The sequence below is a fragment of the Arachis hypogaea genome, chromosome 18, assembly GCF_003086295.3.
Source record: "Arachis hypogaea cultivar Tifrunner chromosome 18, arahy.Tifrunner.gnm2.J5K5, whole genome shotgun sequence".
Lineage (NCBI taxonomy): Eukaryota > Viridiplantae > Streptophyta > Magnoliopsida > Fabales > Fabaceae > Arachis > Arachis hypogaea.
The window spans coordinates 134,838,522-134,908,913 of record NC_092053.1 but is presented as its reverse complement, the minus strand read 5'-3'; the positions used below and the strand labels follow the sequence as shown (position 1 = coordinate 134,908,913).

General features: G+C 34.2%; 7 protein-coding genes across 9 annotated transcripts; 4 read left to right on the top strand and 3 right to left on the bottom strand.

The window, feature by feature from the left end:
- Positions 1–10,475: 10,475 nt before the first annotated feature.
- On the bottom strand, positions 10,476–11,138 carry LOC112770632 (uncharacterized). The gene is made up of 2 exons (XM_072225146.1): positions 10,991–11,138; positions 10,476–10,765 (listed from the first exon to the last, which is right to left on the bottom strand). The coding sequence occupies exons 1-2, from the start codon at positions 11,136–11,138 to the stop codon at positions 10,476–10,478; spliced, it is 438 nt and encodes a 145-aa protein (XP_072081247.1).
- A 1,341-nt stretch (positions 11,139–12,479) lies between these two features.
- On the top strand, positions 12,480–15,573 carry LOC112770631 (lysine histidine transporter 1-like). The gene is made up of 7 exons (XM_025814957.2): positions 12,480–12,628; positions 12,834–13,217; positions 13,323–13,716; positions 14,456–14,561; positions 14,691–14,782; positions 14,876–14,944; positions 15,165–15,573. Exons 1-7 carry the CDS (start codon positions 12,480–12,482, stop codon positions 15,261–15,263), a joined length of 1,293 nt encoding a protein of 430 aa, XP_025670742.2. The 3' UTR covers positions 15,264–15,573.
- Positions 15,574–17,245: 1,672 nt separating this feature from the next.
- On the top strand, positions 17,246–21,653 carry LOC112772750 (uncharacterized). Its single transcript, XM_025817751.2, has 7 exons — positions 17,246–17,653; positions 19,083–19,548; positions 19,711–19,863; positions 20,142–20,288; positions 20,782–20,934; positions 21,085–21,207; positions 21,402–21,653. The coding sequence occupies exons 2-7, from the start codon at positions 19,390–19,392 to the stop codon at positions 21,477–21,479; spliced, it is 813 nt and encodes a 270-aa protein (XP_025673536.1). The 5' UTR covers positions 17,246–17,653; positions 19,083–19,389; the 3' UTR covers positions 21,480–21,653.
- A 1,651-nt stretch (positions 21,654–23,304) lies between these two features.
- LOC112772037 (zinc finger protein ZOP1) lies at positions 23,305–27,816 on the top strand. 2 transcript variants are annotated; one of them, XM_025816915.3, is made up of 6 exons: positions 23,305–24,606; positions 24,868–25,004; positions 25,458–25,658; positions 26,317–26,392; positions 27,049–27,144; positions 27,308–27,816. In XM_025816915.3, the coding sequence occupies exons 2-6, from the start codon at positions 24,996–24,998 to the stop codon at positions 27,673–27,675; spliced, it is 750 nt and encodes a 249-aa protein (XP_025672700.1). In that variant the 5' UTR covers positions 23,305–24,606; positions 24,868–24,995; the 3' UTR covers positions 27,676–27,816. The 2 variants fall into 2 exon arrangements, with proteins under 2 accessions (XP_025672700.1, XP_072081856.1); XM_072225755.1 differs by having other exon boundaries at positions 24,250–24,555.
- Positions 27,817–32,322: 4,506 nt separating this feature from the next.
- LOC112769321 (protein PLASTID TRANSCRIPTIONALLY ACTIVE 10) lies at positions 32,323–38,408 on the top strand. Its single transcript, XM_025813800.3, has 12 exons — positions 32,323–33,180; positions 33,904–33,963; positions 34,060–34,089; positions 34,729–34,802; positions 35,550–35,631; positions 36,062–36,135; positions 36,235–36,298; positions 36,661–36,753; positions 37,042–37,218; positions 37,300–37,350; positions 37,586–37,737; positions 37,833–38,408. The coding sequence occupies exons 1-12, from the start codon at positions 32,431–32,433 to the stop codon at positions 38,284–38,286; spliced, it is 2,061 nt and encodes a 686-aa protein (XP_025669585.1). The 5' UTR covers positions 32,323–32,430; the 3' UTR covers positions 38,287–38,408.
- LOC112769320 (transcription factor GTE10) lies at positions 38,400–45,146 on the bottom strand. 2 transcript variants are annotated; one of them, XM_072225754.1, is made up of 10 exons: positions 43,089–45,146; positions 42,407–42,455; positions 42,061–42,219; positions 41,315–41,385; positions 41,074–41,143; positions 40,874–40,954; positions 40,680–40,795; positions 40,356–40,422; positions 40,093–40,223; positions 38,400–39,480 (listed from the first exon to the last, which is right to left on the bottom strand). In XM_072225754.1, the coding sequence occupies exons 1-10, from the start codon at positions 44,382–44,384 to the stop codon at positions 39,013–39,015; spliced, it is 2,508 nt and encodes an 835-aa protein (XP_072081855.1). In that variant the 5' UTR covers positions 44,385–45,146; the 3' UTR covers positions 38,400–39,012. The 2 variants fall into 2 exon arrangements, 1 of the variants encoding a protein (XP_072081855.1); XR_011876620.1 differs by lacking the exon at positions 40,680–40,795.
- Positions 45,147–56,016: 10,870 nt separating this feature from the next.
- Positions 56,017–57,125, bottom strand: LOC140181512 (uncharacterized). The gene is made up of 3 exons (XM_072225145.1): positions 56,806–57,125; positions 56,354–56,532; positions 56,017–56,303 (listed from the first exon to the last, which is right to left on the bottom strand). The coding sequence occupies exons 1-3, from the start codon at positions 57,123–57,125 to the stop codon at positions 56,017–56,019; spliced, it is 786 nt and encodes a 261-aa protein (XP_072081246.1).
- Positions 57,126–70,392: the final 13,267 nt, after the last annotated feature.

Below are 70,392 nucleotides of genomic sequence, written 5' to 3'. Positions count from 1 at the left end.
AAAAAAACAAAGTTACAAATTGACTCTAGATCAAACACACTTAAAAGGTTTTTCAAAAAACAAACAAAAAAGTCGATCAAAATGTCCACCGTAATCCATGAATTGGAAAGACATAACACATTTACACCGTTCTCCTTTTAACATGAAAAAATTTGGAGAATCTTTTAGTTACTCAGACAAGTCTTTCTCATTTACACGATTACATCTAAAGGATTACCTTAAAGCTAAAAGCAAAGAAGATTTTATAATCGAGAGATGCAGGCAATTGTTTGTTCATAGAGCACTTAGATAAATTGTATTTGATTTATTTAAAAGATGACATCTCAGTAGATAAAACAGAATCCACCTAAGTGCTCCATGCAGAAGTAATTAATTCTCAATTATTTTAAGACATGTCTCTGTCTTTGAAGGGTGGCCAGAAATGATAGTTTACTCTATTATTATAGTTCATCAGGCCATGTTTGCAAAGGAAAAGTCTAGGAGGCCAGCAACTTTGTTAAATTCTAGCCAGCATGTAACCATCAAAGAAAAGTGAGTCATTGGATGAAATTTCAAACCAATCTCACACCATTAAAACCATCATTGATGGTTATTTGATGGTTACAAATCACAAAAGTTGATGGCCCCTAGCATTCATCGTTTGCAAATTGAAGGCTATATTTGAAGCTAGTAAGCTGGTGAACAATATAAACATTATATGCCGAAGGTTTTTTTTTTTTTTTTTTCTTGTTCATGACTTATGGGGTTAATATATATAAAGATATTTTGATATGGTCAATTTAAAAAGTTTTGATATTCTTGCTACAATAATTGCTTTGAAAATTTTAAAAAACTTGAAAGTTTTTGTCTTTTAACTGAAATTTTCTATATTTAACCCATTATTATTATTATTATTATTATTATTATTATTATTATTATTATTATTATTATTGCACTTCTAATTTTAATTAGGGTTAATATAGCACTTTATTCTTTAAACTTTTACATCATGTGCAAATCTACTCCACAAACTTTTTCAAATATGTAGGTTGACTCCTTTGTAATTTTTTTTATGTAAAATTATGCTATACTATACTTATTTTCTTTTTTAAAAGAGTTAATACTTAGAGTGGTCCCTGAACTTGCACTCGACACTCAAAGTGGTCCTTAACTTTGCACTGGCCTCGATATTATCCCCGAATTTAACACAAGTGTTTCACGGTCGTCCCTAAACCATTTTCCGGTGACGGAAAGATGACTTGGACTTACGGATGCCATGCTGGAAGCCAGGCTGGACTCCCAAAACGACGTCGTTTTTTAATTTGGCGCCCAAATTGCATTGAAATGTCGTTGGTTAGTGTTTGGAGAAGGGATTTAACATGCAGTGACAACTTCTCTCTCAAGCCAACACAGTCTCTTCCTCTTCTCCTTATTTTCTTCAATGGCGCCAATTTGAGAGGGATTTTCGCTGGCCTTCTCTCTCAACGAAATCAAGCATATTGTGATTATCTCGTCTCTATCGCACACGTAGTGGTCTGACGGGAAGCACTTTGATTGTTAGAGGTAAGCAAAATAGAAAGGATAAACACAATAGCTACCATCTACTCCTCTATTTTTGTTGATCATGACTTTTTGTACATTGTTAAGTCGTTATATATTCATTCGCTTATCGTTTTGTTATATGGTTTTTCTGAAAATTTTTGTTAGGGTTTTCTGCGTATGTTGATGTTGCGTTTTTTTTTTTTGTTATTGTTTTTTGCTGTAATGATGGTAGTTATGGTTGTAATGTGCTGAAAATAGAAGAATGTAGGTTGCTTATGTATGCTGTTCATGTGTGTTCATGGAGGGTTAGGGACTGGTGTTATTGTGCTTTCCTGGTTGATGGCAATCTTGATGATCATTTGTTATTTTTTTTTCAGATGGGCTTCATAACTATTGTGTGTCACCATGGGGAATCCTTTGTGAGGAGTGAAGAGGGTGTTGTGTCATACACCAGGGATCATATTTCAGAGATTCCGAAGGTTGACCCTGATAGGCTAGATGTCTTTTTTATCAGGAATTACTACAAAGAACTTGGGTATGATAAGGCGGAACACTGTTGGTGGCTGGTTCCAAAGAGACCCTTAGAGACTGGCCTAAGGGAACTTAATTCTGATGCTGAGCTACTGGAGATGTGCTTCCTTGCTGAAAGCAACCATGGAGAGGTGCATGTGTACTATGAACATGAGGTATCTATTCCAACGTACTTGGAAGAACCACCATTCAGAAAGGACAAGGAGGAGGTGGTGGTTGAAGTCCCTACCCAACCAGTTTTGCTGAGAACAGGACCAAGCTCCAAGGCCATTCCTCCAGACCCAGTTCCAACCCCATGTATCAACCGTTCGAGTACTACCAAACCCACCCAGGAGGCAACCTCTACAAAAACTACCCCTGCCCCACCCATGGACCATACTGAAGTACTAGCTGCAACCACCAAATCAACCCCAACCCTCAAATCCACCATTTCGACCCCAATTTCTATGGCTGCTACCCCCCTGCCCCACCCAACCAAAACATGGATCATACTTAAGAACCAGCTGCAACCACGAAATCAACACCAATTCCCAAAAGTACTATAACACTGGTGCCTAAGCCAAAACAGGGTAAGATTTTCCAACCGAAAGTGCCCTCAAAGAATGGGACAAAGAAGAAACAAGCTGCTTTGAAAAAAACTGGAAAGAAAGGCGAAGAAAGAACAACACTGAATAGGAGATATATAACCAGGGGTCTAGCCAAAGGTCATGTGGCGAGGCAAACAACTAAGGGTAAGGGAAAGCTAGCTGATACGGTTGTGTTATCAGAATCAGACTATTCGGACAGTTATGAAAGTGCGGAGGATAGTGCTTACAAGTCCGGAGCTGAGGAAAGTTCGAGTGATGAAGAGGTCACCAATACAATACTGCAAGGTAAAAGGAAAGAAGTAAACAGGAAGCACCCTAAAAAAGTTAAGGAGAGTAATTTGTGGAAGGAGATACTAGAACCTGATGATGGATTAGTACCTAAGGATGATTCCGGTGAAGATGATGAGTTCTTTTCTGGACAACCGGGAGACCATAGTCCTGATATTGGGGGTTATGATGCTCATGATGAATATCATGATGAGTCAGATGGGGCGAATTCTTGGTATTCCGAAGAAATGAGGACACCCCCCAACTCAGAGGATGAATTTGCTGAAGTTCAGGCTGACGATGCATTTCCTGTTTTCAGAGAAGGAACAAGGTTTGGAAAAATTCGATTAGAGGTTGGGATGAAATTCAACACGAAGATGGATTTTAAGGAGGCTGTGAGGGAGTATTGCATCCAGGAAGGTAGGAGAGTTAGATTCAAGAAAAATGATAAAGTACGATGCAGGGCTTTATGTAAGGTTGAGGACTGTCCATGGGTTATCTATGCCTCTATGGATAGTGAGAGTGTTTGCTGGCAAGTTAAAACCTTCAATGATGATCATATCTGCCCAAGGGAGATAAAAAATAGATTAGCTAACAGAGGGTGGTTAGCTAGCAAGTTGGTCAAGAAGCTTAGGAAATTTCTGAATCTGAAGCACTCTGAAGCTTTAACATACTTTAAAAGTAAATATGACTTGGAGTTGAACAAATATTCCCTGACAAGAGCACTCGGAGATGCAAGGCACATTGTGTATGGTGATGCTGCTGCACAATATGGGATGGTGAGAGATTATGGTGAGACTCTCCTGAAGTGCAACCCTGGTTCTACTGTGCGCATCGCCACAATTCCTCATCCAAACCACTCAAAAGAGCCACTTTTGACAAGATGTACATTTGTCTCGATGGATGCATGAAGGGGTTTAAGGCAGGATGCAGACCTCTAATTGGACTTGACGGAGCATTCCTAAAAATCAGATTTGGTGGACAAATATTGGCAACCATTGGACAAGACGCCAATAATCATATTTACGTAATTGCATATGCCATTGTACCAGTAGAGAACACAAATAATTGGAGGTGGTTCCTTGAGCTGCTGCATGATGATTTAGGGAGCTACACCCAAAATGGATGCTGTTTCATTTCGGACATGCAAAAGGTAACGACGAATTTGTTATTTACTAGTTATTACTTTCATGATTCTGATTCCAATACCACTGGTTTGTTTCAGACATTGTTGTTGTCATGTTTTGCTTTCATGATTCTGTATCAATATGCCTGTATTAATATAATGGGATAGGAGTAGAACTGACTATATAGTCGGGGCTAGTTTACTGTCACTTATGTATGTGTAGGGACTAATTTTATATCAGTTATGTATATGTAGGGACTAAGTTTATGTCACTTATGTAAGTTAAGGGACCAGGTTGGGTCCCGATATTATAAGTTAATAATTTCTGTGGTTTTCTACAGGGACTAATCACAGCTAGCTGTCCAGGAGGTCTTCCCTGGTGTCCACCACAGATTTTGTGTTTGGCACTTATGGAGAAACTTCAATAAGTAGTGGAAAGACAACGAACTCAGAGGATTACTGTGGGAGTGTGCAAGATCTACCACTCAAGAGGGATTCGTTGAGGGGATGATGAAAATTCAAAGATTTAAGAAGGAAGCCTGGGAGTACCTTGCCAAATGGCAAAGAGATGCATGGAGTCGGGCCTTCTTCCCTACCCAATCAAAATGTGACAACATATGTAACAATGCTTGCGAAGTATTCAATGTAAGAATCAAGGAAGCAAGGGCTAAACCAATTATCACACTACTCGAGGAAGTTAGAATGTATATCATGAGGACAATAGCCCGAAACAAAATGAAATTCAAGAACCATGTTGGGTTACTACCCCCCTGTTCAACGTAGCCGCTTGGAAAAGATCAGGAATGCTTCAAAGAATTGGCTGCCAATGTGGTCCGGAGATGCGGACTATGAACAATTCGAGGTACATGGGTGGCCGACAAACATGGTAGTGGACTTGGGAAAGGCAATATGCACCTGTGGACTTTGGCAACTAAGTGGTATTACTTTAACTGTCATTACCCTTCCAATAATTATTCTGATATTGTAATTGTTTTTCTTAATTTATGTGGATTGCATACTGGAATTGGAGTTGATTACTTAGTAACTTGGATGCATATAATTGATTTGAAATAGGGATGCCCTGTGTCTATGCTTGTGCTGCAATGGCTAGGGCAGGCAGGTAGCTCGAAGACTTCTGTCATAGATGGTTGACAATGGATGCATACAATGACACCTATGCATTCCATATCAATCCTATTCCTGGCCAGAAACTATGGGAGAAGTCTCTTCACAATAGACCACAAGCACCCAAATTTAAGAAGATGCCAGGGGTACCCAAGAAGAAAAGAAGAAAGGGAGTTGATGAAGGCCCGGTTGGAGACAAGAAGCAGAAGATCACCAAGATGAATAGGGTATATAAAGAGGGTTCATGCCGTCATTGTGGTGGCAAGGGTCACGACAAGAGAAATTGTGCTAAGAAGAAGGCTGACGACGAGGCTGCAGCTGTGGCAGCTGCTGCTGCTAGTGAAGCTAATACAGGAAATCAGCAACAACCTCTCCCTGCTGCACCTGAAGTCCCAAATGAGGGCAATGCTACTGAGATTGAGGTTGGCATGAGTCAACCAATGGTGTCAGAAAATGAAAATGAAGCATCCCACCAGGTAAATCAGCCCCAGGCAAGGCCACCAAAGCTCCCTCAAAAAAGAAGACAACCTCCACCACCTGCAACAGCTTCGATTCCTCCAGCAGCAACCCGTGCTCCTCCTCCAACTGTTTCAAATACTTCTCCACCAGCCACTGTTCCAATTTCAAATACTCCACCTCCGACAAGTGCTTCTATCGATCCAATGGTTGGTGCATCAGCAGCTACAGCTTCAAGGTTGCGTAACGCCATGAGTTTTGTTCCAACTCCGGGGTTCAAACCACCAAGAAAATTCAACAAATGAACACTTTGCTATTTTTCTGTTAAGATATTTTGCTTTTAAACATCGAACTTTATGGTTTCTGATTTCCATGGTAGTTAAATACTCTATGTTGTCTTTTGATCGTGTATGTGTTTTGGATTATGGTAGTTAAATACTCTATGTTGTCTTTTGATCGTGTCTAGTTTGACACAGACAACTTTGGAAAATAGTTAACCATGTGGAAATGTTATTGTTGAATGTTTCAAATTCTATTACACTTCCTTAGCTACTTAAAATAGAATTACACAAATCTATTCATTTCTTCATCATAAGGTACAGTAATTACAACTTTTGTTTTACACAATATTCAACTAGAAATCACTGCTTCCATACTACACAAACAACAATTATAATTACTGTAACAACAACCAACAACAAACAAAATGCTAGTTTTAGAGCCTTAACTTCACACTCCAACTTTCCAAGTTTCCAAGCAAATTTCATTCTCCACTCCTCCATTTCAAAGCCATAATTACCTCTGTCACTTTCTTCTTCTTCATCAGCCAATTTGTCAGCCCACATAAAGAGACCACACCACCTCTTACCAACACTCTGCAACCACATTTCATGCCCATGGAGAAGAAATGTTACAAATTTAATAAGCAACGACGCTAGGTATATTCATTAATAAAAATCACTTACATTGTAGTTAGGACAACCATAAAATGGTCTCCCTGGATTCGCCTCTGTTCCTGACCACTTCAGGACGGGTCGGCTACCACACCCACACCTATCTGAAACTCGTTCCTGACTACTTCTGGTGGTTCTCCTCCCACAGCTTCTCTCTAAACGTCGGTTACTGGAGCTACTAACATGGTTGCTGCCTCCACCCATCATGACCCACTCCACTCAACTCAAGCTCAACGGTGCTGGGGAAGACGAAGGAGAGCAGAGAAGAAGAAACAGTCTGGTTTCTCGTGATAAATTGGGGATTAGGGTTATAAATGATTTCAGGGACTAAATTGAGTTAAATAAAGATAACTGCCACATCAGATAACCGTTACCTATCCAACGTGGCCCCTCTCCATACACGTCAGTGCGCCGTTAAGTAATATTCCCCGAAAAATGCTTCAGGGACGACCGTGAAACACTTGTGTTAAATTCGGGGATAATATTGAGGCCAGTGCAAGGTTAAGGACCACTTTGAGTGTCGAGTGCAAGTTCAAGGACCACTTTGAGATTTAACTCTTTTTAAAATGATATCATTATTGGGGATAATTTGAAGTAAAAATTAATAGTATCCAAATATTATAAATGATGTAATACGTTTAAAAAATAATTGTGTCACATATTATAAAACTGCTAGTAACAATTATTATAATAAAAAATAATTACCAAATCAGTCATTTATATAAAATATCTGATAAATATAAAATACATATTAAAATGAGTTGGACACTACATATATTTATATATAAATATATAATGAGCTAATATTTAAATTGATATTCAAAGTTTTAATTTATTTAATTTTGTCTCTGAATTTGTCACATGTGGTTCACATTAGTTCTTAATTCTATTTTCGTCACAGAACTATTAATGACATGTTGAGATAGACTGATGACAGTTATGTGATAGGAGTGGATCCTCTCTATTTTGTCTTCAATTATTTGCTAAAGTGTGATTTTTTATCATTCACTATTTTTTCACATGTTTTTTTTTTTATCCCACTTAAAAAGTATATAGTGAGAGATCACATCTTACCAAATGATTAAAGAAAAAAAAATATCAGAAGATCCATTCCGTGACATGATCATTAAATTTTTTTTACCCCAATTTGTTCCATAAGAAGCATTTAAAACTCTTAAATGAAATTTAAATTATGATTTTAAATGTTTTGTAGAAAATAAATTGAAGTAAAAAAATTTTAATTGTCACTTAAACAGCAATTAGAAAGTCTAGTAAAGTAACCTTACTCCATCTAAGTACACATTTCATGGTTCAGGATTTTAAATTTAACAATTTTGTGATAAAAATAAGAGTAAAGTATCGTTTTTGTCCCCAACGTTTGGGGTAAATCTTATTTGTGTCCCTAACGTTTAAATCGTCTTATTTGTATCCCTAACATTTGTAAAAGTGATTCAATGTTATCCTGCCGTCCATTACACATTATGAGCGCTTTAGTTTGAGTTTTAAAAATCACCTCTTGAAGTTAGAATACAAATGTCTGGGATAGAATCGATAATCTACTCCGAAAAATAGCTCATCAAATGTTGAAACTAATTCCTATAACATTTACATAATTCACTTTTTTAGGGACATAATTGAATCTAAACACAAATAGTGGGTATAATATTAAATCGAACACATCCAAATGAGACTTAATTGATAATGAATACATCCAAGTGAGAATAATTGAAAAATATAATATGATTTGTTAGAATAATTGATAGTAGGATAACATTGAATCACTTTTATAAACGTTAAGGATACAAATACGACGATTTAACACAAATAGGACTTACCTCAAACATTGGGGACAAAAACAATACTTTACTTTAAAAATAAAGTACCAGTGATGAATATTAAATTAAAAGACCAAATTAAATAAATCAAAATTTTAAAAACTAAAATACAATCCAAATGTAATTTCAGAAACTAGTATTTAATTCAACAACATCTTAAAGAACACCTAAAACCAGTCTAAATAGGCATATCACATGAATGCCCAAAACAGGAGGTCATTCACAGACATAGGAAACCAAAAGAAAGAGAGTACAAGAAGAACACCACAGCAAGCGCCTTGATTACATAGACTTCAATCCATCCAATCAAAACCAAATCTTTGCCCTACTCTGTGACGGCGATATGAATGTTGCAGATACTGCATAACTTACAAGAAACATCCCAAGTGGGATTGATACAAGAATGGATAATCTTGTAGTTGGCATCAACCCAGAAATCATGCCAATCCCTAGGGAAAGGATGAGAATGTTCAATGTTGTAATACTACTGAAAACACTGCTTGACAAGACAGATTTTCCTACTGCAGTAGAATTGAGGGATGAAGTAGCGTTTACAAGATTATCACTATTTGGACTATTGTCACTACCACCTTGAGTGAGTCCACCTGGAGGACTTAGAACGGTTTGATAAATTGCGGTCACCACGAGAGTAGCAACTACCATGACAGCGTTGCGTTGTTGTTCACTTATTTGCATTCTAACGCGATCCGTTTGTATAAAAAAAGTGACAGAAGTGAGTTAAATTTTAGTTTGTCTTCACGGTTGGAATCATCATTAACCGATACACCACGTTTTGCTTCAGCTTCCAATAATGTTTCTGTAATGGTTGATAAAGCAAGAGCTTCAGCTAAGTCTAATGCTGTTTCATTCTTCAAATTTTTGGCATTTATGTTCACTCTTTTTATCAATAAATCAACTGCCTGCGTGCACTCAATTTCAAATTAATTAACAACTAGACACCAAAAAAAAAAATTAATTAACAACTAAATTCGATGAGACGGTAAAGTATTATTTTAGTCAATAATATTTCGGTTAAATTTTCTAATGTTTAAAATGTTTTATTTTAGTTCCAAAGATTTATGTTGTTTTATTTTTGTTATCTAATCAAAATTAAAACGTTTTCTTCTCTATGATTATTCTCTTTTCATGGTTATAATTATTATAATTACGATTTTTTTTGTTATCGAAAAGAAATTATAATGGACAAAAAGAATATTTTTTTAAAAGAAAATTTTGATTTTAATATTAAAATTAAAATATAATCAATTAAGATATTTGAGATAAAAAAAAGTTTTAAAGAACAAAATTAGAACTTATGTTAGGAACTAAAATTATACTCTACCCTTGATTTAATGTGAGTAAAGTCACAAACTATTGTGAAATTGTGTACATTTCCAATATTGATTGTTTTATTAAAAAAAATAGACAAAAACTCATAGGTAGTTATCGGATTTTTAAGTGATTTATGAAAAAAAAAAATAGATGAAATTATCTTTAAAAGTAGAAATGGACAGTTACTTTGACCTATAAACTTGAGAGGAAAGGAATAGAGAACATATCATTGCACTGGAGTTTTTAATATATATATATAAATATTTGATAAAAAAATTAGCTAAAAACAATTAAAATTTGTGGTATTTAACATTTTATTAATGCTAAAATAAAAAGCTAAATACGTTAAATTTTGACTTTGTTTTTTTTTTTTTTGTCTTTTTATCATTACCGTGATATATATATGAGGGTGGAAACTCAGCTGCAGTCGACTTCACGTGAAGTTAATACCTGAGAGTCGTTAGATGAAAATTTAGTCAAATCAGTCAAATCATTCAACGGCTCTCAGGTATCAAATTCATGTGAAGTCGACTGCACTTGAGTTTTCACCTTATAAGAGTGTACCTGTTTGTTATCATTGATTGTTGCAATGTGCAAAATAGTGTTGCCATCTGAATCCTTCCAGTTCAAAATAGAGCGCTCTAAAGAAAAAGCATCCTCATGGACAATGCTCCTCAGCCAACCCACCAATATTCGAAAGGCTCTCAAGTTTCCATTTATGAGCGAAATATGGAGTGCAGTCTCATTTTTCCATATTCACATCTTCAATAGAATCAGGGCATGCTTCAAGCAAGTCAATTAAAAGTGTGATATTTCCATCATCATCACCAGATTGACATAGAAAATGCAAAGGAGTGACGCCTTCTCTTCCTTTCACTCGAACAAGATCTTTGTTGATTTCTACAAGGCGACGCACCAGATTGTGTTGATTGTTTTGTAATGCAAGGTGGATTGGACTAAAACCTTGCTCGTTTAGCTTCCAACTAAATGAAGGCTTCAATCTCATAATCTCTATGGAAAATTCTAGATGTCCTGTAAAAGATAGTAAAAATAATGCTTTACACAAAATTAAGAGTATATATTAAACGTCTAAACTCTCAACTAAACCAACCAACGAGATATAACTCAAATGACATAGTTTTTTCATACTCACTTAGAGGTCACGAGTTCGAGTATCATTTCTAACTTTGGAAATAAACTCTAAACTAAATTATAAAATGATTTAAATAGTAAAATTAGAGATTTAAGCGACTTTGCCTGCATATGCAGCAGTGTGCAGAGGAGTGTTGACAAATGGTACTGCATCAACCACTTCCAAAATGCGTGGATTCTGCTGAATAACTTTGTAGATAGTGTCTGTTTCTCCTAACGAAGCAGCACCATACAACTCACTAATATTTGCCATGTTTGATAACCTTCCTTAGCTTGATTTTCTTTTCAGAACCGAGGATCTTAACACAAGATCTTGGAACTGAACAGATGTGAACTCAACCCTTGAATCGCGCTGTTAAAATAAGTGGCAATCTTTAACCTTCGTTTTTTATGTATTATGTAAAGTTTATTGGTTTGAGGACCTTGAGATTTGTGAATAAATTATATATTCTAAGTTGACTATACAAAACAAAGCACGTGATTTTACCTGGTATACAACTATACACAGTAACGGTTCTGATTAACTCAAAATAAAAAGGACTTCATACTAAGAGTTGAAATTTTATATGAATATGCAGAATCATATTCCCAGTAACAATTAACAATTATTCTTATAATCAAACATATGTAGTCAAAGGATTCAACAACAACTGATGCACCAAGTTTTGCTCTAGCATTCAATGACCTCTTTCAATCATTGGCAAGTCTAATGCTGTTTGCTTCTCCAAATTTTTGGCATTTATGTACACCATTTTTTCAATAAATCAACAGCCTGCGTGCACCCAATTTCAAATTAATTAACATACAACAAAATTCGATTTCACTGTTTTTTTTTTTTTTTGCCTTTTGTGTGTATTTAATAATTACTCAGAATAACTTATAATATTAAAGGTTATAAATATGTAATTATATATATTACACCTATGAAATTATATTTATTAAGTTAAATAAAATAATTTTAAATTATTCTTTCATAGCATTATTTAATGTGAGTCGGGTCACAAACCACTTAGAGATTGTGCACATATCTAACACTGGTTATTTTATCACGAAAAATAGACACAAATTCATGTCAATTGTCGAATTTTTAGGTAATTTATGAAATATAAACACACACAAAATAATTTTATTAAAAATTGTATAAATAGATGAAATTATTTTAAACAAATGAGTATAAAAAAATTTTTTGTATGAGTTATTCAAATATAAAATTATTTTTATTTTTCGATAAGATTTTTTGAAAAAAGATAACTTAAAAATTTTTTTTTTAAAAACTTACTCAAACAAGTCCTTAAAAAAGATATTAATAAAAGATAAGTGTCATTGGAATTTTAACTGGACAAAAAAATCAGAGTGATGTTTGAATCTTTTTAAGTTTTAAGTTTTAGATAATAAATATAAAGATGAATAAATAAAGAATTACTTAAATTAAAACAAAAACAAAAAAGATTTACAAAATCTTATATTATAAAAGGAAAGACGTTTTTTTTAATCTTTTGTTATCTTTTGTCAACAGAATATCAATATAAAAATAGTGTTACTGCTGAACACATGCAGTTGGTTGAAGTTCTCTTGATTGAACACAAAAGAGAAGATGGAAGATAATAATAAAGATATCAATAATTGGCTCGCAGTGACGAGGTCCAGGAATGGAAAGTGGTGGTACAGTGCTTTTCACAATGTCACTGCTTTGGTTGGTGCTGGAGTACTTGGATTTCCCTATGCCATGTCTCAACTTGGATGGTTTGCTTATTCCTTTCATCCATCTCCCTCATCAATTAACTTTATTTTTCTAATTGAGGTTTTCTTTTTTAATATAAGATTCAGCTATAGTGTATCCTAAAAACACACCTGAACATTACTACTAATTAAAATTTATAATTTTCTTTAATAAATATATTAAAGATTTAACTTTATATCTTTTTGTATAAAAATATTCTTCTCTTAGGGGTCCTGGCATCACGGTTTTGGTGCTTTCGTGGATATGCACGTTATACACGGCATGGCAGATGATTGAGATGCACGAGGCTGAGTCTGGGAAGAGGTTTGATAGGTACCATGAATTAGGGCAATATGCCTTCGGAGAGAAACTAGGTTTATGGATTGTGGTGCCTCAAACACTCATAGTGGATATTGGCACAGATATAATTTACATGATTACTGGTGGAAATTCCTTGAAGAAGGCCCATCAGATTCTTTGCAAAGACTGTAAGCCAATTAGGACCACTTACTTCATTATGATCTTTGCAAGCCTTCAGTTTTTCCTCTCGCATCTCCCCAGTTTCAATTCCATCATTGGTGTATCTATTTCTGCAGCCGTCATGTCCATCTGGTAATTTCTGTTTTGCTTATATATATTGTATGCTAAGATAATATTAGTCTGGTAATTAATTATATTAGTTAAGAACTTGATTAGTTACATGTTTGAAAATTGCAGCTACTCAACGATTGCATGGACAAGTTCGGCTCATAAAGGTGCCTTACCAGATGTGAAATATGATGGAAGATCTTCAACTACGACAGGGAACGTTTTCGACTTCTTCACCGGTTTGGGGACCATAGCATTTGGGTATGCTGCACACAATGTGTTACTTGAGATCCAAGCAACAGTTCCTTCGACGCCAGAGAAGCCTTCAAAGAAGGCCATGTGGAAGGGAATGATTGCTGCTTACATTGTTGTGGGTTTGTGTTACTTCCCTGTTGCAATCTTTGGCTACTGGGCTTTTGGAAACTCTGTTACTGATAACATCCTCATGTCCCTCGATAAACCCCATTGGCTCACCGCCGTTGCCAATATGTTTGTGGTTATTCATGTCACCGGAAGTTATCAGGTACACTTCACTTTACACTAAAGCTGTGTTAATTTATTTGCTATTTTAGGGTTCCATATTGGGCTTCATGTATCTTTTAGTTTTATAATTTTTGTTTACACACAAACTTAAATGAATATAAGTCACTAACTAGCTATCAAATTTCTGTTTAAAAAGTTTATTTGTACACTAAAAATTAGTCACTAAATTAGTTGATATATATTTTTACAAAAAATAATAATTAAAAATCATAATTCATCTTCCTACTTATTCTCCTAATAATTAAAAGAGTAAAAACTTCAAATTATATGTTAATTTTTAAAAACATAAAAAATAAAAAAATTCAAAACTTGATAATTAAAAAGATGAATTAATATTTTGGATTTTTTTTATAAATACATATATTATTTAAATTATTTTTATATATTTTATATTTTAATATATATTTTAGTTTAATAATTAATTTGATGGCTATTTTTTTATGTATTTATAGTATTTTTTAAGAGTTTACTTATATATAGCGGAAAGGGTTCATTGTATCCTTTCACTGTAAAAACATAGATGTATTACATCATTATCATAATTTATTATCTGAATATATAATATTCAGTTATTTTTAAGAGGATTTATCTTCTCTAATTAATTTATGCTACATACGGTGAAAGTAATTTTGTTATAAATATTTATTAATGACTTATCATTTAACTAATAAATGAATGCAAGAGTTCCCGAGAGCACTAAGAAGTTCTCATGTTGTTAGGTGTTTGCTGTTCCGGTGTTTGACATGATGGAATCAATCATGGTGCGGAGAATGAATTTCAGGCCAACCTGGTACCTTCGTTTCATTTCCCGCAATATTTATGTTGGTGAGTGTTCTTCATAATATTTTCCCTACTATGTCTATATATATATATGTATATATATATAGTTGTTCTTTTTCAATGAATACGGGAGTAGAATCTAATAGCACCGTTGAAAATTTTGTTCACATGCAGCACTTACTATGCTAGTTGCAATTATATTTCCGTTTTTTGGTGGGCTCCTTAGCTTCTTAGGAGGACTTGTCTTCGCTCCAACCACATACTTCGTAAGGAAATCAAATTAATCTCATTTTATTTATTTATTATTTTGTAACCTACAAACAAACTCTGATGGTATTCAATTTAATGAACTTTCGCAGCTCCCTTGCATAATATGGCTAGTAGTCTATAAACCAAAGAGATTTAGCGGATCCTGGTGTGCAAATTGGGTATGTATTTTTAAAAATTCTTCTCATAGTTCTATATAGTTGAATTTCCATATATTGCATAATATGACATCTAATAAATATATAGTGCTCTTGATAACTAATAAAAAATCAAATATAAGTGTAGTACTATTTTATACGTACTAAGAGTGCATGGATTAAAATCTCACAAAATTTACGATTATACTATATATATGACTAAATTTTTTTTCATGGTGTTTAGTTTTGCATCGTATTTGGAGTATTATTGATGGTTTTAGGCTCGATTGGCGCAATGAGGGAGATCATTATGCAAGCTAAGGACTACAAATTTTTCTCTTGATCTTTTTTGGCACAAACGAGGTTGCGTCAACGATGATGTTACTTTGAATATTATTCATCACATTTATTCATCTATTTCTTTTAGCCCTTTAGTCAAATACCTAGTTAACTATTTTAGAAAAACACTTTTATTAAGTGAAGTATATTATTAGAAGAACAGACTAATTTCATTTTAAGTATGGTCGAACTTCCTTTTCAGCTTTTAATAGGTTATTTCATTAGAGTAGAATCCATATTCCTTTCCCGCAAAAGTTTGGGAACCAAGAACAAAGGTAGATAGTATAATGAAAGATTTTATAATTGTCTTTATATGAAGATATTTTTCTCTTACCATTAGATTATGAATTTTTTGGTTTGAATTTGATGTGTTATAAAAGTATTATTTTTTTTAAAAGTATGGCTAAATAAATAAAATATATTTTTAACAAAAAAATTTTCATAAGATAATATTTTTAGCATCTTTATTTGAGTAGATGCCAAAAATAAAAATAGCCAAAATTTTCTATTTAATAAGATAAGTAATGTTTATTTATTCTTTTCAGGGTTCTTATCTTTTTTATCTTAATATTTACCGTATAAAAAACTATTAAGTGCATATATTAAATAACATATTATAGTTATATATATTTATCAATTTACATTTTTATTAAATAAATACATATAATTTATATTATAATAATAAAAACATTTTTTGTTTATCATGTAATATTCATAAATTTATATACATAATTTCTATAATTAATAAATTTTTATAATTAATATTATTCAATTTTAAATTATATATTATTATATATTTTAAATTATTTTACATTTTACTAATAAATCATGATTTTAAATTATTTTAATATTTTTAAAGGTATTATATATTTAAATCACCGCATAATTTTTTAAATTACTGTCCTCGATAATTTAAAAATTTATTTTATGTTTTTCAAAGTGAAATAATTTATTTTTGACTTTTTAATCACACATTTTAAAATTTCTTTTTTTAGAGTTGCTATTTACTCTAAATTTATATACTTCTGGAGTTAGTTAGATCATTTTTTTGTGTGTATAAATTAATCTGTAAATAACTTTAGCATCAATTGTACTAACAACTACAATTCAATACTCATAATAAAAAATAGACATGAAAACAGGCCTGATCTTTTATGTTTTTTTAACGTTTAAACGGATTATTCTAATTTGAAGCTTGTTTAAAATCACCACTAAAGTATTATATAAGTCATAAATATCAATATATACCAATACATAAGTCATTATTCAAATATCAACAAATCTATTAAGCAATAATATTTTAATTGTATAAAGAGCAGAGATTTTAGTCCCACGTAGTAGTAGAGATGTTTAAATCTAAACCAATTTAAATCAAATCTAATTTAATTTAAATTAAAAATCAATCTAAATTGTACTAATTTAGATTTAATTGGATTATATTTTTGCAAATTACATAAATTAGATCGAATTTTAAATCTATTTTATAAAATCAATTTAATCTAATCCAAATCACATCATTTATTATTTTATTATTATACTTATAATATATTTTATTTATTACATATTTTTATATTATTTATGTATTATATTATTTATTAAATATTTTATATTTAAAATAAGATTTATTTATTTAATTTTATTTTTGTCGAGACTTATTATTTTATTATTGGTTATTTAAAATTTGATGTTGAGATTTGTTATATATATTTAATTTTTTTAATTTATAAAATTGTAAATCTAATTCAATTCAAACTATTTGAATAAAATATCAAAATATCATTATAATTTATCTATTAAATATTTTATATTTTATGTGTATGCGTGTTCTTGTGTCTTATCAAATTTTAAAATTTGCGTGTCAATATGTCCCGTGTCATGTCGTGTCGTGTCCAGTGTCCGTGTCCGTGTAAGTGCAGCATAGTTTACTCTATAATAGGTATTTTATTTTCAAAACTAATATTTAATATTGGAAGTATTGATTGGTCCAAGAAGAGTTAATCGGGACCCGGCCAGTGTACTCTAAACACACTGTTTTGATATTGAGAAACCACTCTCTCTCTCTCCCCTTCCAAGCTTTCAGTGCCATTCTTCCTTGAAAACCCTGGTCTTCTTTCAAAGTTCTTTCCCGTTCTTCCTTGAAAATCCTAGCCTCCATCGCTCCGCCGTTGGTCTCACCATCGCCGCCTGCTTCGTCGTGGTCGTTCGCCATTCCTCCTGGTTCGCCGTGCTCGAAGGCCCTCCCGTTCGCCCAACGCCAGCGTCTCCAGGTTCTGCTCCGCCGTCGTCCGTCCGTCGTCCGTCCGTCGTGTTCGCCGCCAGCTCCCCGTCGACCGTCGCCAGCTTCCCGTCGTCCGTCGCTCTCTTCAAATCTCTGGTCACTGCCCCTCGCCGAAGGTAATGCCTCGGATGCTCAGTCAGTTCTCGGTGCTTTTTCTTGGTTGATTGGCTTTGCTCACTGCTTGATGATAAATTTTAGCTCTGGTATAGGCTTACTAGCTTCTTGTTGCTTGTTCTGGGTTGATTAATGTTACCTAGATTATTTTTTTATTTGTATTTTTTTATATAGTGGGAGTACATAAGGAGTACATAGTATATAAGGAGTTATAACTCAACAAATATTTTTTTAAGGGATTTTTCATTCTGTTACCTAGATTATTTTTTTATTTGTATTTTTTTATATAGTGGGAGTACATAAGGAGTACATAGTATATAAGGAGTTATAACTCAACAAATATTTTTTTAAGGGATTTTTCATTCTTTTCAAAAAAAAAAAATAAATAAATAAAAAAATAAAAAAATAAATAAATAATCTAGGTAACAATTAACTCAGTTAATGGCTTACTGATTGTCGATTGATGATAAATTGATACTGATAAATTGTTTTTTTTTTGCTGTTGTTAAATTTTGTTAAAGTTTTTTGGTGATAAATTTTGTGCTCATTGCCTCATTCAGTGCTTTTTTTTTTTTCTGTTGTTAATCATTGTGCTGAGCTTGTTAAAATTAGGTTGAAAACTTTGGCATGTTCTTGATATGTGTTGATTTTTTGTTATTTAAAGTACTGTTAGTTTCTGTGAACTAGTTATAAACCAAAAAACAAAACAAATGCCTCCTAAAGGAATACTTGTAATTTAATCACAAAATGTAACAATTTGTGTATTGGAATGAACTCGTATAATATTGTCTTACTGACATTTTAGTAATACTGTTTTAGCTCTCAGAAACCAAGTGATTATCATTTCCGTCTGTGTTAATACTGTTGAATACAGGGAAAAACTGAAATGATATGTGATTAACCACTATATGTCAACTTGAAAGTAATTGTGTGTAAAGTTTGAATGTTGTTAATTTCACTTTATGCTTAATACCAACAAGCCTCATGTTTTAACATAAAATTTAACTTTGTGATACTATGCAATTTGATTTATTGGTTAAGAAATCAACTTTTAGAACCTTTGGGATTTCATACTTTAAAACTGAACTTGATTAGCCAAATAAAGTGGCAACAAAAACGCAAAACATGAGTATATGTATCCTTGATAGTACATTTTGCCATAAGTTGGTGCTTAATACTCTTATTATATCACAAAGCTCTTAAACTTATAACTGGAGAAGTAAACACGTTATTTTTTGTCCGATCCAGAGTTCTCTTAGCTAAAGTAACAATAGGCTTTGTTTTAAACTTATAACCGGAGAAGTTATGACTTTGGTTGATGGCGTTTCATGTAGTGCTTTAAATTTGGATAACATTTTAAAGTTTATATTAGACTATAATATGTTCTAATGTGTTTATTTATATTTTATTTATTATTTTATCATAAAACAGTTATTCCAGTTGAATTACGGTTGAACCGGTTGGATCAAAAAACCAAAAATCAGTGACTTAAGCGGTTTGATGACCAGTCCGGTTTTCAAAACCTTGGTCAAACTCCAACAGCTGCAAGATAGGTTCAGGTCTTGAGGAGGTTGCAGCCAATAAGCCATTCAACTCCAAGGGCTCCATCCTCCATGTCTGGCAAGCTGGTCAGCCACACAATTCGACTCTCTTGCTATTAGCTTCATCCTAACTAACTTCCCAGCCAAAATCACCTTTTCCACAATAAACTATACCGCCTAGGAAAAAAAAATTCAGAATGTTGCTGCTACGAGTTTGCCCAGCCATGACTCTTCACCTTCCTTATTCCGTCGCTAGATCAAAGCTTCCTGTAACAACCAATCCTCATCGTTTCTCCAATCTCACTGTTCGCAGCTCTAACTTTCCACTCGATTTGGATCCTAATGAGTCTCGCAAGGTACTCTTCTTTTTCTTTTTGTTTCCTCCAATTTCCCATTCCTTTCTATCTTAGGGTTCTTGAAATTGACCACACCTTAGATAATATTAGAATTGATTAATTGAATGCTACTAATTTCATTAAAGGCACACTTATAGGTTGTGTCTGTTGAGAATTTTGTAGTTAGTTGTGGCAGTGAAGGAGAAGCTTGAGAAAGAACACTATAGCCTCCCTGTAGGAAAAAATGGAAGGGATGATGAAGACATGATACTATGGTTCCTTAAAGACCGCAAGTTCTCTGTTAACGAAGCTGTTAAGAAGTTGACTAAAGCCATTGTATCCTTTCCCTACTTATATACATCATCAATAAATTTTTGCAAACATGATAGGGATAGTGACATTTACTAATTGGAATATGGAAATGTGGAAATGTTGGTGAATTTTGAGTGCATTTTGTACTCAACTGTTATGGATCATTTGCTAAACTAAGCAAGCAAGCATAATTTGATTTTCATTCCAAGTTTTCTACCTTCCCATGTACCAACTACAAAACCAAGTGAACAGCCCTTGCTTGAAAATTTTACATGATTTGTGCTTTCCTTATGCTCTATAAGAAATGGCGTAAAGACTTTAATGTGGCGGAGCTTACCGAAGAGGCAGTTAAAGATGTTGCTCAAACTGGAAAGGCATATGTACATGACTTTCTAGATATCTATGGTAGACCTGTACTTATGGTGGTTGCTTCAAAACATTTTCCTGAAGTAAGTCTGGAAGTTGCAGTAATAGAAATCTTTTATTTTGATTTATGTTTGCCTGTGTTGCTTCTAATTATATATACAATAAGAGGAAAATAAGCATGGCTACTCGGATGCAAGTGCAAATTGCTTTGCTCTACTGAATAGCTAGGTTCTTCAATTTTTGTAAGCTTATTTTGTATGATTTTCATTTGCCCTTGGTTCTTTGATTTGTTAAGAACTTGCCTACATGTTTAGCTCATAGTTGTGTTCCCTCTGTTCTACCTTGTCCGTCCATTGCTTCCAAGTGCCGCAATGTTCTGCATAATAACTCTTAAATTTGAGTACAAGATTGCCTAAATTGCCATGAATTTATGGTCGCAATTATGTCCAATTTAATTTCAATTTGCACAAGCAAGACCCATGAATGTCTACTATGTTGGATTTACCATAGTACATTCTTTTATTGCATTGCATTTATTTGTTAGTGGATGTACCTTACCTCTGATTATATCATTAGGCACAGGACCCCAAAGATGATGAAAGATTGTGTGTTTTCTTGGTTGAGAAGGCATTGAGTAAGCTTCCAACCGGGAAGGAGCAGATGGTTGCAATAGTTGATCTCAGAGGTTTTGGAACAGAAAATGCTGATCTTAAATATTTGACATTCTTGGTATATTTATTTTTTCTTACTAGTTTTTGATTGATAAATACGTATTACCATTGTGTAATTTGTGTTTTATGAATGCAAGTGCCTCACTTGTAAGAAATTGTACTAAAGGAGCATTCCAAAAACCTAATGCATTTCCTTCACTTTCTGCAGTTTGATGTATTCTATTATTACTATCCCAAGAGATTGGGTGAAGTACTATTCGTGGATGCTCCTTTTGTGTTTAAGCCAATTTGGCAGATAGCCAAACCCTTATTAAAGTCCTATGCTTCTCTGGTGAGCATTAGCCATGTTATGTTAACTTTCTATTTATGATTATAAGAAAGAGGAGATCTGTTATAATTTTACTTAATTATATTGTATGTAAGATGATGACTCTCTTTTACTATTTTCCGCAGTGTTTGGTGTTAGATATCAAGTCTAAATGCTTCCCTATCTTTATTTTCTTTTGGTTAAATCCACTTTCGCAGGTAAGATTTTGCTCTGCAGAAGAGGTCAGGAAGGAATATTTTACTGATAAAAATTTGCCACCCAACTTCAGAGATTAAAAGCCTTTTCCACAAAAGTTACTCCTGCATAGCATTGTCTTGGTTTTCAGTGACCGATATGTGGTTGTGATACCAATACACTTTATTTCAGAGAAAGATTGATTTAATTTTACTCTTACCGTCAAATTTGTACCAGTCAACATTTAATTAATTTCTTTTTTTTTTTAATTTTAACCTTCTCTCATCCAACTCTAACCAATTTCAATTCCTCTAACACTTCACTTCACCACTACCACCACCATTAGTTCGGTAAAATTTTAAATTTTTGAAAATTAAATAATAAATTATTTATGATTTGTTATATTTATTTAAGATTATATTTTCATATATATATATATATATATATATGAGTAAATAATTATTTTTAACCATAAAAGATTCAGACGCTAATAGAAATTAAAGTTATACCAAAGGATTCAACAACAATTGATGCACCAAGTTTTGCTCTAGCGTTCAATAACGCTCTTTCAATCATTGGCAAGTCTAATGCTGTTTGCTTCACATTCTTGGCATTTATGTTCACCATTCGATCTCACTGTTATTTTTTTTTGCCTTTTGTTTGTATTTAATAATTATTCAGAATAACTTATAACATTAAAGGTAATAAATATGTAATTATATATATTACACCTATGAAATTATATTTATTAAGTTACATAAAATATTTTTAAATTATTCTTTCATAGCATTATTTAATGTGAGTCGAGTCACAAACCACTTAGGGTGTGTTTGGATTTGCGTTGGAGAAGAGAGAAGCTCGTTTGAGTTTCTTGAAAGCTTCATCTTTATGTTTGGCAATATTTTTATGCTGTAAACGCAGAAGTGATTTCTGCCTTCAACCTAGGTTTACCAAAAGCTAAAAATTCTAGCTTTTCCGTTCACCTTTTCACGTTGGATTAAACTTTAGGTTCTATATACCAATTATGTCCTTCATTATTCATATATTTATTTTTTTTATAGTACTTTTTTCTCGTACTTTCTTATGTATATTATTATTTTTTATAAAATTTCTGTTTTTTTATATGAATTTTTTTGACTGTTATTGTTATTTCTTTTTTGTATGGAATATTTTTTTTACTTTGTATTATAATTCTATTAATCCTATTAGAGTACTAAAAAATATTGAGAGTACTAAAAAAAATATTAAAATTTATTTAAATATTTAAAATAAAATTATAAGATAACATAAAATAATTATTTAAATTCATGTCTTTTTTGTAATTATTTATCTAAAAGTGATTTTGAATAATGTAATCCAAACAATATTTAGTTTACTATAATCCATTTTGAATAAGAATTACCAAACATAAAGCACGTTAATACTAACTCACTTTTGATCAAAATCAATTCTACAAAATCAATTTTATACAAACCTCAGTTTGCAAACCGTAATCCAAACACACACTTAATTGTCGAAAAATAGACACATATCCAACATTGGTTATTTTATCACGAAAAATAGACACAAATTCATGTTAGTTGTCGAATTCTTAGGTAATTTATGAAAGATAAACACGAAATAATTTTATTAAAAATTGTATAAATAGATGAAATTATTTTAAACAAATGAGTATATTAAAATTGTCATAATAAAATTAAAAGAGTATATTAATCTTCTAAAATTGTAATATGGTAAAACTGTAAAACAGTAAGACTAGATATTTTAAACAAATTAAATTAGGTGGTCGTTTATAGCATGTATGGTTCGTGTTCAAAATCATCAATTTAACATTTCCTCACGCACAAGTATAGTCCACAGATTGAACCAGCTAAAACAACATGAGTTTCAAAAATATATATATAAAGATATAAGCATAGACACACCAAAATCAGAGTAAAAACTTTGTAGGAGAAAAGATGGCAAATAGAGAAAATGAGAGGTCATCAACCGAGAAGAGAGAACTAATAGTTGCTAGGAAAGGAGGGAAGAAGAGAGATGAAGGGAATGTGGTCATATGGGATCTGGGGAAAAAGATGTCGGCCGAATATGCGCCATTTTAGTCAAAATTTCTTTTTGGTGTCTTTCAAAGTTTTCAGACACATTTTTGCATAGCATATATATTTATCAAAATGATTTGTTTCCACACAAATGTCATTCATGTATACATGTTAGTTATGAGTAAATATATTATTAATTTAGATTTCTACCAATACGGTTTTCTATCACTATATTCTTATTAATTATTAAACAAAGAGATAAGAATTTTAATTTATTAATATTAATTTAGATTTATATATATTATATTTAATAATAATAAATATATTAATTGATAATATATTATTCATAAAAAAATGTTATATTCAAAAAAAAATTTCAAGAGTTGAAAAAATTTATTATTTTTTGTCGGTATTAGTTATTAGTCCATTTTTAGTCTAACAATTTAATAATATATTTTTAATCTAATATTTTTAAATGAGTAAACTACCTTTTTAGTATGAATGAATATATTTGTTTGAAACATAAAAGGAAAATTTAGAGATTAATTTTTTTACAAACTTTTTTTTATGTATATTTTAAATATTTATTCAAATGTCCTTAAAAAATTCGAAACAAATAAATTATTTATTAAATATAATTTTTTTGTTATTTATTAAAAATATAATATTTATTAATTATTTTTGTTATATTTTTAATTATTAAAAATTATTTTATCAATAATATATTTTAAAAAAAATTTTATCCACAGTTAAATTTACTTAATACTAAATTAGCAGTTAATCCACACAAAAGCATATCCCCATTACACCAAATCATGTCCTCTTATTCATAGGAGCCAATTATCTTATCTGATAACAAGAGGCTCCAAGCTTCTCGCAGTGGTCACCTCAGCCTCTCCTTTTTCACACCACCAAATCCAACATCCAAAACAAAAAGGAGAGAAAAAGAAAAAGAAAAGAAAAACCTTCTTCTCAGATCCCTCGCACTTTTTCTTCATCTTCCCAGTCAAACAACAATGGCGCCACTGCCGCCACAAGCTATGCCCTCGCCCTTGCCGACATCGCCAAATCCAACGACACCCTCAATGCCACCACCACCGACATAGAGGAAATCGACAAGATCATCTCCTATCTACAGGTGTTCCACTTCTTTGCCAACCCAACAGTGGATGGCGAACGGAAGAAGGAGGTGTCTTAACATTATTTTTGGGCTTAGAAAATTTTCTCTTCCTGATTTTAGTTAGGGTCTGGAACTCTATTACGATTCTAATTTTGGGCCTAGATAAGCCCATATAATATTAAAATGCCCAGTGCCGAGATGGTACTCTTTAGCACAGAGGCCCATTAAAAAACTTGCGGGTTGCGTTGCAGTGGTTCGTTTCCGTCGTTGCGGTGTCTCTGATCTGACGTCTCTGACCGAGTTTTCGAACTCATCTTCTTCGTTGTCCAGGTTTTGAAAGTTGAAGACATTTAGGGACGCCTAGTTTCAAAGTTCCAACCACTCCCAGCTTTTCAGAGCTTAACCTACATCTCCGAAATCTCTTCATAGCCTCCTATTCGGAACCCTAATTTGCTGCCATGACGGAAGTAAGCGCCTAATTTTTATTAATTTAATTTCCCTAATTATATTCCATGCTCTAACTTCCTCTGTTTTTTCTTTTAAATTTACGTTCTATGTTCCCGCACTCAAAATTACTTTTCCGCCGTAATTCTCATTTGTGTACTAGATGTGGCAGCTTTGGTGCCTAAAAGCCAAATTAATGTAATATTATTTTGGTTTTGTAAATTATAATAATTCACAGAAGTGTAGTTTGATGAAACTGTAAACTGTGTGCATTTATTATTTCCACCGAAGGTAGTTCTATTGTTTGCATTATATGATCCTGCTTCCTTCATTAGGTAAGGATGCAAATATTAACTTGGATTATGGAGATGTGGTGGTTTGTTCACTTTTATGATGTGTATAAGTTAGACTTGTGAGTTGTAATAGATTTTGATTGGAGGCACTTTGTTATTGATTACCTTTTTTTTTGTTTTCAGTACTGGGTGAGCCAAGGGAACAAATGGTGTGACTTTTGTAAAATTTATATATCGAACAATCCTTCGAGCATTAGAAATCATGAGCTTGGTCAACGCCACAAAGACAATGTCGCCAAGAGGCTAGCTGTTATGCGAAAGGAGAATGCTGCTAAGGAGAAAGAGCAGAAGGAAACAGCTCGCGCCCTTGAGCAAATTGAAGCCGTAAGATCTTTTTACACTTCTCTTATTGGTTAAAATGATGCTTACCTGGCTCTTTCTTCCACTGTTTCGAAAACCCTTTGAGTATATACTAGCTTCTGATATAGAAGCGTATGATTTATTTCTATGTATATGCCTTTTGTCTAGTTTCACTGGAAAGCTTGCTTGTGAATTTTAGTAATCATTGCATTTGAGAGAGATGAGATAGCACTTGTTGTAAAAAAGTTAGAAAAGAAAGATGATAAAATCACCTTAGTTGGTTCTTTAGTAATAAGAGTATATCAGATTGAGGGCTGTCCGATAGATAGATATCAGATGGGGTTAGAAAATTATATACAAAACCATTTTCATAACTTAGTTTTAATAGCTTGAGTACGACCATTGATTTATGATAATAAAAAGTATCTTATGTGATCCACATGGCTAATGCATAACTCACAATTCCACATATATACTATTGCTTATAGTCCAAATATAAGACCTGATTTCAGAACAGCCTTCAAATTCCAAAGGGACTATACAATTTTAGCAACTACTGATTAGGAACTCAAAAATAGTTTGTCCAGGAGTTGGAAATATCTGGACAAGTGCTAATGTTTTATATACATTTACACTCAGATCAGATGTACAACGTTTGTTATATCTGTGTTCTCTTTTGCAGAAAGCACATCGCAGCTATCAAAAGGATAAAGCAAAGTTTGAGGAAACAAGAGAATTTCATGAATTGGATGACCAAGGTTGTAAGTATGAGTTTTTGTTTATTTATTTTCTTGATACAGGTCTATTAATAATTAATTGGCATAGTTTGATAGCATTCTGTAGGTATCCATAAATAAAAGATAAGGAAATAAAAACTGTCTATTTAACATTTGCAATTTCTTGTATAATCAATCAACTATCTGTGGTAGATTGAGGAGACATAGTCCTCTATAGATAATAAATAAAAGACCAAGTTAACTATCCTTCAAGAATTAAGAGTAGTGTGTTGTGTTTCAGGAAACTTACTAGATAATGTCGAAAATTAGATATGTTTTCATGTCACACCAAGATCAATGAGTGTTGTGTTTCAGGAAACTTACTAGATAATGTCGAAAATTAGATATGTTTTCATGTCACACCAAGATCAATGAAATGGAAAAATTAGTCAAATAACTATTAACCTTTTTCCCCTTAGAGAAATTTGGAAGTGCTTTGCCTTTTCTCATACTGTGTTTCGTTTTTTTTTGTTTTGAGTTGAGATTTAAACAAAAATACATTTTTGCTGCTGTTAAGCATGGATAAAATATCCACTTAGCTTTATATACTCAACTCATGTAACTATGCATTGCGAGTTTCAAGCATATTTTGTCATGCAATTTTATTTTATGCCTGAAGTTGACTGCATAATTTGCAGAATGGCAGTTCGATGACAGTTCAGGTTACTACTACCATAAAACAAATGGATTTTGCTATGATCCAAAATCAGGGTTTTACTATTCTGAAGCTATAGGTTTGGGCTTTATTCTTCTCCTTTTCTCATTTTACTATATGAAGTAATATTATATTGATTATTTGATTTCATCTATGATTAAGTGACATTACACATGATTTCTATAAGTCAATATCATAGATTAGTTATGGATGGGACCTTTACTCAAAGAAATTTTTAACAGGGAAGTGGGTGACTCAAGAAGAAGCATATGCCTCACCTCAGTTTTCATCAAATGCTGGGATCAGTAGACCAAATTCAAAGTCTTTGTCAACTTCACAATCAAAATCAGTTGAAAAGAAAACAGAAAATAAATCTCAAAATGGACCTTCACCAGGGCCAGTTGTTAGTTCTTCTTTGAATCCCAAAAGAAATGTGAAAGGTGCTCCTTCGTCTCTTACTGTTGGCAAGAGAAAGAGACCTGAAGAGAAGTCCAAAGCCAAGGTTATCTCTGAAGAAGAGAAAGCAGCTCTTAAGGCAAGAGAAGCTGCAAGGAAAAGAGTAGAAGAGAGGGAGAAATCCTTGCTTGGTTTATACAATAAACCTTACTAAGTTTGGGAAATTACGTTAACACCCTTCCTCCTCACCCTAAATTTTGTGGGTTATGTAATTCTCCATGTGATTGTACCTTGTAAAATTAAAATGTTCCATTTCTTTTATACTTATATATATTTTTTGGCCATTTTGCATGCATATTAACCTCGCGTATCATTTTCGACAATGATTACATATCACATCACTAATGTGGTTTTCACATGCATTTGCGCATACTACACTATATGACATGACAACATAACAAGATTTGCTTCCGCTCATATAACTTAAAATTAGCATGAAAATAGATCCCCGTACCGTCTGAAATTATTTAGTTTAGCATGAAAATAATCGGCGACGGTTTTGACTCGCAAGTTCCGGTATCAGAGACTTTTTGTATATTGGCGCCGTATGTGGGGTGATAGGAGTCGATTGTCGGTCTAGAATTTATCAATAAAGATTGCGTTGCAAGTATAGTTCTAAACCGACAACTAGCTCTTAATCAAAGTTTAATTTGGTTGTTACAAGTTCAACTCAATAAAAATAACCGAAAGTATTACTCAGTCATCCCCACAAGAATGGATAATCGTGTGTATTAAAGTTGGCTAGAATTCCAGAGTTAAAAGACATAAGCAAACATTTAAACTAACAAACTTGACATGCAAGAAACTTAAATTAAAGTTGGCTAGAATTTCAGAGTTAAAAGACATAAACAAACATTTAAACTAACAAACTTGACATGCAAGAAACTTAAATGACAAGAAATTAAATTCAAGCAATTCAAGCAATACCTAAGTGGATGGCAATCTAACAAATCAATGTATGAATCTAATTCTACTCTAAAGCTAACTAAACTAACTATAACTAAGACTAGAATTAAGTGAATGAGATTTTTGGGTTTTCAAGTACAAATGGCAAAAGAACTCTTGGCTATCAACTTGGCTAATAAGGACTCCCAAATCATCAATTCGATTAGACCCAATGACTCAAGGTCACTCAATTACTTTAACCTAGGCTAAGAGTATGAAAAACTACTCCATAATTAAAGAAGATATTTCATCAAATACTTGATATGCAATAGTCAAAAATATAACTAAATTGCAAAATTAAATAGAAATTAAAACTACCTACTAACAATTATCAATAATAACAACTAAAATAAAACTAGTGAAACATAAAAACATCAATGTGTTGACGAAATATTAAAATTAACAAGGTTCACAAATTGAAACAAAGAGATAAACTAAGATGAAACTACTAGTAAAATATTTAAGCAAAATTATAATGAAGAAACTACAATTAAAGCAATAAACACTGAAATTAACAAGATCCAATATAAAAATTAAGGTAAAAGATGATTAAAGAATCATAAAATCTAAAAAGAAGTGAGAATTTTTCTCTCTCTAGAAAAGCAAAGAACAAAAACTAAGTCCAAAACTAAACTAATTCTCAATGATGCAATGAATATGAACCAGATTAACCAAACATCTTTTGAGTTTTCTTTTTATCTAATTATTTTTTAATTTGGGAACTCATGAATTTTCTTTCTGTAACTTGGTTAACCGTTTTATTTATTTATTTGTTTATTTTTTAAGTGTGCTGGAGATGAAAATGGATATATCATATTGGATAGGTCATGCAAAATTGGTAAGTTTCATCCATGAAAATTGTTAGAAATATACTTTTATTCCTCAGTCTATATACTTTGTGTCGTGACAAAAGAACCTTCAATCTCATGAAGAATTATTTATTAGTAAAGTCTGTTAATGGCAACAATTGGAAGCCTGATTAGGGTGAAAATAAATAACTTGTCAATGTAAGCAAATTAAAAAGCCAAGCTTGGTAGGTAGGTGGAAGATGCATTTAACAAGTTGCCCTACTGCTACTTCAAGTCCACTCCTCACTTTCAATATATTCATATATATGGAGGTATTATATGATGGTCATGGTGTTATTGTTGTATGATTCTTCTTGTTTCGTTGCTTATCAACTTGAGCATCGCTTCGGGGAACAACCACTCGCAAAGGGTGACTGAATGTTTATCACCCTCGCCCATCTGCAGATGATTTCAGGTAATGTTCTTACTCTGTTCCTCAGTATTGCAAAGAAGAGGAATGCTAGGGGCCAGCAACTTTTGTGATTTGTAGCCATCAATGATGGTTTTAATGGTGTGAGATTGGTGTGAGATTTCATCTAATGGCTCATTTTTCTTTGCTGGTTACATGCTGGCCAGAATTTAACAAAGGTGCTGGCCCTCTAGACTTTTCCTTGCAGAGAATTCAACACAAGATGGGATGCTTTAACAAGCAATCACCTGCATTAACCGAAAAAGTATCAAATACTCTATTTATTCGGCTTTTTTTAGTCAGTGTATCTGAATAATTCTTTTTTTTTAATTATTATTGTTATTTTGTTAATAAAGGTTAGTATGTTATTCATTAATCTCTCTATGATTAACTACTTCAAAGTGGAACCCTGCTGAATGCTGATCTTATCCATTTGAATGTTTGTGCCAGTACAAATTTGTGATACAAAGACAGGAAAGGCTTCTTTGAAGTTCCAATTGATAATACTGAGTGTTACCTTAGAAACTTTGATCTAGCATTGCTGTTTACAAAAACACTGATTATTATCTTGATTCAGAATATGTATATGATTTTTATTTTATGAAATTGCTAACCGTTGATCATTGCAGTTTCCAATTTCATATCATTTGTGAATCCTAAGGCACCTCTATATCTGCGCCTTGCTCAAGGGAAATCTTGGGATGAAGTAAGTTTAGTTCTTATGACTTAATATTAGTTGAGCATAGTGAGTGATACATGCCATTTATATGAAAGGGAGTGATAGGTAAACAATGACCATCTTAAACAATATGAACAACCACTAATCAAATAAAAATACACTATACTTCCAAATTAATCATCTAAATTTTAATATTAAAATAACCATCTATACACCTGATGAAATGAACATCTGATATATCTATTGTTTACATTGTTTAATGTTTTCATTATCTACCTAATGAATCATCGTGATAAAATTCAGTACCATACTCTTTAGACACTTGATCTATTAAGTGGATATGACATAAATGAAGCTACACCATTTACTGCTGGAACATTGACATTTGGTCTCAACGCCATGTGGTATGCTTCATTCAATCTGCTAAATTAGCTTGTGTATTGCATAAATAATACTCTTGAATTTTATTGTTTATTTAACCTTACAAATTAAAGTGTATGCTTATTGATATCCATGTATGTAGATAGCAAAACTGAGTAACGGGAAGAGTTTGTTTCATAATTTCTTTCGTCAAATATAATTTTTTTTTTTTTTTTTTTTTTGGTCTCCCACGGTATCCCCCAACCCGGTAGGTCAAGGACTAATCCGTCGCGGGACTGAGCTCCATTTAAGGGTTTGCCGCTGGCCAATGGGTTGCTGCATGCACAAGGCGGGATTCGAACCCCCGACACTTGCTTAAGCGGACTAGTGAGCTAACCACTAGACCAACCCAACTTGGTTTTCGTCAAATATATTTTATTCAGGTACACATACCGATTGGGGCATCTTCTGTCTAATGGTTCAGAAATTTGGAGCAAGCAATATTCATTCAAGTCATCACCTTATCCTTTTAATAATAGAATAAAACCCAAAATAACTCCTGACAATTACTTCAAAAGACAACGAGATCTTTAAAAAAAAAAAAAAAAAAAAAAAAAAACCCAACCCGACCCGTGACAATTGCTTAGAAAGAACAATGAGGCCTCTGTGCCAAAAAAAAATCAATGTTGTTTTTTTGATACAGGAGCTAATCAGTCCCAAAAAATTATATCAGAGAGCAGATTGGGTGTTTTTTTTCTTGGGACCTCGTTATCCTTTCGAGATAATTGTCACCGGATGGGGTATTCACTCTACTTCAGATTCAGGTGGTGAATCTGGAGTTTTGGCTCAGACCATGTTTTATGTCCTAGCTGAACCCTTGAATGCCTCATTATAATAACAAGGAGAAATCATTTTCACCTTTGGATACCTTTCTTCTATTATCACCTACCTCCTCATATCTCTCTCCTTATCTCTTCATTCTATCAATTCCCAAATTCCTTCTTACTTTTTCTTTTTATTCCTTGAGGTCATGGGCTGTAAAGCATTAGATAAATTTTGAAAAGAAAGGAAACGTAGTTTGTCCGTCAAAGAAGAAAATTCAAAATAAAAAAATATAAATTTTCTGGTGTTTTGTAAATTTTTCAAAAAAAAAATTGTGTTAAAGGAAGAAAAAAAAAGGAGATAAAAAATACTTGGAAATCATTTTAAATAAGTGTGTTCATGATTTTTTATTAAGTATCTAATTATGTAAAAAATACTAGAATTTTTATTATTTTAACACCATCATTTTAGGATAATATAATTTTTTTTAAAATAATACTAAAATTCTATTTAAAAAAAATATTCTGATAATGACATTTTCACATCAAAATTATATTACGACCTATTAGATAATTAATCAAATATATTTGGTCAGATATATTATCAATACCGTCTTTGTAGAAAGATATCATTATCGCCAATAAGTTATAACTCAAATGGTATAGTCTCTCCATACTCTCAATTAAGAGGTTGTGGGTTCGAGTCTCCTATAAAATTGTACAAATAATTTTCTTCTTCAATTTCTTCAAAATAAAACCAAAAATGGGAGAAATTGCATAAAAATTCAGTTGAGAACAAGTGAAAAGTGGATAGAGTGAGTAATACACTACACACTCTGCAGCAAAAATGCAAAGCCTTGAATCACCTTATCTCTTTTTCTTCACTTTCCCTAAACCCTTAAACCCTCCTTCCACCTCTTCATTCCACCCTCGATACCGTCCTCCGCCACCGCCTCTGCGCCTCCACCGCCACCACCCTCCCCTCAAATGCTTCGCCTCCGACGAGTTCCCCGTCGACGAAACCTTACCCGAAAACTTCGTCCACAGGAACAAAGAAACCGAAGACGAAGCTCGCCGCCGAAACTGGATCGACCGCGGTTGGGCGCCATGGGAGGAAATCCTCACTCCCGAAGCCAATTTCGCTCGGAAGAGCCTCAACGAAGGCGAAGAGGTGCCTCTGAAAACTCCCGAAGCCATTGAAGCGTTCAACATGCTGAGCCCTAGCTACAGGAAGAAGAAGATGGAGGAATTGGGGATGGACGAGGACGAATTCTCTGAGAAGCAGTTTGAGATCAAAGGGGAGATTCCGGAGCCTATTGAGACGCTTTGGGCGGGTCCTATGGTGGTGCGCTTGGTGCCGCCGAGGGATTGGCCGCCGCGGGGATGGGAGGTGGATAGGGAGGAGCTGGCGTTCATGAGGGAGGCGCATAAGATGCTGGCCAGGAGAGTGAGTTTGGAACAACTTGAAGGTGGTGTGATTGTGGATGAAGACTATGATACTGGTGGGCTTGCATTGGATAGGTACAAGGTGTTCTTGAAGCAGTATGAGGAATGGGTTGAAGCTAATAGGGATAGGTTGGAGGAGGAATCTTATCTGGTATTTTTGTTTTCCTACCAATTCAATCCAAATGTTACTTACTTTAAGTGTTCATGATATTGATATATAGGGTGTGCTTTGTTCTGCTTTGGAGAAAATGATTCTATAACCCAAATGTTTTATGTGATTGCAAAAACTGAAAATTGATTTTTCTATGCTACTATTTTCAGCTTCTGTAATGCAAAAAGAAAAAGTAAGAGAGAAATCCGAATACTGATTATTTTAAAAGATTTATTTAAGTATGTGAAAAGTGGTATTTCTTTCAATAAAGAAAGTCATTTTCTGCTAAAATAAGTTGAAGCTTATAATTCATGATAAAGATTGAGTCCATGGATCAAGTGATTAAACACTTATTCTGTTTAAATGAATTCTCTGGGTGAAGACCTTTACCTCATGGTGGATGTCTCGACCAAGATTAGTTGCAGCCTATTTGGTTTTGGCATTTAGAATTTTGGATACTAGTGCTTGGGATAAAAAATGAATCATAGATATATATATAAAAAAGTAGTATAATAATGTGCTTTTTGTGAGAAACAGCTAAAAAGGAAATTGACTCTCCTTTCACCCCCCCCCCCCCCAAAAAAAAAAAATCTAATTTTCTTTTTCCAGTATTGTTTACCCAAATGTTCCCTCTAAGTACTCTCGTTCATCCTGTGTATGACTTTGTTGTTGTTTGGGGTTATGTTGATTGCTGATAGGTGTGCTTTTGTGTCAATGTGACAGCATGACCAAGATTATCACCCTGGTAGGAGGAAAAGAGGGAAAGACTACAAGGAGGGCATGGTAGGATTGGATGAAGTAGCAAATTTTTTGTTTCTTTCAATTTAGGAACATTACAACATGGTGCTCACTGTTTGGATTTTTTAATGTTTTCTGCAGTATGAGCTTCCATTCTATTATCCTGGTCAAGTAAGCCCTCTAGCTCCTGTTTTTCATTTTGATTAATGCTGCAATTTTGTCTTCTAGACACTTCACCTGTTGTCAATATTCCAAGATTGCATATACTGCAAGTGTTTTTAGGTGTTAGGATGCTTGCATTACCAACCTGCTGATTATGATTTATGAGTTCAAGTGGCTTATAGGGTAAGGGCATATCATTGAAAACCAATTTTGGGGAAACTAATTTCATGGTAGAAGGCTCCTGATGATTTTCTGGTAGCTCGTTGTAGTGACCATTTCAAGTCTGATCATGAAACTTAGTTGCAATTCTCAGCCACTGACCAACTCTATGCTTTAGTGGTTTGCACTGATTTTCTTCCGTTTAATAATGATGACTGAATTTTCATGTTCACCTGTTACAATGTCCTAATTTGAACAGTTATATAGTATTAATAACTTAATAGATGATCCTCATGTAATTCATGGTTTGGTTGGCTCTGTTTTATCTCCATGCCTACATATGTTTTGAAACATTTTTTCCAACAAGAACCAAAACTTACCTGAATGTGTATAATTGAGATGCAGGCAATTTAAATGCCTAACAGTGCTTTTCACCTATACTATTTGTTATTATGATAATATTAATTACCTAGAATTTCTTCTATGCAGATTTGTGAAGGGATGGTGACAACTTTGCATCTCTATCAAGGGGCATTTGTTGACATTGGCGGCGTATATGAGGGGTAACTACCAATCTTCATATTGTTCTTTTTAGAATTCTTCAAGTCCTTTCTGTTCAGGATGTTAATTTGCTTAATTTTTTGGAATACACACTCAAGTGAACATGTTGCTTCCACTATCATGATGTTGCTAATTGATTAGCTATAAGTTTAGAAAGTAAAAGGTTATTTAATGCATACATGAACAAAATGTAGGGAATTAGTATACAAAAACAAGATGAGTTTTCTAAAATGGGAAAAGCAACTACATAAGCATCCATAGCACTTAGATGCTCTAATCTGTTGGCATCAACAACCATGAACGAGGTCAAGCCTTAAGAGACAGACATACTTCATACTTGGGACTATTTAAAGCATTTGAGTTGAGATATTGGATCCGTTCTCTTACAGTCTTACTAGAGAAAAAGGAATAGTAGTTTATTTAGAAGATAATAACCATAATCTCTCTCGTTTGGCATGGTTATTGAAAGGATGTCGACACTATTCTATTTTATTTTCAGACAGTCCTTCTGTGTAAAATTTCAAAATGTGATGTTTTCTCTCCAGAAGCCATAAATTATTGCATATTTTATTTACTGTCATAGTGTTGCCATATAACCAGCACACTCATCTTGTTATCATTAGTAACTTAAGGCTTTAAATCTTTTTTGCCTTCCAGTTTTACTATTTGAGCATGTTCCAATTATTTTTATTTATTTATTTTCGCAAGTGTTTTTTTCTGGAAGACTCATATAGCATGATGTGTTCTAGGTGGGTTCCCATAAAGAACAATGACTGGTATTGGATCCGCCATCACATAAAAGTGGGTATGCATGTCATGGTTGAAGTTTTGGTGAGTGTTTAAAATCCCAAGTTGATAACTTCCTATATTAGTTGTCACTTGGACTGTATATTATTTTGGCCACTTGGACTGTTCCAAAGATAAATCTCTTAGCTTATACTACCATTCATGAGATTTCACATTTTGTATTGATGGATTGATAGAAGCTTTTGGCCATGTTCTTATTTATTTATTTTATTTTGTAACTGAGATCAACCCTCTCACTTTAACCATGCACTTTACTGAACCCTTAACTATTCCTCTAGTTAGGATACATGGTCTATTTGTCTGATTCTATATTGTATGTTTCCTGAGCAATCTGAATAGTCATTATAGTTTTTTCACTATAGTATTAAGTTTCCCTCGTGTATAAATATCATCATAATTTTTTTGAATCAATTTTATTTAATAGTGTTTGTATTTTTTTTTTTTTTTTTGGCAGGCAAAGAGAGATCCCTACCGTTTCCGATTTCCGATCGAACTTCGGTTTGTCCATCCAAATATAGATCATCTGATGTATGATTATCTATTTGCAATATTGAGCTTTCTATAAGTATTTGATATTTATTTTGATTAGATTGAGGCATCATATTCAACTTGTGTTTTATATTTCAGCTTTAACAGATTCGAGTACCCACCAATATTTCAACGTAACGATACTAACCCAGATGAAATACGGGTTTGTGTCTTTCCCTCGTTATGCAAGTTGACTGCAATCTTGTTAAAGAAAAAGTATTTCACAAACACTGATCTCTAAGGATTCGTGACATTTATCTATATCTAAGAACTTTTAATTGAAAATGTTTTCACAAGGTTGATTGCAACGTGTAAGTTTCCACAATGATGTAATTTAATCATGGATTCTGCACATGATATTAGAATTGTAACTCAATTGAATTAGGCTAGATTGTTCAATTGACTTTGTTAAGTGTCTTAATTTCATGGTTATTTAAAAAGGTGGCAGTAATGATTTAATGTTTCAAAAGCATTGGTTGACCTTATCATAGTTGTTCTCTTGATTTTATATTTTGAAATTTGCAGCGAGACTGTGGAAGGCCTCCCATTCCTAGGAAAGATCCTGGAGACAAGCCGGAGGAAGAACCTTTGTTGTCAGATCACCCATATGTTGACAAGGTTTATTAGATGCACCTCTGTTTAAAATTTTATTCCATTTTGGAATCGGAGTATTTTGGCAAATCAATGTTGTCAAATCTATATAATTCCTAAAAGCTTACGCTAGTTATCTTAACAACATTCATGAAAATGTAAGTATGCGCCAGGCAGAATCATCCTTCAGGACATGGGATATGACTTTTGTTTTGTCTCCACCCTCATCATTCATCCACATTTCAAGTTCTCTCTGGTTGGTCCATCTTTACCTGACATCATCACTAACTAGTAACTACTACATTTCTTTTGCAGTTATGGCAGATTAATGCAGCTGAGCAAATGATTTTGACGGATATGGAGGTTAATCCAGATAAATATAAAGGCAAAAAGCTGTCAGAGTTGACTGATGAAGACGACTTTGATGAACAAAATTCTGTTCAGCATACAGAAGTCAAATATAAGAACACAATATTACCCAAGACTATTCTGGTTAGTGATATTTTTATGAGATTGCATGCATCTGGTTACTTATGTTTTTTTATTTACTTCTTGTTTGTGATACTTTGGCAGAAAGTAAGTGTCAAAGAGCTTGACTTAGAGGCTGCATTTGCTGAGCGTCAGGTAAGCTTCCAACCTCCCCAGCCTTTATTTAAAATAAGGTTTTTGTGTTACTGTTGGTACCACATATTATATGGCTGGTTTGAGAGTTCAACATTGTAAGGGTCACTTAAAATTTGTTGAGCATAATGAAACAAAAGTGCCAAAACATAAGTTCACTGAATATGCCTCATTTCCCCCCTCAAATTATCGTTCAAATTTCTATTTCCCATATGGCTTTGCACCTTTTCGGATGCAGCACCATAATAAACAATTTGCGGAAGCAAAAGCCAGAGGCGAGGAGTACGAAGTTTCCAAATTAAGGCGTCACATCGAGATGGATGAGTATGATGCCATGCATTGGCGCAGATCATTTGAGGAAAGAGAAGCCCTGCTTAGAGACGTCAGCTGGTAATGTTGTGTTGATGTTTTTTCAAATGGATTCCCTGTTATTACAGATCTTTTTATTCAAAATGTCTCTTCTCCCTTATTTTTCATCTTATCAGTCGCAAAGCGCTTGGTCTGCCATTGGAAGAACCAGGAAGGTATGTGGATGCCAGTCACTTTGGTAAAGACCAATTTGATCCTGAAAATCCTTTATATCGTTATGATTATTGGGGAGAACCCAAGAATTCAGAGAAGAGCAGGCTAGAACGCATAGCAGATCAACATAACAAATCAATTGTGGGGAAGGGCACTGTTTGGTATGAGATGTCATATGAAGACTGCATCAAGCAACAAGAAGTAAGAAAAGCTCAGGCCAAGAGAGAGAGGGAAGAAGAACGGAGGAATGCAGATAACAAGCAAGATCAGGGCTCAAATGAGGACGAAGATTCTGATTCTGATGACGACTTTGACTTTAGCCTGCTGAGAAATGTAGATGGCAACTTGTCTGAACAGATTCATGTTAATGGAACCGAGTCCTTCAAAATGTCAGACGAGGGTATGTTTGAGGAGTGAGGCTATAATCATAATGTATTGAGATAAAACAAAAATAGTGTACAGCTAGGCTGCTGAGAAATGTGCATAAATTTTTGGCGGTGTAGGAATTCTATGCAGTAATATCCACTGTCTTTCATGAATTATTTGTAATTGATTCATTGGGTTGGGTTGGGTAGGAAATTTGCAAAAGCTCGCAATCCCCTTAAACATGCTAATGATCCTATTCATTTCGATACGAAAAATGTACAAATAACATCTAAAATATTCAACCTAGTTTGCCTCATCACACTAAAGCTATCCTCTCACAAGCACCACAAGCAACTTTAAAGATTGAAATAAATAGAAAGAATCGATTTTAACCTCTGTTCTAACATTTTACTTTGCAACTGAGGCTAACTAGTCAAGGTGATGCATATCGTTGCAAAGGAGTTACTTCTTGCAAGCAAAATTGGCACACTTCCCATCTACACATCAAACCCCTACAATAAATGCGGTCTAGCTTGGTATACCACATTTTTAAACTGTTTCCCAAACTAATACTAATATTGAAGAGAGCCCAAACCAAATCCAATGTCCAGGCAGTCCAGCCATAAACTTTTACTATACCATCTTCAAACTTCTCAAGGAGACAGCTCATCTTCTATCTTACAGGGGTGCTGGAAAAACGAGCACCCTGTAACCCTACAACTGTTCCTCACGACCACCAAATTCTTGCATGAGCGAGAAGGAAAACAAAGGGACAGATCAGTCAATTTCTCCTTCTTCAACATCATTTGATTTCCCAGCAGCACGTTGAGGTGGTTGTTCCTCCAAATCTTCATCATCATCCTTCACGTATAATCCCAACTGCTCTAAGGGATTACCCTCCTGTTTGGAACTATCCAATCCACCTTCAGGATGATCTGGATTTGTCTCGTCTTTGAAAATTGGTAACTGTTCACCAGGAGCAGCACTAGCCGTCTCTTCATCTTTTGGTTGTCCTGCAGCACCCTGAGGCAGTTCTTCGTCCAAATCCTCATCATCGTCCTTCATATACAATCCTAGCTGTTCTAAAGGATTTCCCTGTAGCTTGAAACTACCCAATCTACTTTGTAGAGGATCTGGGCTCGCCTCTTCTATGTAGCTTGGGAACTGTTCACCTTGTACAGCACTCAGCATCTCCAGATCTTCCAAAAATTGACTGCCCTCGTTGATGTCAACAGTTTTCTCCATCTAAAAAAGTCACCATTCGGTAAGAACACAAAGGAAGCTCAATTTGCATCACAACATATGAACTACAAGATATTAGTGTTATGTGCACTAGTGACTTAATCCACCCTTTTATTTAGTGACAACTGTGAGATTAGTCAAAGACAGTAAATATTTTTCTCTACTTTAGGTGGGCTTGATTCAAATCTTGAAAATAGCCACACACACACATATATATCATGTAGAGTATTTTAGGAAGAAAATTACAAATCCCATCCCCTTTATAAAAAATAGATGGATGATACCAGAATCAATTGCATGATTTTACAATGTCTCATTGCAAATTCTTTGTAAAATAGAGAAAATAATAATTGTGGGGAACAATGAAGTTAGTTTGGAGACATTAAGATTTTTAAATCCTTTGGATTACCTATTGACTTGTGGGATAGAATACAAATCTCGGAATCACTTTCCAACTCTCTTAAGGGAGATTATGTTACTGATTTACATAGGGACTTTGGAAATGTTTGCTATTGTTCACTGCTATTCTTTAGGACCCCACAGAGGCTTTTTTAAGGAACTGTATGTTTCATGTTTCTTATTGATTTTCATTTTCTACCTCTCTTTAGAAGTTACCTTTTGCAATGCCAACCGAGCTGCTTCTCTCTCCTGTTCCCTCTTCTTCTTAGCTTCAGCTGCAGCTATTGCTTCAGCTTTCCTCCGAGCCTCTTCTGCAGCCTTTGCCTCTGCCTGCAACCGTGCTTTCTCTACAGATGCAAACCAAATTGAAAACGATAAATTAGTAAAACAATGCAAACCTTGAAAAAGTATAATTTGAGAAAATTAGACTACAGGTACCACAGAATGAGTATTACAAGGTTCAAAAATCAGAAACACACCTTCCTTCTGCCTCCTTTCAAGTTCTTCTCTCTCCATCCTAAGTTTTTCTGGATCCTGCTTTTCGGCCTGAGATCAAAGGTGGAACCAATTAGACCAGATTTTAAAAACCACTTGCATTAATGTTGGCAAGGCTTTTATCAAAGGTGGTAATGATGGTAATTACCAGATTAGAAACCTGTGAAGTGAAAGAACTTTATTGGCGAGAAAAGAAAAATTAAAAACTACGATTTTTTTTTTAGATGTACCGAGTTGACAGCCAACAGACTTGTTTCCAAGAGTAGGGTACAAAAATCTCTAGCTACCACATTACCACCTTAACAAACCTTTTCAAGAGCCTTCTCTCGAGCTTTAAGAATAGTGTCAGCAAACCGGCTCCTTAGTAAAGCTGCCCGGTAGAGCTTGTCGGGAGAGACTTGCCTCTGAGGTGGAGCACTCTCCCCTAAAATGTTATATTACGAAGGGTGAGATCATGCCCCCAAAACTAAGAGCAGACAGTTTCTTCATGTTTCAAGCTTACCCTCTTGAAGGCTTTCTGGCTCAGTAGTCACTAGTTTGGTCTGCGAATCCTTTTCGGCTTGGCCATCCACATTAATTGAATCTATACATGAAAGAGAGCTATAAGGCAACAATTCCTGGACCATCCTCAATTCCTCATCAAAAGAAATGCCTAAGATGAAAATATACACACAATTAAAAAACACCAACTTGGGGACTCACCCTTTTCGGACTCAGAATTACCAGGATCCTGTCTGTTTTGATTGGAAATAAAGACAGGCCCTACATTTTCCTGCAATATTGTTCAGAAATGAAGGTTCATTAAAAATAGTAGGGGTACATTGCAAACAACTAGGAATTAATAAAATTTCAGCAGTCTGTTCATAGACATTGTTTATGATGGGATATTATATAAGTGTCTAATACACCATATTATTAGACAACTCATGGATATCCCTTTTACCTTGGCACTAGGAGGTTCTGGGGATTTGGCAGTGTCTAACTCACTAGCCGAGGAACTAGCTGAGTCTGAATCTGTCACGCAACAAAGTTGTATAAGAAAAGCATATTCCAGATCCAACATACAGAGAAATTCATTATCAAGGGTTATATTGCCTTCATCTTGAGATAAGAACTGAATTTTAAAGAATAGCCTACGAAATGTCTTGCAAAAGTGCAATGTTCAATCATCACATTATCTAAAATCCTCAATCTCATTTATAGAAAATAAAAAATAGTAAAACCATAAACATAAACTATCATGAGATTTTCTTTTATCCAATAATTAGAACATAAAAATAACAGTCAACACTGTCCGGGCAACAAAAAATGTACAATTAAAATAAAATATCCAAGAAAACCTACTGATGCAGATAAATAGAGACTAGGTTGTTTTCTAGGAGTCAAATCTAACACAAAATTAATGTTAAAAGACTAGTCTAGTTACAGAACATAAGAATATTAGAAGGACCAAGTTCTGGAGGCAATTGCTTGGACAAGAGAAGGCCTTTTTTTGCTGCTTTTTCTTTTTCTTGGTTTTTTTTTTTTTGTGGGGGGGTGGGGGGGTCAGATATCATACGCAATGACACACTAATACTCAATGAACAATAAGGGAGTCCACAACAAGAAAATACAGATCAAATTACAAATTATCAGAAGACTAAACTCATTGTGATATGAGAAATAAGAAAAGTAAGCAGCTACACAAACCACTGGAAGAAGAGCCAGATTCACTACTGGAGCTACTTGAACTGCTGCATTTAGTGTTTCTGTTGGCACCATCTTTCTCAATCTCTACTGGAGGATAATTTGATACAGGAGGATCATTCACACCAACAATGTCCACATCCTCCTCAACTTGATCATTACCTGCATTTGCACAGCAAAGTTCAAGAATTACAAGTAGTTTCAACGATGAACTTATCATATGAACCCAAAAAAAACAAAGATAACTAAAAAAATAATATATATATATAAAGATCAATTTATCATAGACATGTCTATCATCAAGATATAACCAGGAAAAAAGAAGAAAACAACAACAAATCGAATATACCTTTAGGTGGTTGCATTGACGAGTTGCTAAACCCAGATTCATTCACAAGCTGCACAAAGATCAAGCAAGCAAACAAAAACCATTAGCCTGAATGATACACATGCCATAGATTATTTAAAGACATGCACTATATTACGCCCATCGTGATAGTACAGCACATAAAGAAAAACATAAGACTAAATCACAGATTTGCTCCAAATATTTCATTTCTAAAAATGTTGAATTTGCACACAAATGTTAGATTGAATTTGCATATCAAAAGATCACAAATTTAAGCACTATATAGCTCCATTTAATTCTTAATATTAATATTTTGAAATATAAACATCATCAACCAGTTGATTGGATTTTTCCAAATGTCCACTTTATCTTTAGTTTGACAACATGACGGACTATCCAACAGATAGGTTATTACACAAAAAGTTAATCCCAGCTGTATTAAATTTTTAATATTAATATTTTGAAATATAAACATCAACCAGTTGATTGGATTTTTTCAAATACCCACTTCTATCTTTTAGTTTGACATCATGACGGACTATCCAACAGATAGGTTACACAAAAAGGCAATCCCAGCTGTATAATAGGTGAAAATACCCACCCTATATGAGCAAATACACACACACACACACATACAGAGAGAGAGAGAGAGAGAGAGAGAGAGAGAGAGAGAGAGACGGACCTCCATTTCACTCTGTCTCGCTTTGGCCACGGATTTTTGCTTCTCCAGCACATAATCATCAAGAAGCTTCCGCAATTTGAATAAGGTATCATCACTTAGGGCATCAATGTCAATCTCAATCTCATCATCATTGGCCTGACCTGAACCATAACTTTGCTCTTTCAAGAAGTCAACAATGGTTTCAGGCAACTCTCCAAGCATTGCCTCCAACTCCATACTCAATTTATGCTTCTCCTCATCAGTCATGGTTCTTTTAACAGGCTCTGGTTTCACTTTAGTTTCTTTCGGGGTAATTTTATTCTTTTTCATGGGAGGAATTTGGTTAAAATTTCCAGTTTCTATATAAGCAGTTGACTTTGATGGCTCAGAACGAGCACTGTTCATGGCAGGAAGTTTCTTCTCTATCGGCTTCCATTTCGTTTCAAACATCTTACTAAGAGTCTCTGCCATGAGGTGTACATCATTCCCAGGTGGATTATAAGTCATTGCGTTTGAAAAAGTTAGCCGTACATCTGCAGCAAACTCCATAGGACTTGAATATTTACCAGACGTTATTCTATTCTTCACTGTACCCAAATCCATGGGATGTTTGATGACATTGAAATAATCCGGAATGTTCAATTTAACAGCATCAACTGGTGTGTTAAAAACCCAACTAAACTGATGAGACATCAACCGGTTAAGTAATGTCTCGCAAGGTTTCATCAATGCAGCTAATGAAGAATCAGCAGGTTTTGCATGCTCAAACTGCCCAGACATACTTTTTTTGGTCTTTGGACCGTTATGTCCTGGTAAGGGCCTTTTCTTACCCTGGGGCACCGATGCTTCTTGTGGTCTATACTTGCTCTCCGGGTGAGGTCTTTTCTGTCCCGCACTGCAGCCCCTAATATCGCCGGGGGAAGTTAATGCAACAACATTCGGCTTCATACCATCAACTTTCTTCTGAAGTTCCCTTACACGTTCGAGCTCCCGTGCTAACCTCTGTTTCAAGTCCTTCCTCTCGAAATCTGACATCTTTGACAATTTGAAATGCTGGAATGGCACATCAAAATCACCATAACCATCAGCATTCAATCCAATGCATTTCCTCTTTGGCGCTGTCAGTTCCGTATCAACCCGTCCGGAGCTACCCAACCCCTCTGATTCACCCATAGTCTCCACCGCATGTCGGAAATCCGGAACAAATCCAGTAGAAAAGCCTTTGGAGTATTTCCTAGACTTGCCCATTGTCTGTGAGTGAGCGTACAACCTGGATTCCTTTTGCCCAGCAAAGTCTATTGGTACAGTTGGTGCCATAGCATAAGCTCACAATAACTGCACATATCAACTACAACAATATGAAACATGTTCTTCTCCCACACCACACGGCAATCTCTGAATAAGACCCAAATTCTCAGAAGCACAAATCAAGTCTAATCTCCAAATCTTAATGCAACACAGCACTACAAAACCCAATGGTGGGTGTTCTTCTCTCATTACCTATCCAATCCACTAGAAGTTCTTTATTCTCCACAACTTGATCCTCAAAAATAAAAAATAGCTGGTCCAATCAAATAAAGCCAGTTTCTTCCTATTCAAAAAATGCAGAAGCTCTATGCGAGTACCAACTAGTATAGAGAGGGAAAGCCACACTATGAAGAAACCCTCCTTTTCTATTTATTTACCTCTTCCCCCAAAATAGAGCACAATATTATTACAAAGCAATCGAAAGAATGTAATAGGTAAAGGAAACTAACGGAATCATAAACCCTAGATCGATAAGGACGTAGAGAAAATGCGGCGACGGAAGCAAATAGAAAGAACGAAAAATCTCGAAACCCTAAGCATAAATCCAATTCGAAGAAAACCTGGATCTCAATCACCGAGCACGCATGAAATGCAATGAGCCACAAACCCTAACAGAAGAAGAAGAAGAATGAGAAGAAGAAGCAGCCTTTTCTCTGTGTGAACGAACGAGAGAGAGAGAGAGAAAATTAAGAGAGCGAAAGAGAGAGAGAACGAAAAAACGAAACGAAACGAAATCTACAGAGCGAAGGCTGTGAGATCGCTGGTTTAGTTGTTTCGCTTTCTCTTCTCTCTACTTAAAGCCACGCTACAACCTTCCCCGCCGCTGCTGAGAAGATCTCAGCCGTTCAAACATTTTACACACGACTGCATATCTGACGGCACATATTTTTGGGGTGTTTTTGCGTGTTAGTCCTTTCCGCTTTCGCCACGTGGACTGTGAAATGTGGACCCTCTTGTGATTAATCAGAGTTTTAACCACAAACACAACACACTCCTGTCCTTTCAACTAGTCTCTTAACTCTTCATTTAAATATTTTTTTCCCCCATTAAATTGGTATTTTAATTGTGTTTGAGTTTGAGTTTCTAAACCAACTTGAAGAAAAATTAAAAAGTTTGAGTTTCACAATCACAAGCATATGAAAGTATATCATTCTCATAATATTGTTTTTCCATACAAAATTATCTATTAACTACTATGATCCATTAATGCATTTTTATTTTCTTAAATTTAATTTAAATTTATACTAAAAATAAAAAAAGTTAGATTGATAAGTACATATTTTATTGATATTTTTTTAAAATATTCTATTATACTGATATATGTTTTCAGCATGGTATACTATCTTTACGTGGCAGTATCAGAGAACGACGCATGGATATAAAAATAGTTGTAAAAAAGAGAAGTAGAGGTATCTCGTTTTACGCGTGAGAGTCATTATATAGTAGTTAATTTTGTAACTAGATGTTAGAGTAATGGGCCCATCATTTGTGAATTGGTAGGAATTTTTTTAGCTTGAAATATATAGTTTAACCAAAAATAGCTATTCGAGTTAGGCTTTTTGTTATCCTATAAATTTGACATGAGTAGAAGGTATATAATGTAAACAGTGCGATTAGTTATCTTTTAAATATTATTCTATCATTCTCACAATATTGTGTTTTCATACAAAACTATCTATTAACTACTATGACCCATTAATGCATCTTTATTTTCTTAAAATTTAATTTAAATTTATACTAAAAATAGAAAAAGTTAGATTGATAGGTACACAATCTATTAATATTTTTTTTTTAAATTCTATCATGCTGACATAGTTTTTCAGCATGGTATGCTGTCTTTACGTGGCAACATGAGAGGACGACGCATGGACATGGGAATGGTTGTGGAACAGAGAAGTAAAAGTATTCCGTTTTGCATGTGAGAGTCATTATATGAAAAATTCTATCCTACTGACGTATGTTTTCAGCATGGTATGCTGTCTTTACGCATAGGCATGAGAGTGGTGTGAAATGGAGAGCTAGAGGTGTTCTGTTTTACGTATAAGAGTCATTCTGTGATAATTAGTTTTGTCATTAAATATTGGAGTAATAGACTCATCATTTGTGGACCGGTATGAATTTTTTGTTTTGAAATGTATAATTTGATCAAAAAAAGCTAGTTGGGTTAGGCTTTTTGTTATCCAATGAATTGATGTGAGTAGCAGGCGTATAATGTAAGCAGTGCAATTAGATATCTTTTAAATATTGTTCTTTATTCAGCTTTTAGAAGAAAAAAAATAAAAAATAAGTAATTTTTCTGACTTTTTAAATAATGGGTACATGAAAGTGGGTATTTAAATTAATTAAATAATAATAAATTTTTAAAAAAGCTTAACAAAGACTAAATTTTAAAGAACAAGTAGCATTATCATAATGTAAATGCCCAAAACGAAAATATTTTAAGAAAGAGTGAGTAATAATAGTAGTTGAGCTTTTGGACAAAAAAAAAATGAAATAGCTGATCTGTTTTGTTGGACATTGACTTCCTGATACGCAATGAGGTATGAAGAGAATTATGGGTGTTATAATACTGATTAAAAAATTATGCACGATAAGATCTGAACTCCATTTAAGAGTGTGTCATTGGTCAATAAGTTCCTGCATATACAAGACGGGATTTAAATTCCTCATACTTGCTTAAACAAACCATTCAACCTATCTAAATTGATTCTCAATAAATTGCTTATTTCTTTTTCTGGGCTGGAAGGTTATAATCCCAAGTTCTTATTCGAGGGCTATTTTTATTTTTCCAATATTTGGGTTGCAAACATAGTTTAGAGTTAGGCTCTTAGACCAACATCAGACACTTTGTAAAAAACAAGTCTGATCCAACAAAAGAAAGAAAGAAAAAAACAACTAGCGGATCCTAAAAACAAAAGACAAATGTTTTTTTTTTTTTGTAAACTTGCTATGAAGAGACTTATTTTTGAAAATTGTATCCTCCCTGACCCAAAAATATTCTCTCTGTCCAACCCAAAAATAAAAAATAAAAATATTAAATGTGTATGTATTAATGTTTGTAGACAGATCTGGTATCAACTTGCTTTTGTAAAATGAATTTTATTAAAATTAGATTGGCGTCAATGTGATTTATAATCATGTTACATATATATTAAAAATCTGTTATTTATATAAAATATATAAAACAGTTAATTTAGTTGCTGATTTGTAGTATATATATAGTCTTTTATTTGTCTTTAGATAATACTTTGTCTAATATAATTTCGTGAGAATGAATCAAATAAACTAAAATTCTGTTGGGTGTGTATGACTGTTGAAAAGGACATTTTATTTTTTTAAAATATTAACTGTAATTCATATTTTTCAATTTAAATAAATCACATCACTAATTAGAATAATTATACTATTATTATTTTATTATCAGATAAATTATTTAAAAATATTTCTCAAATTAATATTTTGTAATATAATGCTTTGACTTTTTAACTAATATTATTGGATTTAAGTATTAATCTTTTAGAAATAGAAAATATATTTTGTGCTTTTTTATTTAAATATTTATTAATTTTGTATGTTGGAACAAAACAACAATTTTTTAGTGGTGAAATTGGTAGTTAAAATATGCATATTGTATTTGAAAATACTATTCATGCACAAAACATTCTTGATACCTATATAAAAATACAATTGTTATTAATTATATGTTTAAATTATTCTTTAATTAATAAAACAAAGAAAATACGTATTTGATTATTAAAAAAATAATGTTAAAACTGATTTTTTAGTTGTAGCGGAATTTATTTTATTTTACTCTTGTAGCAACAATACGTCAATATAAAAATAGAAAATTCGTGCTTTGGTTTTGGTCTATGTAAACAAGTAATTGAAAAATTCCAATAACATAAAAACAATTAAACAAATACATGCAACCTAGCATAGCTAGTGGTTTTTTAAACATCATATTTTAGATTCAATTCTTATGGACATGTATGCAAAAATCAGACATTAACTATAATTGAGAGACATTTTAATGGACTTAAATAAAAAAATTAGACATTGACATACAAAAGAAGGCAAACAAAACAGAAAAAGAAAATAAGAAAGAATCACTCCAAAATCTAGAATAAGATGTGTAATAAAATTTTAAAATAATTTTTAGTTCGTGGAATATGAAGAGTTTAAAAAGTGTTAGAAAGTGGAGAATAGTAAAAAAATTTAAGTGTAAAAATAATGTGAATATGCTAGGATTGATAGAGATAAAAAAAAAAAAAGAGATGATTACTAAGTTTGATGTAGTGTAAATTTGGGATAATGATGTGGTGGATTGGAAATTTGTGGGATCAGAAGGTGCTTCCGGAGGTTTATTAATAATGTGGGATAGTATGATGTTTAGGTTAAGTAATTGTTACAAAGAGGAGAGATGTTGTGTATAGAAGGAGAATTGACAAACAAAAATTTTCTTTTTGCAGTTTGTTTGGTGTATGGTGTGCATATAAGGGAGGAGAAACTTGATGTGTAGGAAGAGTTGAGTTTTTTTATCGGGGATATGTCAAGTTCATCTTTATTACATGGGTGACTTCTAGGGGTGTTCGCGGTGCGGTGCGGTTTGGTTCGGTTATTTAAGAAAAAGACATCCGATCCGATCGTTTATTAAAACTGCAGTTCGGTTTATTTCGATTTTTTTGCCAAGACCATCCAAACCAAACCAATTAAAATCAGTTTGGTTTGGTTCAGTTTGTTCAGTTTTTTAATTAATTCAAACAAAAACAATGAACAATATAAGCACATAGCTCATCATAAATTCATAATGATACAAAATTTATAAAAGAAAAGGAAGAATAAGATAAAACATATAAAAAAAGATAGGAGTGGATGCAACTTCTATAAAACAAGGAACAATCATAACAAATAATATTTATAAAAAAACCTAGATTAATGAAAAGAATAATTCAATCAATCAATTTTTTGGTGATCTTATATTTGTAGATTTGTTTGGAGGAGCATTACATGTCCACCAGTTCCACCTTCACTTTCACCAATATTATCCTTCATACTATGATCAAACTACAAAAATATTACAGATACAACATTAAATATCAACACACCCGTGAATCAAAACCAAAAATAGAATAACAATAAATCATTGAATCAATAACAAGTTAAAAGAAAAAAATAGCAGCAGCCATTAGACCAATAACGCAAGAAGACCTGTCATGTTCATTGTACCCTTTGCACCATATTTGAAGGTTTCAAAAACATATTTAGAATTATTCTACCCGTGAAAATTTTTACAATAACAGTGACTATTATTATCAACCTCATCACACCACCAATTTATCAAAACCATACAAATACCACCAAAATCATATTTTGAGTCTCCACTTTTTAATTAACAGATTAACAAATTCAGATTCAAATCAATTAGCAGCAGCAATAATAAGAATAAACAATTAACAATCACAGTTAATAGTAGCAGTAGCAATAATAATGATTAATTAACAAATTAAAATTCATAATTAACAAATTAAAAAAAAAAGATAATAGTAGCAGCAGTCAGCAAAAATTAGAAGAGAGAATAGTAAATCAAGAAGTAAAATTAATAGAACACAGAAAATCAAGAAGCAAAAAATAGCAAGAGATTGGATCAGAAGTAGAAGAACCAACCTGACTCATGCTCCATTCTTAATGATTTGCTGATGCAGACAGACTGGATGAGTGCAGGGGGGACGACGGAGAGAGAGGTGCTACGAGGATGACGACGTGTTGCTGCAGCCTTCGTGGATCCATGGAGAACGATGGCGTGCTGCTGGGAGAGGACGACGACGTGCTGTGTGGAGCCGTGCTAGGGAGGACGACGAAGAGAGAGCGGTGCTACAAGGAAGGGAGAAGGATAGAACAGGGCTGCAGGACGCGAGTCAGGGTTGGTGTTGTCCAGCGGCAGGCCGGCAACAATGGTGGAGGCGTGGAGCAGAAGGAGGAAGAGGAAGGGAGAGGGAGAGCAAAAGGCGCTGAGAGTTCAGAGGATTGGAGGCAAAGGGGAAAGAAGAGTTAGGGTTATGTTGTTGCTGCGGCTGTTAGGTCATTTGGGGGTAGGTTTAATTTAGGGTTTTTTATAAACCGGTTCAGTTCGGTTCAGTTAGGGTTTTCCTTATCAGAACCAAAAACCGAACCAAATCGCAGAAAAACTACAAAATTTCATTTTTTCAGTTTTTTCGATTTTCGATTTGTTCAGTTATCAGTTTTTTTTGTTCAGTTGGTCGGTTTTATTCGGATTGGATCGGTTTTGAACATCCCTAGACTTTAATGAGGTTGTGCAGTTGGAAGAAAGAAAAGGCGCTAGTGTGTTAACAACAACAGCGGAAGAATTTAAAACATGGATACACGATATGAAACCGGTGGATATAGAATTGAATGACCGTAAATTTATGTCGTTCAGGGGTCAATCGTGTAGTCGAATTGATAGAATGTTGGTGAGTTTGGTTTTTTTGCTATCATTTGGAGCACTTGGTTAGTAACGAATGACAGAATTTTTAGGAATCAAAAGATAGGTGTTGTGGAAGTTGTCAACATGTCGATTAGGAGTTACAAAGAGTGGAGTGATATTTAATCTTTTGGGTTGTTGATGGCATTGTCGAAGATGATTAGAGATTAATTTATTTTATCTGTCTAGTACTTTTTTATTGATGCTCCACCTTAAATGTGTTGAGTTTTTTGTTGAAGGGTACTTACAAATTTGATTAATTAATATTATTAATATTATTATTAATATTAATAAACGGTTACTAACCATTTAGTACCATTTGACTAAAGGGACATAACTTTTTAAAAATTGTGTATATTCAAAATATTGTATCCATTGACTAAAGGAATACAACTCTTTAATAATTGTGTATGTTCAAAATATTGTATCTATTAGTAATAGAAAAGACACAACCATTTGTGTACATAAATTATAATTGCTACGTGCAAAATATAAATAAGTTATTGTCCCCTATTTCATATACACAAGTACTAAGTGTATATTTTACTTAATTATTAAGAGATTTTCTTTATTCAAGAGAGTTGAGAATTTCTTACTATTGCTAATTAAGAAATTCTTAGGTTTCATTGTATCCTGGAAAAGTATTATCAATCCTATAGCAACTAAGTGAGGAGACAAATATCTCTCTAAAGAAAGCGATCTAATCGTGCCTTGAAATCATCTTCATATACCTAACAATTTTTAGGGAGATATTTGAAGATGGCACAAGATCAAAACACCACGTTCAAAGTCATGAATCAAGAGTTTGTCAAGCTATATCGCTTTGATGGAACGAACTCCAAGGACAAGATGATGTTTCTTCTTTCAGTTCTCAATCTTACATATGTGATTGACCCAAAGACTACATCAATTGTCGATACCGCTGAAAATTCCACACCGGAAGAGAAAGAAAAGATTGTTCAATTGAAGAAGAAACGTGATGAAGATACTTTTGCATGTCGAGGTTATATTCTCAATACTTTATCCAACCGATTTTATGATCTTTATATGTCAATTCAATCACCATTCAAGATTTGAAAATTTTTAGAAGAAAAGTACAATACTGAACAACAAGTAACAGATAAATTTATTATGATGAAATATTTCAAATTTATTATGAATGATACTATACCTGTTATGGATCAAATTCATGAATTACAAATCCTTATAAGTAGACTTCGTGATCTACAAGTGGTGATCTCTGAATCATTACAAGTTGGAGCAATTATTTTAAAATTGCCTTCATCATGGAATGGTTATAGGAAGAAAATTTTATATCTTGGCGAGGACTTCACAATTGAGAAATTACTAAGGCATAGACGTATAGAGGAGGAAACTCGAAAATATAATGCTGTGTATCTCTCTCAAAGTTCTAAAGTGAATCATATTGGTGAAGACAAAATCAATAAGAAGAAAATAAAATCGTACCTTAGTGGATATGGTTAATTTAATGTTACTAAATGCAAAATTACTTTACAATTTGTGGGGTGAATCATTATTAACATCATGTCATATCCATAATAGGATACCTTTAAGACATAGAAAGGTTTCTCCTTATGAAATTTAGAAAGGAAGAAAACCTAATTTGAATTATCTAAAAGTGTGGGGGTGTTTAGCCTTTTATCAAGTTCCCGATCAAAAGAGAACCAAATTGAGGCCAAGAGCCATAAAAGCCACTTTCATAGTATATGCTCAAAATTTTAAAGCATATAGAATATTAGACTTAGTGTCTAATGTAGTTGTTGAATCAAGAGAGGTAGAATTTTTTAAAATAATTTTATCAATGATTCAACTTCTAGTTTAAAATATCTCCAAAATGATATTAATATTTCACAAGAAATAAATAATCAAAATAGTAAACGTCTAAGTGACAAAGAATTGATTGAACCAAAGAAGAGTTTGAGAGTAAAAAAAGAAAAGGAATTGGATCTAAATTTTTTTTCTTCTCACGCTATCACCCTTTTTGGTAGAAGAAACTAGAAATTCTATGGCAAACAAGATTCTTATTGTGATGAACATAGAGGGTGATCCTCAAACATTCAAAGAGACTATGACTTCAAGGAATTCTATCATTTAGAAAGAAGCATCAAATGATGAAATGGACTCAATATTATCAAATAATACTGGGTCTTGGTTAATTTACCTCCAGGATCAAAGCCTATAGGATGTAAGTGGGTATTTAGAAAAAAGTATAACACTGATAGTTCATTACAAACCTTTAAAGTAAGGTTAGTGGCCAAGGAGTTTAGACAACAAGAAGGTCTAAACTATTTTGATACCTATGCACCTGTGGCAAGAATGACTTCTATTAGGACTCTTATAACATTAGCATCCATTTACAAGCTTCATATACATCAAATGGATGTTAAAACGACTTTTCTAAATGAAGATTTTAATGAAGAAATTTATATAGAGCAACCGGAAGGCTATGTGCTAACCAGAAATGAAAAAAAAAAAGCTTGTAAATTGATTAAGTCTTTGTATGGTCTAAAACAAGCGCCTAAACAATGGCATAAGAAGCTTGATTCAGTGGTATTATCAAATGGCTTCTCACATAATAGTACAGATAAATGTATTTACTCAAAATTTACTAAAAATTATGGAGTAATCATTTGTCTATATGTTGATGATATGTTAATCATCGGAACAAATTTAAAAGGAATTCGTGTAACGAAGGAGTATCTAACTTCTATATTCAAGATGAAGAATTTGAATGAAGTTGATATAGTATTAGGCATAAAGGTACATAAGAATGAAGTTGGCTTTACTTTAAGTCAATCTCATTATATCAAAAATGTATTGGAAAAGTTTAATGTATGCAATGTATTGTACAAGACCTGATATAGCATTTGCTATGTGTAAATTATCAAAATTTACAAGAAAGCCTAGCAATCAACATTGAAAAGTTATAACAAGAGTTCTTGGTTATCTTAAGAAAACCATAAACTTGAGATTACATTATAGTTATTATCCCACAGTTTTAGAAGGTTATTTCGACGCAAGTTAGACTACAAATCTTAGTGATAACAAATTCACTTCAAGATGGATTTTCACCATAGGTGGTGGAGCAATAAGTTGGACCTCAAAGAAACAAACATATATTACACATTCTATTATGGAGGTTGAGTTTGTAGCTTTATCAGCCGCAGATAAAGAAGTGGAATGGTTAAGAAATTTGTTGTATGATATAAAGTTGTGGCCACAACAGACGACAACCATTTCAATTTTCTGTGATAGTGAATCAACCATGTCTCGAACATATAATAAGGTTTATAATGAAAAGTCTAGACACATAAGTTTGAGATATGATTTTGTGAGGCAACTAATAGATGATGGTGTAATTACCATCACTTATATAAGATCTCAAGAAAATTTAGCAGACTCTTTGACTAAAGGTTTGTCAAGGGATAAAATCAAAGAGACTACTGCTAAAATGGGATTACAATCTATTATTGCTAAATGATGAGAATCCAACCTTATTCTAGTAGACTACTAGTTTCAAGGTTTAATGAGAATCCAACCTTATTTAGCAATTGGAGCACTAAGGTATAAGATTTAGTGCTATTTACAATAAATTAGGAGGGCGAGTTAAAACTCTTAATGGAATGATAATATTATTTATCAAAATATTCCACATATATGAATATAGTAGTGGTGCCACTCTAATCGAGAATTTCAGAGGTTTTATTCTCGTAAATATTCATGAAACCAGGATGAGCACAAAGTCATATAAGTGCTTAAAATTATAAACTCTTGAACTTGGAGGATATAAGTAATGTATGTGATTTAATTATTAAGAGATTTTCTTTGTTCAAGAGAGTTGAAAATTTATTATTATTGATAATTTTTTTTTTGAAAGAGAAGCTCAACACATAAAGTGGAGCATAGAGAAAAACAAAAGTAAAACAACTCAGACAAAGAGACAAATCCTGTAACCTACAATAACATATATCCCTTTGTTATCTCCGGCATTGCCATCAACAATAAAAGAGATCTACACCTAACCACTCCTTGTAGCTCAGAAAGGACATGTTGATAATCTCGTCAACTCCTTTTCCTTTGTTTTGGAAGATCCTCCTGTTCCTTTCCAGCCATAAGTTTCAGGTAATCGCACAAAAGCACACCATCCATTTCTTGCACTCCGCCTTCCTTTGTGATATCTCTGTCCAGCTTAAGAAATGCTCCTTCAACGTACATGGGCAAGACCATTGACTACCAACATACGATAATTATGCACACCAAACCTGCCAAGCAAAACTACAGCCAAGGAACAAGTGGTGACCAGACTCAATATTTTCATTACAGAAAACACACAATGTATCTTGTTGGTTAATAGCCCCAAACCGACTCAGTCTCTCCTTTGTACTGATCCTGCCAGTCAAAGCAAACCAAACAAACAACTCCACTCGTGGCAGGACTAGTCATTTCCAAATAGTTTTAGTAAAGCTGTAACTTGTGATATCCTCCGGGACTATTTCTGCCTGCATTACCTGCACAAAAGAGTTAGTTGAATAAATTTCATGTTTATCATATTTCCACACAATCGTATCCTCTCTGTCATGTGCAAGCTTGACCAGCCTTAATACATCGTGTAGCTGGTTCACTAGATCTATCTCCCAATGGAACAGTTGTCGTCTCCATTGGAAGTTCCATATCCACTCTAACCATCCCAAAACCCACAATCTCCTATCACTGATCCCTTTTAGTTTGAAACAGAGAAGAGTCTTGGAAAGAAATCTTTCAACGAACCTCCAAAAAGCCAGACATCTTCCCAAAAGTGAGTACCTCTCCCATCCCCCACCACCATAGACAACCCAGTGATCATCTTCTGTCTCACTTCTTGATTCATGAACTATAACTGACAAATATTCCTCCACCCCCCCCCCCCCGAGCAGGTATTTCTTGGTTGGCCAGGGGTACATTTGGATCCAGATTATTACAGGAACAAACCACATTCTTCCACAGCGGACACTCCTCCTTCGAAAAATGCCACCACCATTTAAACAGAAGAACTGTGTTGCGGACCACAGCATCTCCAACTCCCAATCCGCCTAGCCTTTTAGGAGCCTGTACCACTTCCCACTTAACCATAGCCATACCATTCCTCACATCCTCCTTACTTCAAAGAAATCTTCTCTGCAAGGAAATTAACTTCTCTGCAATAGCCCTGGGCATCTTATATAAGCTCAAATAATAAACAGGAAGGCTATTCAACACAGATTTGATAAGCACCAACTTGCCGGCTTTATTAAGGGCCTTGGCCTTCCAAAGGCTGAGCTTTTCCTCCACTTTGTCTATTATTGGCTTCCAAGTCTTAACCAACCTCAGGTTAGCTCCAAGCGGGACACCTAGATATTTTACTGGAAGAGTGACATCCTTACAGCCTAGCACCCTACACGTTGTACCCACTGCTCATTACAATTAATAGGAATCAAGCTAGATTTATCAAAATTAATACTTAAGCCTGACATCAACTCAAAGCAACGAAGCAGCCTCCTGTAATTCTTGATGGTCTCTTCCTCAGGTGGGCAGAACAACATCGTATTATCTGCAAACTGAAGGTGCAACAACTCTATATGATCTCTCCCTACCAATAACGGAGATATACGACCGATCCTGATAGCTTCTCCAATCATCCTATGTAGCACGTCAACCACAAGTACAAATAAGAAAGGAGACAAAGGATCACCTTATCGCAGTTCTCTTGCCATCTTAAAAGGCTTAGATGGCGAGCCATTAATCAGCACTGACATAGAACACATACTGACACATTCCTTTATCCAACCCCTCCACCTTTTATCAAAACCCATCTTTTGTAGTACAAGGTCCACAAAACTCCACTTAACTCTATCATATGCTTTCTAGAAATCCAATTTTATAATTGCCGCTTCCTTCTTCCTCAGCTTGAACCACTCGACAGTTTCGCACGCGATAAGGGCCTCTTCATGAATCTTTCGACCTTTGACAAAAGCACTATGTGTCTCACCTACTAGCCCTGGCATAATTCTACGCATTCTCCTCACCAGCAACTTCGAGATCACCTTATACACACACCCCACCATGCTAATTGGTCGCAGGTCTTTGATTTTCTTAGCACCAGTAAACTTGGGGGTTAGCGCCACCCACGTAACATTAGCATCTGACGGTAGCTTTGAACATTGGAAGAAATTCAATAATGCTGCCGTGAATTCATTGCCAATTTTATCCCAGCACTTCTTTATGAAGTTCATGTTGTAGCCATCGCAACCTGGAGCCTTGGATGATTCACAATCTCACACTGCCTCTCTAACCTCCTGAGCCGTCGGTAGTACCTCTAACACCTTAGAATCCTCCTCACTGATCACATCCACCAGACCATCTTTGAATCCCACCAATGGAGACTTCTCTTGATATAATTTTTTGTAGAACTGATTGATGGCTATCTTGATCCTAGCTTGATTTCTTATCAAACATCCATTAATGACAAGTGCATCAATCCTATTATTCCTCCTTCTTGCAGAAGCTAAGTTGTGGAAATATCTTGTATTTTTATCCATGTCCCTCGCATGCCTAGACCTCGACATCTGCTTCCAATGTAGTTCTTTCCTCACATACCATTTCTCACAGCACACAACTAAAGCCTTTCTTCTTGCTTCCACCGTTCCATCATAAACTCCGTCACCCACCATGTCATCTAACTTCTTGATCTCTTCCTCAAACTTCATAATTTTCTTGTCCATGTCCCCAAAATTAGCTCTATGCCATCTTCCAAAAGGGTCCGTCAATGCCTTCAATTTCTCAGTGAACTATATCTCTCCCAGTTCCCTCCATTCTTCTTTGACCATCCTCAGAAACCCTGCATGCGTGAACCATGAATCTAGACTTCGAAACGGTCTTGGACCGTCCCTTGGCCCCTTATCCTCCACTATAATAGGACAGTGATCTGACAAGCCCCGTGGCCCCCGCTTAAGCGAGACTCAGGGAACACCTCAAGCCATTCTAGGCTAACCAGAGCTCTATCAATACGGCTACAAGATCGCCCTCTAAACCATGTAAACCTACTGTCAGTCAGCGGCAGGTCCACCAGGCCCATGTCATTTATCCAATCCTTGAAGTCTTCTGCCGATGGAGGTAACCTATCATTGCCTCGCCTTTCCTCCACCTGTAAAATCTCGTTAAAGTCCCCCAAAAAGCAATAAGGACTCTGACACAAACCGGCTATGTAGCTCAATTCCTCCCAAACAACAAGTTTTTCATCTCTTGAATGCGAGCCATAAATTAAGAAGAATGCACAATTAACACTATTTTCCAACAATATCCCTTCAACACACAACCACCTCTCGCATTTATAGTAATTTCTCATATTAAAGAAACCATCATCCCATACTAATAACAGTCCACCAGACGCACCATCAGACCCCACATATTCCCACCCCGCACCAATCCCCCAAATTTTTAAGATATCAAATCTGGTCACTATTTGTCTTTTAGTCTCTATCAGGCCTAACAAGTTCAACCTAAATTTTCTCTTTCAGTCCTTTACCATCCTCAACTTCCAATCGCCCCTTAACCCCCTAACATTCCAAGAGCTCAAAATTATTTTAAAATATTATTACACACCTTTTTGTGAATTTTGGGCCTACTCCGTCTTGCTTTAGCCTTCTGTTTTGCCAGTCTTCTCTTTTGAGCAATTTCTTCATTCTGTTATTGGAGGATAGTCATAGTGTCATCTTCTTCATTATACAGCATGGCACCTGATTCATTGGCTAATTCCCAAGTATTTTATTTTCCATCATCTGCTCTTCCAGTCTTGGATACTCTGAACTGCTGCCGTCGTCATAATGGTCATGCTCTGCTTCTCCTGGTTTGTCCCGTCCATCACCTACACCCTGACCATCATACTGATCCGAAGGCTCTCTGTCCTCTAAGTAGCCGAGTCCAAGACCTTTAATAGCTAATTCTTCCTTCTCTCCACCACGAATTCCAGGATTAGTACCATTATCTAGTTCGGTGTCCACCCTTTCGTTTACAGCCTCAACCCCCCTAATAGCCCTTCATCGCACATCTCAGGCCCAGCAACCCTTCCTGCTTGTTTTCTACTTATCTAGTCTCCCGCTACCACCGTTTGGCTCCTTCTTTCATCTTTCCTATCACCGACAGCTCCGGTTACCCGCTACCCACCAACAACTGACCGATGAATGACTTCGTTGATAATTAATGGCCGCTGCGATCTGCCTTCATCGCCATGCGCAGGTCGAGCTTCTCCACGGGCTGCACATACTCCCCGCGTCAAGACAGCGTCCACCAAGCACAACCCCTGATGCGAGCCACCACCATTCAAGTGATCGTGTTGGCTGCCTCCAGCGCAGGGGACCTCGCCAGCCATAGCGCCATCGCCCCCAATGCGCAAGGAGTCCCTGTCGGCCGCGAGTCACTGCCAGATCCGGTTCCTTCTCTTTGTTGTCCACTGACCCTACCCAGCCCACGCAGATCCAGCCTGGGAGAGACCTCAGCAGCGCGCTCCTTCACGTTAGAGCAAGTTCGAAGCCCCTCTTGGCCCATAGCTCACCTAGTATAATTATTAGCTTTTCTGGCCCAACCCACCTTATTATATATATCATTTTTTTAGCACCTTGCCCAGCCTATTATGGTTACCATTATAGCTCCAAGGAATGATAGCCTCTGAATCCACTTCATTACTGTAATCATATCCCACCAAATCTGCCGAGTATTCATTATTACCATCAATTGGCTGATACGTTATCAGTTTCTGTTGATAGTGAATTGAATTATCATAATTTCACTCGTTCAAAATCGAGTCTAAATTTACGAATCTATCCTCATCTTCAACCACCTCCCGTCGCACCTCCGTAGCAATTATCGCTGCCTGATCACCATAGTCTACCAGCTTTGTTGGCCGTGTAGACGTTGTAGCTACACCATCACATACCTTTGTAGTTTGATTTTTCAAGTGATCCTGTACAGCAACACCTTCTGCCACATTATCCACATTACATTGCAAACTATGAACTTCCCGTCCCTCTTCTTTTACTAATACGTCAAATCCACTGGTATATATAGTAATATGAATTTATTCATTGATCACATCCATAGCATAGGTATCAATAAGAACACGGCCTGCACTGAACAAGGAGCATGATTCCGTTATTTTATCACACCCAACCACCTCCTAACATCTTGAACGTATCCACTGACCAAGCATGTAGCGGCACCCCAAAACACTCTAACCACACCCTGCGCGATTCACTTCTCTCTGATTCATCCTACCTCCATACACTGTGGAATATCTGTATTAGGCTATTCATTTTAAACGTGTATGTCTCTTCAGCGTTTAACAAACTGTCAAACGTTAGAATAGCTTTATACGCTCCCATTTCGCAGACTTTGATTACTTGAGAGAAATTCTTCGCAACCATGGCCTTCAATGAACTAAAGTCAATAGCCGTGGTCATACCACCTATTAAGCTTTTATGTAGCCAGTCCAAGTTCTCCTTTGCCACAACCACTTCCAATTTCTTCATCCACCCATTTCCATGTGGATCTTTGACCTTTTTATCTCTGTTCACATCTTTAGGAATGCTAGTCGTGGTTATCTGGACAGCCTCTCTTTCTTGTTGCAGCGGACGACTCATTCCATTTCGATTACCTCCTGCTGGCTGTATCTTCGTCATGTCCTTCGCACTCGATGATCGCCTGTATTTAGCTTATCCGACAAACATCACCTTACCTCTCAACTTCATACGATTCATTTCTGTTACAACTTTCAACGTCCCTCCCTTAGTAGTGTACCGTACGAACGCAAACATGTATATTCTATCCGCTTTCCGTTTTCCTGATAGGTATATATCATTTATGCGGCCAGTCCAATTGAACAATTGAAACAATTCTCTCTTCGAAATGTCTTCCAGGAGATTATCCAAAAAGATCGTGAACAACTCATCCTCCAATCGACGGTACTCTTCTCGGTTCAAAACTTTAGGATCCTTGACCTGACCTCTAAACCTACCCCTCTCAGTGTTTCCCACCCACTCTCTCTCATAAATTTTAGATTTTATGGTATCTTAAAAGAGTATTGTCATCAATCTTATAACAATTAAGTAAAAGAACAAATATCTCTTAAAAAACAATCTAACCGTGTTTTAAAACAATTTTTATATACCTAACATTTGTTTAAAAAAAATAAAATAACAAATATTTAACTAGGAGCGTTTAAGACTTGAAGGTGATTTTTTTAATTAAAATATCTTTGTAAAACATCTACACGGTAACAAGCAATGAATGAAACTAACTCTATAGGAAAAGATAAGTAAAATATCAAAATAATTTCATATCTTTCTATACTAGTAAACTTGGAAGAGTTAGTGCTTACATGGCATTTTCTCAAAATTTTGATTTTTCTCAAAAATAAAATACTTTTAAATCCTAATTCTTTGTTGGTCAAAGAGGGTAGATATGTATCATTATTGCCACTTCGAAATTCTAATCCACCTTTTCCTTTCTTTGCTTTTTTTTTTGACAAAACTGCAGGCTAAAAATAAAAAGCAATAATGAATCAGATGCTTCTATTCCACTGTTTGATTTGAGAGCTACAACTCTATCTACTGCTTTGAAACTAATTCTTTACCTAATATGTAGGGGTTTCAGTAAGTTACAGAATTCAATGTATATTCTTAGTCAATGAGAACCTGTATTCAATGTGTTTGTTTTTGGGCCACTTTTCAAAATTTTTTTGTGGGTATCCAACACTTGTTATTCGCCCAATAGAAGGTTCATGATAACATTTAGCTTAAATTGATTATGTATATCAAAACATGTTACTTAGGGCAAGCAATTGGCGTGGCTGTTGGATATGGAGACCGATGGCAACAGAGTGACAGCCGTCATCTTCTTACTTTTATTGCGGTAATCGATTCAAAGTAAGATTATGTTTTCCTTACTATTTAATTGTTTGTATCCATATTTTTGTAATGAACCATAATACATGTTTTGTTATGTCTAGAATTCGATTATTTGTTTATTTATATCTTCTTCTTACTATTAAATTATCTTTATCCATGTTTGTGTGAACTATAGATAATACATGTTTTGCTGAAATCTGAAATTAGATTATTTATGTATAATTATATTGATCGTGTACCATTTTAGGGTTTATGGTCATTCATTGAATTGAATTTTGATGAATAGTGATGTTTCTGAATCTGGAACTAATGTCATAGTTTAGGTAGGAGACTGTGACGTGTGGTATGCATTTTTACTTTATTTTTCCTTCTTGATGTCAGTTGGAATGTTGTTTATGTCATGTTAGTTGGTATATAATATTACAATATATTCTTCTTTTAGATAGATTACGACATTCTCTTCATTGGTTCTTTTCATCTTTTTGCTCTTCTTTCTTCCTATAGAGCTAAACTAAAAACTAGAGCTACTAATAAAAAGGTAAGGTTGAGAACTGGGATGAAGGTGATGGTTGATTTGATGTTTGAGAGAAGGGGTGGAGTGGTTGATGTTATCATCACTGGATATGAGGAAGATTTCAATTGGTAAGCAATGCTGATTTCCCTCCACTATCGCAAAATTTTTTAATTCAAATGTTGAGTTGTTCTTTAGTTTTTGCCTATAAAAGGCTATTGCCTCTCTTCGATATCGTGCACATCATTCTCTACCCACATCTCTTCTTTATCTTTCTGCTCTCTTTTCTGTTGTTTGTTCTTTGTTGAGTTTGTTTTGCCTTTCGTAAGTGTGATATTGTGAGATTTGATTGATTGCAATGAGTTCTCCTTTTGGTTGTTAAGTTGTTAAATGATGGTATGTAGTGATTTATGTTGAATTAATGATTATTGAACTTGATTATGATGAATGATGGTAATATGATAATGATGATTGATTGTGTAAATTGAAAAGGCGTGGTGATGATATAAATAATGTTGAAATTGATGATTTGGTAGTGTGGTTGTAAAAATGTGATATATTGATGTTGATGTTGAAGATGATGAGGTGTGAAGAAAAATGTGGTAAGTTTGGTATATTGTGATATAAAGGGTGATATTTGGTAAACAATAGAGTTTGGAATGGTTTGGTATTGTTTTGGTTGAATTGAGATATGAAGGTTGGGAAAATTGGTAATTTGGGAATAATTGGTAAAAGCGGATTTTTGGTGAACTTTGTCTGATCATAACTTTTGTCTTGATTTTCAAAATCTGATAAAACTTGTCTAGAATTAAAGATATTTAAAAACCCTTTAAATTGATATAAAGTTTGTGAAATTTGAAATTTTGTAGAGGGAGTTATGATCATTCAAAGTTGGTGTTAAAAATATGAAATTCTGCAGAGTTGCAGAATTTTGTGTTTTTTGATATGTGCGCACGCACAGCCTTGTGCGAACGCACAACCCTATGAAAATTTTGATATGTGCAGACGCACAGACCTGTGCGCACGCACAGGCAGAGAAATGCCTTCTGCTGGCAGCGTTAGCACAGTTTGTGTACGCACACATCAACGAAAAATTGTGACCTGTGCGCACGCACACGTCGGGAAGGGTCGTCTGTTGGGGGCGCTAGCACGCCCTGTGCGAGTGAACATACTTTGTAAATTTTGACACCTGTGCGTACGCACACCCCTGTGCGTACGCACACATTTTAAAACGCTCCAGAGCGTGCGCGCGCACATCCTTGTGCGGCCGCACATGCCCTGTTTCTCAAATTTTTTTTTTTGTTTTCAACTATTCTACCTTCCCAACAAGGTTGTAAGATTCTCTAACACCATTTTTGGACTCTTGGGCCTAGTTTTGAATATTTAAAACATGGAAAACAATTTAATGGATTTATATGATATTATTTGGAAAACTTAGAAGATGGAGGTCTAGGTTTCGGGTGTACTAGGGATGGTTTGATGGTATGTGACGAATAGTTGATGTATGAGATGAGAATTAAGGAACTGATAAGTTCGAAATAGAAATATGAATTGACAGTGTTTGAGATGAGTCGAGGACTAGAAAGGGTGATGAGGAATCACTGATGTGCTGAAAATGTTTTCTGAAAACCACTGCTGTATCATTTTGATATTGAGAATATGAGACGTTATGCCCCCGGTAGGGGCTGCGGTTGGATCCCGCCTGTCGAGGTAGCAGCGGCGGCGTAAGGGCGGTGGTTCGTCTCGCTTGCATTGAGATGTGAGGTCGGAGGCAAGAGTATCCCGCTCGCATCCCTTCGGATCATCAGAGTGTGCAGACACAAAACCCTGGACAGTGATCCGAGCACTATATCTAGGGGGTTCCCAATAATGATTCCGAAGGGCGACATCTCCATGGAGATGTATGTGTCGGGTTGGCAGTTGAATCGACAATGTGATATCATAGCCAGTAGGGCAGACATTCATCATATGCATTTTCTATCTGATTGTATGCTTTGACTACTTGAAATGGCTTGCCTATTTGTATAACATGTCTAATTGTTAATTGAATTAATTGCCTTCTATGCCAATACTTGTGATTTACTTGCATTGTATATTATTTGTGTTTTCTACTGGGATTGAGGAGGTTCGGAAGGCGGTGACAATGGATCACATGGAGGATCGGTTGGTGAAGGCTGTGGGACAACGGTGTTTGGTTAGAGTAGAAATCCCTTAAGATAGATTACCCGGTTTATTTATGTTAAGGTTTATATTTTATGCTTAACTGTTTTAGTATGCCTTAAGTTTGAATCTTGTGATGAATATGGAGCTTAAGATTGCCTTTGGCGTCCCGGGGTCTTATATCCTACATCACCGGGCACTGTTACCATACTGAGAACCTCCGGTTCTCATACCATATTTCTGTTGTGTTTTTCAGATGCATGTCGCAACCCACCTCGGTGAGTTGTCTGGTTGGTGATAGAAGCGGAGGATCCGGACACTTCTTTTGAGTCATGTTGGGTTATTTTGTATATGTCTCTCACTTTTGTATTTTGTTCTGCCTAGAGGCTTGTATTTGAGAGAACAAAATTGTATAAGCTATTTTTAACTATGTCTGGTTCTTTTAGTCTATATATAGCTAGCCGGCTTAAACTCCGCGAGCTGTGGCTAGTTTCTTACGATATTATATACTTAACTTTTGTTATACTGTATCTATTTCTTGTATCTTAAGTTAGAAGCTTCGTTAGTACGTTTTGCGCTTTTGAAATCCTATTTTTTAGCTATATCCTTCATCGGGCTTTTAGATTATACTATTCTTTCTATATATATATTATGTATGAGTTTAGAACTGTCGTAATCTCTAATTAATCTTTGCTTTACGACGTGAGGTAAAGCTTAGGCTAATTAAGGTGTTACAGTATGGCCATGGTTAGGTGGGAGGTGGTGCAAGCTCCCAAAAGGTTTGGCAGATTGGGAGTTGGAGATGCCATGGTGCGTAACACAGCTCTTCTATTTAAGTGGTGGTGGCGTTTTTCGAAGGAGGATTGCCCTTTATGGAAGAAGGTGGTCTGCTCTTGTAATAACATGAACCCGAATGTGCTCCTGTCAACACAGGTATTACCTGTCCGGGGAGGGCCCTGGAAGGATATTTGCCATATACAGTTCAAGGATCAAAAAGTAAGACAGAAGATGATTAATGGGTTGTCTATAGAGATTGGTGATGGTAGAGAGACTCGGATATGGGAGGATGTTTAGCTGCGTGGCGGTTCTCTAAAAGATCAATATTCGAGGCTTTTCTTAGTTTCAAACCAAACATGATCCGTTATAGAGGATTGTGGGTTCTGGGATGGGTTAGAGTGGAGATGGAACTTCAAGTGGAGGCGAGAGTTATTCCAATGGGAGTTGGATTTAGTGAACCAGCTGCATGATACTTTATGTCTGGTCAAGCTTGCTTATGATAGAGAGGATAGAGTTGTGTGAAAATTTGATAAACAAGGTATTTTTTCAACTAACTCTTTTGTGCAGGTATTGCAAGAGAAAATGATTCCGAAGGATATAGCGAGTTACAGCTTTACTAGGACAGTTTGGAAAGGTCTAGTTCCACCGAGAATTGAGCTGCGTGTCCGGTTTGCTTTGACTGGACGGATCAATACGAAGGAGTGGCTGAGTCGGCTTGGGGTGGTTAATCAGGAAGATGTTGTATGTGTGTTATATAATAAAGGAGTTGAATATGGTCACCACTTGTTTCTTGGTTGTGATTTTTCTTGATAGGTTTGGTGTGCATGGTTGTCATTTGTTGGAAGGTAATGGTTGTGCCCAAGGACACTAAAAGAACATTTTCAAAGTTTGACTGAGCTACCAACTCGTAAGGAGGAACGCAAGAGATGGATGATATATTTCTGTACGATTATCTGAAATATTTGGCTAGAAAGAAATAGAAGGATTTTTCAGAATAAAGAAAAGGGGATTGATGATATTATCCATCAGTCATTCATAAATTATAAGGAGTTGTTTGGTGTGGATCCTTTTTGTTGTTGATGGCAATGTCGAAGATGACAGGGGGATATCTTATAGTGTTTTTTTCTGTGGGTGCTTTCTTTTATTTGTTTTAAGTTAGTTCTTTTTGTCTTCTTATGCTCCACTTGTTGTGTTAATTTTTTTTTCCAAAAAAAAAAGTGACCTCCATATTTTTTTAGGTCTTTAACTAATTTTAGAAACTTTTATGCCTACCTTAGAACTGTCGCTTTTTAATTTGAATATGGAAGCAAATGAAGTGTTGGACTCGCGTATGGGGAGGAGGGGTGCTTCACCTCGTTGTAGGATCAGAGGAAGCAGAATTCGGACCTTGCGAGTTGTGTCCCTCAAAATGTAAAAAAAATTATCCAGAACAAGAAAAACGGAGGGTCCGAATTCCACATTTTAGATTTCAAATTCCATCAGCTGCAAATCGGACCATGCTATTTGTGAAGCAAAATTTCATGACCAAAGAACTCGCATGGTCCGAGTTGTGTACTCTGAGTTTTTTTAATTTTTTTAACACAAATTGGACCCTCCGATTTATGTACTCTAAATTTTTTTCAAACTTTTTAAACACAAATCGGAAGGTCCAATTTGTGTACTCCCACAATTTTAAAAAATACCAAAAATTACCATGTTAAAGTATATCACTCATTTTGCTTCCATATCAAAATTTTTTAGCCTAAAACTGTTGTTGAAAAAATAGGCATTAAATTTTCAAGGATCGGCTTTCAGCTAAAATGAGAAATTAAAGATGATTTACCCGTTGTAACTTAGTTATATTTTGTAATTCAATTATACGCTATAAATCCGCTATAATTCAAATACTAAAATTTCTGTAAGATAAAATTTTTGAGGATCGAAAAATTAAAAAAGATCTACCCATTATAACTTAGTTATATTTTATAATTCAATTACACGCTATAAATTCACTATAATTCAAATTCTAAAATTTCCGTAAGATATATTCTACAAACTAATGAAAGGACTTCATTACCATTGATTACAGATTCATAATTGATAAACGGCTATGAAATATACGTAATTAGCCTATAAAATGACATAAACACAAAAGACATAGGTATGTTGAATGAATCCATTCTCTTTGATTTAAACAAATATTTCATATCCTGATTTGAAGATCGAAGTGTCTTGTACAATATACTCATACTCCATGTTTTTCCACAACTTAAGGTATAACTCTTCTTACTTGAAGGTCTTGAGTTGAGAGTAATCTGAAAAGGACAAGCTATATAAAAAGCTCAAGCCAAGCTACACAAGATTAGAAAGAATAAACATTGAAGACAAAATTATCAAAAGGAGAAGAAAAGAAAAAAAAAAAGAAAATTATAAGAAGAGGAATGCTAGGAGGCCAGCAACTTTTGTGTTTTATAACTATCAATTGGCCATCAATAGTCTTTTTAATGGTGTGAGATTAAATCTAATAGTGGGAGATCACTCACTTTCCTTTTGATGGTTAAGGCTTAGTTTGGTAAAGCTTTTACTTTTTAAAAGTAGTTTATAAAAGTTAATTTTTAAAAGATAGCTTTTTAAAAGTGGTAGCATTTATGGTTGGTAAATCAAATTAAAAATTGCTTTTAATAATCACAAGTAACAACAATTGCATTTGTAAAATAGCTTTTAAAATTTAAAAATACTATAATAGACATAAATGCAAACATTAAATTTGAAAATTAGTTAACATATAAGGTTATATTAGACTTTTAAATTTTGAAAAGCACAAGCCAACTTTGAAAAACTCTATCTTAGGTGCTTTCAAAAGTACCCCGATCTTTTAAAAACTGCAAGCACAAGCACATGATCTTTTTTATTTACCAAACACAAAATGAGGAGCTTGAGCTTTTAAAAAGCACAAGCACCTCTTCGAAAAGCTTTACTAAACCAAGCCTAAGTGCTGATCATAAAACACAAAAATTACTGACCCCTAAACTTTTCCTTATAAGAAATACGAGAGAAAAAGATAGTAGAATTGAAAACATTACCGTTACCAACACCAACTCATAGTGTACCGCAATGAAGAATTTAAACCTCTAAGCACAAAAGTAGATTAAATAAAGTTCAATTTTCTCTTCCGGTTTGTGTAACTAAAATTTCTTTAACGATATACATAGATAATAATTAGACATCATATTATAAACCACCTGAATATATTATTTTCCAAAGGGAGGTGAAAAAAAAAGTGTCACACGACAAAAACAGATGAAAAATGCAAAACAAATTAACATGTCATTACAAGCTACATTTGTATGACGAAATTTAAGAAAATCAGAGTTCTGCTGGAAGCAAGATTTGAAATTAAAACTCCAAAGTGGAAAGACTGAGTTTTGTAATCTTGGTAAGTACAGCTCACATGAAAATACTTCCAAAAGAGAAACAGGGGTGTGAGTTGTGTTTAGATTTTTTTTTTTTTTTTGGTATAATCATTCTATTAGCAAGAGAACATGTATAATTAATTAATATTTTTTAATCTCGTATTTGTCTTCTATTCAAGTTAATATTAACATTTTTTATTTTTTATTATAAGTGTTGCTTCCTTATATTACTCATTTTAATTAGGTTCATTTTAAATATGAAAAAATATAAGTAGACAATGAAAATATTAAACAATATGAATAATAGATATATTGGATGTTTAATTCACTATGTGTGAAGATGATTATCCTAGTATTAAAATTTAAGTGAATAATTTAGAAGTATAGTATATTTTTACTTTATTGGACCAATTTTAGAACCTATTATTTACATTGTTTACAAAAGTCGTTATCTACTTAACAAAGTTCTTTAAATATTTACTTTTGTATATAATGTAAGATGAATGGTAAAATGTTATATATAAAAACAAATATCCAGGATTATTGCAATTTAATTGAAAATTTAGTAGCAATATAAAGACTAATAGAATTATTAAACATATTTGTTATGTATAAAAAAATGAGCATGAAAGAATTAAAAATATAAAAATAGTAATTACAGAAGATTAGGGATTATAACTCCACTTAAAATACATCCATGCTGTATTCAGATTTAATATTGAAACAATCATAGCTCCTTAAATAAATTCATACCGACAAATTTTCAGGAAAAAAATATGTAATAAAATCATGTCTAGCTAAATTAAGTGAACTTTTCGGATAAAAAATATACTCTCATACTCTCTATTTAAAGCGCCCATCAATTCTGTCTCTAAGAAGATGACATAACCATAAGTCCATAACATGTTATGTTTAAAACAAATATATAAATTTTAATCCAAAATAGAAAACATCACAAACTTACCATCTTTTAAATCTCGTACTATATTATTTACAGCATGTCTATTTTTTTTAGAAAAAGTATAGCCTACTACCAACATCTTATCTTATCTGTTAATTTATTACTAATAATAATTAATTATTATATTTTAAACACATATATAAAGAGATACATTTAAAAAATATATTTATAAAGACACTTCTATTAAACACAATCATAAAAAAAATATTTTTATTAGACACATTTACAAAAACACTTCTATTAAACATAATTATAAATAAGAGTTATCAGAAATTGGTAGAAATATTATTGGTAACGTAGCGAGATTGATTTTTTTATCATCAAAATATTCTCATTTATATGTCTCTTTCCCACTGCTCAAACTGCAATCTAATTGGAGGATCTGTTTCCGTCTTTGTCACAGATTTCATGGTACAAACGAATGAGAAGTTGCCACAGTTTAAGGTACGAAAGGGGCATATCAATTAATAAAAATTAAACATAATTATAGTGATCTTAAAGAAAATAAACCCTAAAAGTAGTAGTAACTTTCCCTCTCAGTAACAAATCAATATAACTCCACCAACAAACATGACCCAAGGGACTAAGGAAGGGTTAGGAAGAAAAAGAACACTAAACCATACCATTAGGAATTAATACTTTGATTTTTTGCTCTTTATGTCAAGCTTATTGCTTACTAGCTAATTGACTAATTCAAATGATTAATTATTAACAGATTATACTAAGACATTTAAATAAAAAAGGTCAAATTAACAACTCAAATATATAATATAAATTCTATTCTCTTATAGAAATAAA

Bases quoted from the DNA above. Each gene is read 5' to 3' on its own strand.
- LOC112770632 (XM_072225146.1), bottom strand. From the start codon at position 11,138: ATGGCAAATATTAGTGAGTTGTATGGTGCTGCTTCGTTAGGAGAAACA. The intron at 10,766-10,990 runs GCAAAGTCGCTT...TATCTTTTACAG, and splicing joins GCACACTGCTGCATATGCAG to GACATCTAGAATTTTCCATA.
- LOC112770631 (XM_025814957.2), top strand. From the start codon at position 12,480: ATGGAAGATAATAATAAAGATATCAATAATTGGCTCGCAGTGACGAGG. The intron at 12,629-12,833 runs GTTTGCTTATTC...TTCTTCTCTTAG, and splicing joins GCCATGTCTCAACTTGGATG to GGGTCCTGGCATCACGGTTT. The intron at 14,783-14,875 runs GTAAGGAAATCA...GAACTTTCGCAG, and splicing joins TCGCTCCAACCACATACTTC to CTCCCTTGCATAATATGGCT.
- LOC112772750 (XM_025817751.2), top strand. From the start codon at position 19,390: ATGTTGCTGCTACGAGTTTGCCCAGCCATGACTCTTCACCTTCCTTAT. The intron at 19,549-19,710 runs GTACTCTTCTTT...AGAATTTTGTAG, and splicing joins ATCCTAATGAGTCTCGCAAG to TTAGTTGTGGCAGTGAAGGA. The intron at 20,289-20,781 runs GTAAGTCTGGAA...TTATATCATTAG, and splicing joins CTTCAAAACATTTTCCTGAA to GCACAGGACCCCAAAGATGA.
- LOC112772037 (XM_025816915.3), top strand. The intron at 25,659-26,316 runs GTAAGATCTTTT...TCTCTTTTGCAG, and splicing joins CCCTTGAGCAAATTGAAGCC to AAAGCACATCGCAGCTATCA. The intron at 26,393-27,048 runs GTTGTAAGTATG...CATAATTTGCAG, and splicing joins TCATGAATTGGATGACCAAG to AATGGCAGTTCGATGACAGT.
- LOC112769321 (XM_025813800.3), top strand. From the start codon at position 32,431: ATGCAAAGCCTTGAATCACCTTATCTCTTTTTCTTCACTTTCCCTAAA. The intron at 33,964-34,059 runs GTAGGATTGGAT...TGTTTTCTGCAG, and splicing joins AAGACTACAAGGAGGGCATG to TATGAGCTTCCATTCTATTA. The intron at 35,632-36,061 runs GTGAGTGTTTAA...TTTTTTTGGCAG, and splicing joins ATGTCATGGTTGAAGTTTTG to GCAAAGAGAGATCCCTACCG.
- LOC112769320 (XM_072225754.1), bottom strand. From the start codon at position 44,384: ATGGCACCAACTGTACCAATAGACTTTGCTGGGCAAAAGGAATCCAGG. The intron at 42,220-42,406 runs GTATATTCGATT...GTGCAAATGCAG, and splicing joins GTCAATGCAACCACCTAAAG to GTAATGATCAAGTTGAGGAG. The intron at 41,144-41,314 runs GTAAAAGGGATA...ACAATATTGCAG, and splicing joins CAGAACCTCCTAGTGCCAAG to GAAAATGTAGGGCCTGTCTT.
- LOC140181512 (XM_072225145.1), bottom strand. From the start codon at position 57,125: ATGAACTTCATAAAGAAGTGCTGGGATAAAATTGGCAATGAATTCACG. The intron at 56,533-56,805 runs GTTCAAGCTGAG...CGTGCTACATAG, and splicing joins GCGTGCGAAACTGTCGAGTG to GATGATTGGAGAAGCTATCA. The intron at 56,304-56,353 runs GTATTAATTTTG...TGTAATGAGCAG, and splicing joins TGAGTTGATGTCAGGCTTAA to TGGGTACAACGTGTAGGGTG.